Here is a 60948-nt window from a genome sequence, read left to right on the forward strand (position 1 = left end):
TTGTCTTCCTGGTTTACCCGCAGTTAGGCGGGGACTTTCGCTTCGTTTCGCAAAACAAAACAAAACAATCTCGCGACGAATCCACCTAATTGGTCGGGCTTTTTTGTTTCGTAATGGATTCTTCTTCCTTGTTAGTGGTTGTCGCGCTTCAAAACTTGCTTTTCTTTCTCTGGGCGGTCGCGTCGACTCATAGGGGTATAATATACGTTACTCAAGAGGGGCAGAAGACAAACACAGCAGTCGACGGTGCCAGATTAATCAGAGAAGCAGTAAAAGTTGCACCCTCCTTGTGGCGTGTGCGCTAAGGGCGACTGTTTTATATGGGCGGTACTGGGGAGGAATGTACACATTGCACCGTGTGACCGCTGCAGGAAACTTTCCGAGCTTGGAAGGAGCTTTGATTACTGCGGCCTCAGAAATACGGCCGGAACTATTGCTGCGATTTCATATTTATCGTTATCATCTTCGCAAACAAGGCAAACTCTGGAACAAGGAAGCGACGTGTCGGTTCAAACCGTATAAGCACACCAGCTGATACAACTATCACGCACTTGCAAGAGTAAAAAAAAAAGGGGGGGGGGGGTTCACTTTAAGCCAACAAAGAACGCACACATTGTTCCCAATATAGTCGAGTGGATCAGCAAGTGCGTTTGTTCAGGGCATTCAGTTATTTATGACACGTTATCTGACATTAAAAATGGCGTCCCGATTGTGACAGCGTCAATTAAACAACTGTAGACAATTATAAGGAACGTCTCATCGCGGTATATTCGGACAAATCTATTTACTTGCTTCGTTTTTCTCGGCATAAGAGGAAGCCCATGAAAATTAAAATTGCGATGCGGCTATGCTTTCAAACGCATGTCGCCTACGGGTTGATAAATATGCTCAATAGGGTATTACACGTTGTAACTCTAAAGTGTATAAAGCAAGAATGGGTAGGAGCAGCAACACCACGTTAATGACATGAAAGATTGTGTTGAAAATTTTCGCATACATCATGTATATAGTATCCTATATTGTATAGAACGATACGTCATATTGTCATGATCTTATATATCTTGGCGACTAAAGTTCATCAACTCCTGTCGCAGCGGCTGAATTGTCACGATATGGGACACGGGTCTCTGAGCTTCTTTAAAGATCTTGATCAGTTTTGATGAAACTTTGGTGATTTTATGTACATCTGTGTGCCGATTTCAAATATGCAATTATTTTTAGTACCACACGTAGTTATTGACTATCAAAAATTCCACGTACCTTTATGGCGTCAAAATCTTTTCCTAAACTGAGGGAGTTATAAAGTAAATCAGCATATGGCAATAATCCTGAATGAAAACTGTACACAAGTAAAGAATAATGGATGTGCCAAGCCCATTTAAACCAAGGTTATGGCATGTGGGATATACGCGAGTGAGTCGATGTGAAGCTGAGGTTTGCGCACGCGGAAATGTCCATACACTTGAAAAAAAAAAACACTTTTTTAGACTCTATTCGCGATCCTTTGGGAAAGTTGCAAGAGGAATGAGACATTCAGGCGAAGCACTTGACTGCCAGGCATGGCAGGCAGACCCACCTGCCCATCACATCCCAAAAGTGGCACAAAAATGGCGCCGTCTCTCTTCGTTTTGATTTCTGGTTTTTAGGTCTCTATGCGTTCACGCCACGCAGGCTCCATTACCTCCGCGGAGCCTTCACGTGACCGCGTTTGTCCATTCTGAGAACTCGACTTGTCGATCGCAACGTTCTTCCGGCGGTTCCTGTTCTTGGACCGCGCTGGCCGCTGGTGGCACAGTCCAGATCTTCACTAGAACCCAACAGCAGCGGACGCTAAGTAGGACCATCGCCAGGCCAATCACGAAGAAGGCGATCAACATGGCCTCCATGTTCCCCTCCACTCATCTTCTCATCACACTTGCGTCTGCTTGCGGACGATGGCAGCGAACAACCTCAGACCGATCTGCAAGTGGAAACGCTTGGATTATAGGTTTCAGTTTATTCTTTGTTCAAAATACACAGGTTCATTGTTAGTAGTATGCAGACAGAGGGTCCGAAATTCAAGCGACTGCAGTGGGTCCCAAATTTCGCACGTACATAGATTTTTGGGGAAATCTGCAATGTTTTGTTCGGCGTAGAAAGGCGGCTTCCCTGCAAGAATGAGGGCTAAACTTGGAAAACCTCAAATCGAGAAGCCCGACAGAAAATTTTTCAACTTGCACGAAAGAAGAGACAGTGTTCTTCCGGAAACTTCAGACCGGCACATTACCTCACGGTACTCTTTTGCACGGTATACGTATCCGGCAAGCTACCGAAATGACTGCACGTTCTGCTCCGCAGGGAATACGCTCTACTATATGGTATTGGAGTGTGGACGCAACCCATCAGTACCACCTGTCACTGGACCAAACGTCGAGCAGTGGGAGGCCCTGATGACAAGCTCAAGCCTTGAAGACCAGCAACGTCTGGTGAATAAGGCCAAGCTGTCAGCTCAGGCCCACGGCATCCTGCAATAAGGACGCCGCCTACCTTGGGACGACTCTGCAGTTGGCTCACTCCAGTGAATAAAGTTTATTCCTCTTCCTGTCACTGGTCCCTCCACCCAAGATATAGACTCTTTAATAGCAGTCAAAGGCTTAAAGCTCAAGAGTGCATTTGTTATGTCCATTCAGCCAGCGATACGTCCGTCACACCCGTTACGCCGGTCCTACCGTACCGTTTACTCTGCGGTATTGCCGTTACGTGTAATTAAAGTGAAACAATGAATCCGTTCAGACTGATAAATAATGATCTGAAAACTCTACTGTCGTTAATTTCATCGCCATAGGTTTATTAATAAAAGAGAAAATCAAGGTCAAATTTTCATTTTTTTTTATTTCGCGCCGAAATCTCCGCACGCACATGGCGTCAGGAATTTCAAATTGCTTTTTACGTATTTTGGCGACATTGGTTCAATGAAATATCCTGAAACGTGGTATGCTACATCTATGGCCCCCGCAGAGGGTAATGTACTTACAGACTCACCGGTTAGGATTTACGTAGGCCCTAGTAGACACCGTTAAAATCTATGACGTCACGGCGATTGGTGCTGCAACTTCAAGGTGGCGTCGCCACCAGCGTTTAGTTTTTTTCGCGTTTTTTTTTCTTTTACCAAGCGCCTTCTCGAAGAAAGCGCGGCGATTTTGGTATTGCGAGATAATAATATAATTGGTGGGGTCTAAAGTTCCCAAACCACGGTTTGATTATGAGAGACGCCATAGTGAAGGGCTCCGGAAATTTTAACCATCTGGTGTTCTTTAACGTGTACCTCAACCTAAGTACACGGGCCTCAAGCATTCTCGTCTCAATCGAAAATGCGGCCGTTGCGGCCGGTATTCGATCCCACGACCTGCGGGTCAGCAGTCCAGCACCATAACCACTAGACCGCTGTGGCGGGTCCGGTATTGTGAAATAATACTTTACAAATACGAGAAAAATCGCTTTTCTCTTTAGTGTCCCTTTAAGCGTACCACGATCCGTAAATGTTTTATCTGCGCGAGTATACTTACTATTTAACGCCTCCCTTACGGGGGTGTGCATATACGAAAACCTTATATACCGAAACACGAAATACAAGAGCAGTGCCGTCTGACAAGCAACGCACAGTATATTATATTGGCTTTTTCAGGGGCGTTGTTCTTGCCGACTGGGGCTGCTTCAGGAACTCTACATAATATACTTCGAATCAAATACAGCTCCGGCACAGGGTGTCCTCTGTCGTGCCCCAATAGCACGGTGAAGAGAGCATCCAAATTTTGTTGCCTGCGTGCATTTCTTCTAAAAAATCGCCGCTCAAGCACTCCGTAGTACAGATGACTACCCAGCGAAACTAATATGTGCGGCAACGGTGTTTATCACTGGGTAAATCCCGTCTGTTCATTGAAGTCTTTCTCATTTATTGGTTAGATCTGTCTGGAAATCTTAATTGGTGTTTGCCGCACGTATGTTGCCTTCTTCATTTTTAGTGGACTACTGGGGAGTAGTGGGATTAGCCCAATTTCTGTGACGTCTTTTTATGCCCACGGACGACTTCATTTTTAGCGAACCTGGAGCGAGTAGCGTAGCTCGCCCGAATTCTGTGGCAGGGGCGTAGCCAGAATTTTTTTTCGGGGGGGGGGGGGGGGGGGGGGGGGTCAACCATACTTTATGTATGTTCGTGCGTGCGTTTGTGTGTGCGTGCCTATATACGCAAGCCAAATTGAAAAATTTCGGGGGGGAGGGGGGGTTGAATCCCCCCAACCCCCCCCCCCCTTGGCTACGCCCCTGTGTGGCACATATGTCCTGTTTCTTGCGTACGTAGGATCCTGGACGAAGTTTGCTTTCGCCAAGCCCTATACGGCTTCGCTAGGAAATCCTTCACTGTCTCACATTTCAACATTGTTGAATCTTTTAACAGCGAAGCTATTTAGGCTGTCGGTAACTTGTGCTCCATCCTAAAAAAACTATCGTCATCATGAACCGGCACGCCAGGGGCGTATAGCCAAGGGGGCGGGGTTTCAACCCCCCTCCCCCAAATTTTCAATTTTGCTTGCGTATATACACGTGCACATACATACGCACGCACGAACATACATAAGGTATGGTTGAACACCCTCCCCCCCCCCCCAAAAAAAAAAAAAAAATTCTGGCTACGCCCCTGCCGCACGCGCTTTCTTTATTCTCTTCAGAGTGAATTAAGCTCCAACTTGTGCTCCGTCGTGCAAAACTCCTCAGGTTGGTATGCGCCACAGGAATTGGGCAAGCCCCACTACCGTGTACAGCAGGTGCGAGTGTCAAACGAAAACGAACACGTGAAAAAGAGAGAGAGAAAGGAGATAGAAAGAAATAGAAAATAGAGAGAGAAAGCGATAGAAAGAAAGAAGAGAAAATGAGAGAAAAATAAAGGGAATAAAGACGTAAAAATAGAAAGACAAAGAAAGAAAGAAAGAAAGAAAGAAAGAAAGAAAGAAAGAAAGAAAGAAAGAAAGAAAGAAAGAAAGAAAGAAAGAAAGAAAGAAAGAAAGAAAGAAAGAGATAAAAGAAACGGACACGAAAAAGAGATAGAAAAAGAGAGCAAGACAGAAAGAGAAAGATGAAGAGAAACAAAGATAGAAATAGCGAGAGAAAGAAAGAAATACAAAGAAACGGACATAAAAAAGAGATACAAGAAACAAACAGAAAATTTTTTAAAAAATAAAAAAGAAACAAGGCAGGCCACCCGTCCGCGCTCTTTCTTCAGGCTTGGCACTAGTGCGAAGCCGCCATAATTTATTCTTCTTGAACATCTCTTTTTCGTAAAGCTATAGGCGTAACATTCGTAGCACCGTAAAACTAACCTCCAAACTCGTAAACTTTACTACCAAAACTTCAAAAGACTTGGCAGGCACGCAAGAAGTGCGCAATGCAAGTTTGGCACAACTGTTATGCGCCCGTGCGTCATACACCGAAATAAAGAGAAAGAAGGTACCATACCTCGTGCCACTTGCCATGGTGGTTAAGCTGGGGAGAGGGTGACGGCACACCTGGAAGCCGAAGAAACGCTTCGCCATGTCGATGCATCGATGCATCTTTCGGTATATCATTCATGGACTAAAGGTTCCAGCGCTACACGAAGTGCGACTCGAGGCCAATGTGAACATCAGGTTGGCTGTACAGCGCAGTGTACACCCTATATGTGAATCCAAGCACAGGCTCAAATCACGCGACAATCGCCTGGCTGGGCGTGCTCGTGCACGTACGCTTCTTCCAAGAAATAGGTGGAAATAGAACGCGGATGTCGACTGCCTGCTCTCATCCTCTCACAGCGTCCGCTTTCCGTCTCGATCTGATACGGCGCTTCCATGTACCGCGTCGTGTGGCAAGGCACGAAATCAAAGAACACTGCAGGTGACGGTGACATCGCTCGGCGGCTACAGAGTGAGTTTGTACACGAAAAGGTGACGTTTTCTCGCGTCCCACGAGCTTTCCATACGAAGGCTTTTGAATCTCACATTAGGCAGCCTGAAGATAATACACGGGGTTGTACGTGCCAAAACCACGAACGCCGTAGTGGAGGGCTCCGAAAATTTTGACCATCTAGTGTTCTATAACGTGCAGTCATATCACACGGTACAAGGGCGTCTAGCATTTCGCCTCCATCGAAATGCGACTACCGCGGCCGGGATCGAACCAGCGACTTTCGGGTCTGATACGGGTCCTATTTGGACCCAAGATATTAAATTTACTTTTGGAATGGGGCGGAGTGCTTGAAGCTTGCTTCACCTCCGCCACGGGTTGGCCCGGTATTGCACTATCTCCGCAGCCGAGCACCATAAACCACTGTACGACCACGGCGAACAGGGAGCCTGAAGGAATGACTGTTGGTGTACTTCAGGGGCGTAGCCAAGGGGGGGACGCACGCACGAACATACATAAAGCGGTTGAGCCCCCCCCCCCCCCCCCCCCGAAAAAGATTGCTGGCTACGGCCCTGGTGTACTTGATCTTGCAATCAGACTATGTTAACTCAGCATGAAGAGGCGGACAGGCAAAGGAAGGAAGAAAATACGAAAATGCCCGTAATCTTTTGCAACGCTGTATCTTACATGCCCAGCTAACATCATATAATAAGCAAATAACACGCTTTATATTTTTTCTTGTGCAGTGTATTTGACAAACTCCGCCAAGATTATGTGATTAGCAAATATTTTGCATAATCACGAATTACGCTACGCTTGCTACTGTTCCTTTTCAACTGTCGCGCCTGTAACCCACTCACTTCTCCAATGCCGAAAGGCCCTGATGGTATACTATAAATAAATGAAGCTCAGTGTAGGCGCTTTCGAAATCTGTGACGTCACAGACAGTCGGTGCGAGAACTCCACGGTGGCGTCGCCACTTATCCTTCGTTTTCGCGCCTTACCTCTCGATTCTTTTTCTTTCGGTATTGGAAAATACTAATACAGTTAATTTTTTCTCCGGTGTCTTTTTCTCGGTGAGCTCTCAAATCACCGCTGCATTGTGTGTCCCATCCGAACGCATTCGCAAATCGAAACCGCGATCTCGTTCTCAGGGACACAGCGCCTAAGCCACTGTGCCACCGCCGTGTGCCTTAACTATATACTGCGTCGCCGTAAATCCGGAAGCAATGCCGCAACTTGAATAAAAACGAAACCAAAGACGAAAATGTAGCGATAGGCAAATGGGCTCGGTGAGCGCGCTGCCTGACGCGAAGTAGAAACGACCTCCAATGGATGGTGAGTATAATATGGGAAGGAGGCAGACATTCCCAGACTTGAGATTCGGTGCTTAAAGGGGTACTGACACCTTTTTTCGAAGGCGAGTTTACTCTGCCATACAAATCTCCTGTATGCAGAGACGGCTCTGAGCAAGTGTGAAGCTCAGCAAATGCTGATAAGGTATTTTAATTTCAAATTGAAGTCAATTTTTCCATGGCGCACCTACTGACATCGACACTAGCTTGACGTCAGGCTACAGTACAAATTCTGGTGACTTCACGCAGCAGTATGGCTAGTTTTGGTGACGTTAGATACCAAAACTTCCAAGATGGCCGCTTGTGCGTCATCAAAACTTCCAAAATGGCCGCTTGTGCGTCACCAACGGAGCCACGGTGCGGAGCAGCCGTGGAAACGTCAATATATTGCGCGAGCACGTGACGAGAAGCTCATACCGTGTTGTGACGTCAGGGTACAGTAGGAACCGAAACTAGCTTTTAAAAACATACTGTAATTACTTTTTCAGGGCGCACTCGCGCTTAGCACTACCTCTTCTAGGCTCTTGAGGGCTTGACCTTTCAATTGACGCAAAAAAACGACAACTGAAAATATTCGTGTTTAAGAATCAGAGGTGAGTGGTTTATACTACATCCAGCGACAAAACCAATACTCCAGTCAATAATAATAATAATAATTGCTGGAGTTTTACGTCCGAAAATCACGATATGATTATGAGAGACACCGTATAGTCGAGGGCTCGGAAATTTCGTCCACCGGAGGTTCTTCAACGTGCACCTAAATCTGGTCACGCGGGGTCGCGGGTCTCTAGCATTTTGCCTCTATCTCCAGTGAAGGCATACCCTAATGTACTAATATGGACAAATTCATAGTACGAATTAAATTATGGCGGGGAGCTAGACGCCGTCCTACAGAGGGATGAATTAAAAAGGCAAATGCTGCTGTCATGAAGAACGAAAGATACTGGGGGTCGCAATGTGTGGTCACGAGACCGGGGGTCGCAAATGGTCAAGAGACGGCATCATGATTCATGTCTGCGAGTGTATTAGTTTACCTGGGGTGACAGACCAGTTCTAGATCACAAATTTAGGCAGAGGTCTATTGGCAGATATTTCGGTGCACACAACACCACACACTAAGATAAAAAAGGCGTGTTCGGGGCTTATTTCTTCCAGGAAATGGTAACCTTCATATATCTCGCATGCATTCCTTGCGTTATCGCTGCGCGCCCGGTATTTACCGGACACGAGAGGCGTGGAGCGATCATCGTGACATAGCGCTCTTGATAGGAAATTAGCGAGCACAAGGTTTTAAAGGAAGGAAACGCACGCAAGTCAGATGACGATCACTTTAGTGCGGCAGAAAAAACACCCCAAATACTCTGGTTTGCCTCAAGAGTGCTGCAGGGCAAATAAAACTGTACAAGGAGCGCTGGGGTGGCCAAAATGTCAAGCGCGAAAGGCAAACAACATGCGCAGCACGACAGCGTCAGCGGCCAGCGCAAATATATTTCAGAAAATATATAATACACCGTACAAAACACGGAACAAGCCGCAAAGAGAGACGTACAACAACAACGCTCGTTTACACCAGCTGAATGACACCAATGATGAGATTACAATACCAACGGTGGACAAGCAATTTACGACTGTACTCCCAAATAACATAGAATTGTAACTGAAATATTGTCAGTAAAAAAAAAAATGCACCAAGAAAGGCACCAGGAACCGCATATAAGTTACACCGAAAATATTTGACACCACGAATGAGTGAATGAAAAAAATACAGTGCTCATTCCCTGAGGCACACAACACTCTGCCATTGATTTACTGGCTTCAAAGTGCACTGATGTTTAAATGCACAAAAGTGCGAAAAGAAACAGAATATACCGTTAGTTGCAAGAATATAAAGCAATAATTTTCAAAGTGCTCAGTAGGCATGCAAATAAAAGTCCCCACTGAAAAATAAACCACATGTTAAGCCTAAAAATAAAAATAAAGACACAAAACTATACATTTAAATTATGTTAGACCTTAACATGGCATAAACTTGAACACAAATATTCTTAGGTGTCGCATTAATAGAAAGCTTGAAGTTAGTCAATGTTAAACAGTCTAAGCTGCCTGTGACAGGCACACAGCATAGCACATTTCATCACAGTCTATCACCGTACAAACATCGGGCTTAACAGGTTATTAGTCATAAGCATGGAAATACATATCAAGCGTGAGATTATGCTGCCAGAACACAAGCAACAGTTTTGTCAACGATAATATACGCATAAGAGGGGAAAATAAAAGCAAATGTACAAGCAATATATGCAGTCAAGCTAATGTACTCTGCTCAGAGGTTGGTCTTCCCCTCGTCAAAAATTTAAAAGAGATTTAAATGCAATCAGCAATGAAATCATGATTACTTCCTAACAGTGCAACAAACAAATCTTATAATTTCCACTAAACGCTGCAGCCACACATCACCATACTGCAGCAGCTCATTTGGTTCTATAAGACATCTTGACACATTTTAAATGAGCTACGTAAACACAATGTTCTTCAAACATGAATATACTCTTCAAAACAGTCATGGGCAACAATATTCACGCGCAAACTATTTGTTCCATGGAAATGAGAAGTAAAAAGGCCCCACTTTTGCACAATAATTTTGACCACTGTCGTAAAGGCAGCAACATATGCTTTCAGTAAGTAGCTGCATTATCTGCTGCTTCATATTTAAAATACCTGCAGGAACCATTTAACTCATGAGTACAAACCACAATAGAAAAAAATGTTTTGACACTATGCCTAGCTTTTATGTTATCCGGGGATACTAACAATGTCCGCTTATTGTTGCAATTTAGCATCTGGTCCTGGAAAGTATGTTGTGTGACTCAGGCACGTAGGCAAGGGGGGGGGGGGGCCGAAATTCGTCCAGCCTTCTATGTGCCTGGGCAACTTTTCTTTCTTTTTGCCGTGGAAAGACTTTCTTTCGAACATTTAGGCTTAGGGCCCCCCCCCCCCCCCCGAAAAAAAATCCTGGCTACGTGCCTGGTGTGACTGCACTGTCAAGCATTGGCTATGTCAAAAAAAAAGGAATGTGGATAATTCTTGAATGAACGGTTCTCTGTATATGAAGAACACATGCCACAGTGCATTTACATTGACAGCTTTGGGCACAGCTCTTTCAGAAGGTACCTGTGCTGCTATTATATGAACCTGCTGGGCAGTGGAAATGTCAGAGCTTTCTAGAAAAGCTAGGATGTATTGAGAGCAAGCCTGGAAATCAATGGCTGTGCCCATTGTGGCAATTTTGTTCCTACCAAAAAATTTGCGTGATTCTAGTTTGGGTTTACTTTTACATACAAGTAACCAATGCATTTTAAAATAGCTTCCCTCTGGTCAACACTAACAAGTGACTTTGATCGCACCACCTTTCAGTTGCCAAGCCCAAAGACAAAAATGGGATCTGCACTCATTTTGCAAAAGTTATAACAAAAATTTGCCATTTCTGTTCATAAATGTTTGGGCATTAGCATTGGGCAAACGTCACTGCAACATGTATACGGTACAGGGCTTCTTGCAAAGACTTAATTAAAGGTAGACATTACTGTACAGCCACAATTGCATTTCATGCCACGCCTATTCAAGATAAGCCAAGTATTCCCTGTCACACCTTTCCTATAGAACTGCAGAAGCTTTTCAGAAAGTTGTGCAGGCAGTGACATAAGATATCCCTTTAGTTGATGTAACAAAATACTTTATAGTTTTAGGAGCCTCCATGTACAGTGTGAAGGTTTAACGATGCAAATGCGTGCTTTCTCACTTTGACGTACTATTGCTCGTTTGTCTCCCATATGGGGAGCACTTGGGTGTTTGGAGGAACCGCAAGCACATATAGCGTAGTATGAGAAACAAGAGAAATGCATCTTCTTTTTTTTTTTCTTCCTAAAATGCAAGAGCACTTTTCCAAAAGGTTTATGGTTAGCCTTCTCTGCGTCACAGTATTTCACAGGGACTGATCTTGATGATGTCCAGGCGCAATTTCATGTGCGCTTCGTAAAGAAAGTATAACTTCACAATGTAGGAACTCTGCTGATTAAATGCAAAACATGCTGAAGAAAAATTAGTGCTCAATTTATGGTCCTTTTCTTGATCCTGAGTTTGTGTTGGTGCATTGAAGTATAGTGGTTAATAATAGTGCCGAGCAGCTAAACAATTTGTACATAACTTTGAGCATCACAAATAAAGACAGACAGAGAAATACGGTCGTGATCACCGGGCTATTTTCCTCCTGCCTGTCTCTCTATTTGCACATTCCAACGTTATGGATGCACACCAAGTAGTCAGATGAGAATGCTTGTTAAATGATGTGGTTTGACACGTGTGAGTTTTTGGTACTAATATGTGTGGACAGTTTAAAGGCAATGCAGTCATTGTCTGCATTCAACCCGTAACAAACATGCAGCATTCCAAGAACACTTCCTATTTCATGATTTACATATGTTATGCTCATTGTGCGAGGCCCCATGATGCAGGCTACAAATATCATTCATCACAAGGACAGAAGAATGTACGTCTAAGAAATACTGAACCAAAATGTTCTGCTACCAGAAAAGAAATGCCTCAACACTTAACGGCTCGGACAATGTTGTGCTAATTACTGTGTAATAAGGGGCAGTCCTAGGTCTAAGATCATTAGGCACACTTGCAAGGTACAAACCTTAACAGATAGCAAGTTAATCTGGAATGCTCTACAATATTGTGTGTGGCAGTAGGTATTATTTACATATATAGGCATGTTATTCACACCACTCTACAGCTTCCATTGTGTAGTCTGGCAACAACTATGTTTTGGCAACAGCTATGGTTATCTTTCATGGTGTTAAATACGTAAACATGCACCAGTCCATCATGGCAGTCATTTTCTTCAGACACACAAATAACAATATCAGTTTACAACCGATGTAGTTTTCTAATGAAATGAAAGAAGCAGGCACCCTCTTCAACGCAAGTCTGTTTGTGCTGCTATTTTGTAACAATGCCTTGTACTTGGCTCTATGCATGTCTTGTCATCTAGTAATAATGGTGGGCTAATACTCTTGATAACTATAGTGCCCAGTCGTTCTGACCACTGACAAAGTGCGAAAAAGGCATTAGCATTTGAAAAGCCGTCGCTACACAATCGCCACTGCTGCACATTAGGTGTTTCACCTATTAATGAGAGAAGTTGAGAGCGTAAAAACTTGGGCTGCATAAAATTGAACAGCTGCACAAATACATGTACCAAACCTACAAAGCCAATGCACTGTTACTTACACAATTAGTGCTGTTGAGTAGCACAGTAAGATTCTCACACATTTAACACACTGTCACCCAACAGTCAAGTTGCATGCTATTACAGGAAGAATATGCGGAACGTCACATTTTTTTCCCTCACTTCGGTGAAGCTGATGACTCAACAAGTAGCACAGGAGGAAGACCAATCAAGAAATCTTTCACGCATCGCATTGCTCAGTCAGCTCCACCGCCGCTGTCGCAACCTCCTCCACCACTATCACCTCCTCCGCCGCTGTCGCAGCCGCCTCCACCACTGTCGTGGCCACCGCTGTCGTGGCCACCGCTGTCGTGGCCACCGCTGTCGTGGCCACCGCTGTCATGGCCACCGCTGTCATGACAACCGCTGTCGTGGCCGCCACTGTCATGGCCCCCACTACCATGGCCGCCGCTGTCATGCTCACCGCTATCGTGCCCAATACTCTCGTGGCCGCTGTCGGCGCCCCGGCGGGCTTCTTCGTCACTGCTGGAGTGACCAATGTCGGAAGACCAGCCACCAGGAGGGTAGTACGAGCCGGATCCAACACTACCACGTTTGTTCTTTTTATGCTTCTTGTACTTCACGGGAATAGTGTGCTTGTCTGACGAGCGGCAGAAACGGCAGATGATCCCAAGCAGTACTACCGCGATCACTATCCCAACACCAATGCCGATGCCAGTGATTACATTTACCACCATGGCCTCGTTGTTCGTTTACCTAAAAAAGTGTAACGCAAGATGTGGTTAAGAAAGGCACGCTACAGAAAGTCGAGCATGTGAAATGCTGTGCCTACAGTTACTCGGGCACAGCTATGATATACCAAGTTCATTTATATATGGGTAAACTAGGATGAACATATATAATACAATGCGTTAAGTAAAGCAAAAAAGCTAATCTATAAACAAAAAAGGTTATATATAGCCTTCAACATTTGTCACACAAAAAAAAAAAGAAGTGATCCCACGCACCAGAACAAGTTTCCTGCATATCAGTCTGCTTAGAAATACTACTAACATTGCTGATGGCAAAAAGAAGTGCAGCGTTAGCCAAGATGAGCTCATAATAGAATGATAAACATGTGCTACATATGATTGATACATGTTGACCTTGCTTTAAGATGAGGCTTTCAGCAACTATTTGGAAATTAGGAAGCGCAATGAATTACAGATGCTCAAGTCCGTGCAATATTATTTCATGCTAGCTTCCCAAGCCATTATATTCAAACAGCACATGTTTAAGACAAGTTAAAAGGATGATGAAAAACTAAGAAACCATTTTAGTTTGGTCTTAGCTCTTTAACTGCACAGAAATGCCCAAGTATGCTTAAATAGTTTTGTACAGTCATACTGATAAATAGAAGCGTTTCGAAGGGGATCTCGCATAAAGTTCCAGACTGCAATTTTCACTCCACACTTTCGCCACTAATAACAAACCTCTCCCTGCCTGTTATCCAAGTCTAAAAAAAGGGACCATACTAATCGAACTTGTGCTCATTAGTGTACCTCTAAGACTTCTCAGCAACTGCCATTTCAGAAACCCCCACACACACCGCCGTCAACCCACACATCACCAGCACCGGTGCCACCATCACCAACCCCACCACCACTTCCATCAGCAACACACTGGTCCGCAGATGTCATGTTAATTAGCAACCCTGTTGCATACATTGCCACCTCGGTACCATCATTTTGCTGCTCTTTCAGTGACCGATGTGCGGCTATGGCGTTGCAGTAACAGCATGAGAACATTATGAGCGCAAAGAGAGTGGCAAAGCCGACAAGAATGATAGTTGTGCTGTCCATGGTGAATCACATGCGCCCGGTCAGTGACGTGCACACACAGCAGAGGAAAGGTGTTCAGTCAGCAGCTGCGCAGTGAAATGACATGTCAGTCTGCAAGCAAAAGGAAGAAGCAACGCTACAAATATATCGCAGTATAAGCAGGCAATGCGTGCATAGGAAAGTGACAAATGCAGGTTTGCAACAAGAAAAGTTATCCAACACCAATACGCCCCAGTTCATTAGCTGACAGGCATTAGCTGAAATAGTACACCAGCAAACGAGATTTCAGAAAAAATTCTTTAGATCCATAGTATGGCAACTTTCAGATCCTCGTGTAATTTCGAGTTGTTATGTATGCATGGATTAAAGAATGGATTTGGACTAAGAAGGAAAAATGTTAGCTTCAACTGCAGTTTGCTGCTGCACTCATGATATAGTTGAACAATAAAAAAAAACCTAAAGATGAGAAAACAGAAAGACAAACAGCTGTGTCACACGTTCACTTTTCAACCATGTCTTTTTTGGTTGCTTGCTATAAGAAAAATACTATCTATATGCTACGACTCCCTGGTACTGGGCACAAGGGCTGACCAATGGCTAACGTTTGTGGATCAGATGACTTGTGCTACAGTCAAATTAAACACGGACAAACACAATAGCAGATGATGTTAGCATTAGGCATCCTGTTTAATGCCGTTACTTCTTTCAAACAGAGATTGTTTTCACTATATGCACTGCACTTTTGATCTTCTTCACAAAAACTTAGAGATTAAACTCGGGCCTCACCTGTTTAGCTTCAAGTGCCAGCAGCTACAATACAAGCAGAAAAGTGAGAATAGCCAGTGGTGCGAAGCCCGAACAAAAGGAAAAAGACAGTGAGGTTAAAAAGTGAGAGACGTCAGTGGCAAAGGCAGAAGGTGCAACAGTGTTCACAGACAGACAAGAGCAACACCGTCACAGCCTCTAAAGCGAGTGTTATACTGATTTGCGCAGCGACAGAAACCCATGTGAGCAAAACAATGATGCCTACCACCAGTCCACCTTATTTCAGAGGACCGCTCTTACGACGGCCTGTGTCACGGTCTCTGTGATGGCTGCCATAGGGACAGTGCTGCCCAGTTGCGAGCGCCGGCATGCGCACCAGAGAACACCCACTAGGGCTACCGAAAGCAGCAGCAGACAGGACGCAATCAATGCTGCCCGCTCGGCAATCTCCATGGAAGTCCGGTGCAAGTTGGCTGGTGGCAAACCTTGAACCGTTGTCACACGAGCCAAATCAGCTTCCAGGTAGTCACTAGTTTCTAGCAGGTGAATATACTGAAGTTTTCTGCCTCTACGTCATGCTGCTGACTCATGACCACTATGCGAATAAGAAAGTTTACGACTTACAGCATCGTTACAGCTGATGCTCAAGCTTCACTCATCAACTGCGGCTGTTCTAGTAAACTTAAAGGTGAGCATGCTTTTGTTCTGCCGAGGCTGTACGGCGCTTTAACGAGACTCTGCAAGTTAACAGTGTAACGGATAATTATGTAGTCAGAACAGCAATGCCATCCTCAAAATGTTCTCACCCCCCGCCCACTTAGGCGAGCTGTGTGTGTGTGTGTGTGTGTGCGCACGCGTTTTTTTTGTTTGTTTTTTTATGTATACCGCGCTGTTCCGGAGCACGAACAACTCCCTAAAAAATAATGGCGACAAGTTCACAGAACGATATCCTAGTTTCAGTAGACTTGATCCCAGATTGCACCACACGCTTCTGAACAGCTTTACATTTTTCATGCCTACCTTTTGCAAGCAATAACATACAGCTTGTTCCCATGGTCGCTCTCAATTTTCACTACACCCTTTTACAGTGGACAGAGTTATGACGTCAAGGCTACGGCAGACAACGAGTTCAACCCGAAACACAAACTGAACTTGTTCACATTTCTCGGTGGATTGTTATTGCAAATAGCCGGATTTTACAAGTGCAGATCCGGCGTGTGAGCAAAACTAATTTTGAAAAACCGCTTCAAAATGTAATGCGTGCCCGCCACTTTGGCGGGACATTAGGCAGCTTATTTACTTTGTTCAGCAGAAAGCTGGAATCATCGCTGGGCTCCCGCGCTCGCTTCACGTAGCTTCTTTCGTTGCTCATTGTGTGGTTGGCCAATAATAAACACCAGCAAGTCGTAGTCCACGGAAACTCTACGATCGTTAGCGCGGTGAACCGGTACATCGTTTTAGCACACATGCTCGAGTATTTCGGTATTCGAACGCCTACGTATGTCATGCAACAATCGACACAAGACATGCGGTTTGCTGACAGGACGTTAAAGAAATGTTCAACGGAACAGTACAAGGACAGCAGAAAGAAAATGAGCAGAACTTACTCGCCGTAGCGCAGCGACTGCCAAACACACCAATTCTCGGATGATCACCCAAACCAAGGCAAACGCGAAAACGCGACTCCTGCGAAGACACAACCGTGCGGCGACTGTTTGTCCGTACGTGCGGTTATGTCGCAGCGGCCAAGGCTAACCGCTTTTCGCGAACTTTACCGCGTAGTTTCAAGCCACCGGAACGACGTCGATTTCCAGCGAGGGGCAACACACGAGATCCGTAAATGACGTCCGCATGCTGGCGTCGCGAGAAGGGTTGTTCGGTGAATGTTTGCCGCTACCTCGTTGGTTGTTTACAGTTAACTCGCCGAAGGCTGGTTAGCTTTGGTGGTCAAGCGGACGCGGGAGTATTATTGGGAGCTGTTAATTTACATACGTAAGGATTACGTAGTTTGGATAAAACACAAGACGCATAGCGCACGCGATTAGGCGCGCAGAAAGGGTAAAAACAGAGCCGTCTATTCCTCTGGGTAAAAACGTTTCCACTTGACTCCAGTTGACTCCGCCTACACCGCCTTGCAACAGCTCAAGCAATCGAAGGTCGGCGTATGTGAGCCTTTTTGGGATAGATGGCAGCACAAGTTCCATGTTTTCCAACGGCGCCCAACGCTTTGTACGCTTTGTGCTTTTTTCCGGTTCCAACCTCCAACAGCAGTGTGGAAGCCCGTTGGACCATACGTTGGACAAGTGATCAGGACCATTATCGCAGCTATATTAGACGGTAATACAACGGAACCAAGGTTAAAAAACTACATAACCATTTTTTGACAGATCTCAGAGGTCGTGAACAAAATGATGATGATAACAACACAGAAAACTGGGCGAGTTTGTATGCAAACAGAAGGATCCGTTTTCCTTCTCTAAACTTTATTTGAAAGTAAGCGCTTGTGTCGTATTCTTCTCTATTTGTCTCCGTCGTCAGTGCGCGCTCTCTGGTAACGATGATGATGATGTTCACCGCTTTGACGTCTAGCGCCACTTCATAGGGCGCGGTGAAAGGCTGCTACCCGGGAAATTTGAATGATGAGGTGGTGTCGTCGTCGTCGGGGCAGCATTTTTGACAGCAGCAACCTTTAAACCATCCTTAATTGCCTCTTTATTCCATGGATTGTGCACAAAATAGAATTACGTGGTGGTAGCGTAAATGTTCCGTGCGGATATTTTCCTTAACGTGGAAATCGAGAAACGCGGCAAAAGAAAGTTCTGCATCACCGCCGGCAGTTCAGCGTTACCTACACTAGCAGCATTTTGCCTAAAATTGAGGAAAGAAAAATGAGCAGGAGCATAGCACAACATGACTGACACCAAAGGTATCGGCCACCCATATATTCGTCAAGTCAGAGCGCGTTTGCAGACAAACCTGTGCAAAGCAGCCAAGCAAATGTTCCCGGCTAATACGCTCTCTCTCTCGGAGGTCACATGTTGGGCCTTCCTCGAAGGAAAAGGTTGAAGACCTTCGTGAGGTGCTTCGCTTGGCCAGGCTGGCCGCGTGACGTAATTTCCTACTACTAGTTTATTCCGCCCTCCATGTTGCACACAAGTGGAGTGTTATTCTGGACTTTGTCAAATTCCGCCATTCGTCAGCACTAATTGGTCCAAAAGGTTGCTTCAGCCTCTCCGATCAACCTAAAATGCCACCATTACGAAATTTGACAATATGGCAGAATTCGACAGTGTCTACATTAGCATCTCTGGTTCAAAGGCAGTAGTGCGATTTAGTGGCGCTGTGTGGATGATCATATATGTATTTCTTTCTCCTTGTCTCTCGCTTAGCGTTTCGCCATTATTACACACGAAGGTAGCGATTGACATAGGCGTACGCACGATGGGGGCGGCGGTCCCCCCCCCCCCCCGCGAAATCACGTAAAGGGGGCCGAAGGGGCACCTAAGGGGGCAAAGTCTGGGCCGTACTTTTACTGAGTCAGACCTGTCCCGTCGTTGCTTGAAGATCAGGGTTCACTATAATCAGGGTTATGGCCACGCAGGTTTTGGGGGATAATGGCGACGGAAGGCCCCTGATGTTGCATTCCAAGATCTGTTTACTTCCAATTTTTACTCCCGGAAAGCCAAGGACCAATGATAGGCCATTACTAGAAGCATGTCATCGCTTCCTTTTCATTTTTTCATCGATTGCTCAGCACGTTTTCTTTTGGACACGACCAACCGATGGGGAGGGGGGGGGAGGGGCTGAGATAAAACTTTGTGCCCCCTGTTGGAGAACTCTGAGCGCAGTCCTATGGCGATTGAAATTCAACTACCAGAACAAGACCCTGTGCATTTTCTCCTAAACGCTTTATTGATTGCGCTAGACAGTTGGGCCGCGCCCTCATATGTTCACCTGTCCCAGAATTTTTTGCTCTCATAAAGTGCACATTACAAATACTTGATGTCAAATCAAAATTCGTACAACTATTTGACAATGCGGGCGTTACTTCGTGAGTAAAAGGAAAAGAAAGACGTCACAGCATATGAACTTCCAAGTTCGCATCCACGGTAGAATGCACAGAATGGCGAGCTCTCACTTCGAGGTCACGGCCTCTGCGACACTGAACACCGTGTTGAAGTCGTCTGTGCAACCGCTGAAACACTACTGAAGGGCCGGCCTGTCCTTGCGTACTCGAGGCGGTCTTGGTGACGGCTATGTAAAAGAGACCTGTGGGTCACTGCTCCACGAAGGAAACAACACTGGAGTTAACTCTCGGCGTATATATTAAGCATCTCAGTACTTTTGATAAGAGAAAACGCACCAGCAGTAAGACATCCATTGTGTTTCGAATGCAAATGCTGCATTGATATAGTTTCGATTTCAACTTCAGGCGGCATTTGATCGCTTCACAATTTGCCGGTGCTTCCACTCTCGCACAATAATACACTCAGGGAGAACTTGAGCTCTTTTGTTCTTCAATCTTTACGGACTTCTTCTTGGCGTAAGTCTGGTACGTCTGTGTGTACACGGTGTGCTTCCGCGGAGGCTCCACCGTTGGAGGGGGCGTATAATCGATCGGCGGCTCTATGTAGTACGGGTGAAACGGGTATCCGTTACGCTGCTGCTGCTGCTGCGGATCGTGGAATGGCGGCAATGGTAGTGGCTGCGGCTGTTGCTTCGGCTGTGGCTGCGGCACCGGCTGTGGAAATGGCTGTGGATACGGCTGTGGCGGTTCTTCCGGGCGCCACTGGTGGTGGTCGTGCTGCTGCCGAGGGTCCATGCACGGCGACTGCGGTTGCTGGTGGTCGTCGGCGAACAGTGGATGCGTCATCTGGTTGCTGCTGCTGCTTCCGTTGTTGCCGAGGTAGGAGCGCACGTTGCATAGCAACCAGAGGCCAAATATGCCGCACGCGGCTATGACGATTAGCAGAATAAACCACAGCAGCAGGTTCTCCATGAGCAGCGCCAGGGCTGATGTGTATGTGGGTCTTCTGCACGGACAGCACAAAAAACACATTCAGATATCAAGAACAACCAACGGGGCGTGAGCTCAAATCACAGGAGACTTTAGAAGACAGCGGAGGTGTGACGCAAGTAGGCCAGAAGACAAAAGTAGGAGGCGTCACAGCAAAGCTACGTTAAATGAACAATATGTGTAGCCTAGATTAAATCATGTGCTACTATAAATTATACTTACGTTTTTGAGTAGTAAGAGCTATATTAGGGGGCTGGGCCATATACCAGAACATATACATACATAGTAGCGAAATATTACGGGTGGCATTAAACTTCCCAAGTCTCCACACCTTGTCGCCATGCTGACAGCGTTTACACGCGTGGTTAAAGCAAGTAATTATGGGTGAATAGCCGCTACACTGCACACAAGCCGCAGACAATTCCCTTCACTCTTGAGCTTGTGTGCACGCCTGACTTTTCCAACGTGAATTAGTTCGCGGACCGCTTGCCCAGACCGGACGAGCTGGACTGCTTGTCCAGACCAGCCCGACTCAAACGGTCTATAGAAAAGAGTTTTTTTCGTGTCTAGTGGACGTGTCGCGGACGCTGATCAAGCTCGACTTATCGGTTAGCTTCCGCAGGTCGCATCTTTGCATCGTCCCTCCTCAACACCCTCCTCAAATTTCCTTTTTTCCCCTTCCCCTTGTTATCCGAATGTGGAATAGCAGTTTAGGGGCGCATGCTAATCCTAATCTTCCTTCTCTCTGTGTGGCATTTCGTGCCAACTCGCTGCATTCGATTTCCATTTCGTGTGAACTTATCCTTGTCTAGTCTAAGAACTGCTCGTCCAAGCGGGCTAATGCCACCGAAATTTTCGCGAAAATTGGCGACATTGATCCCCTCTAAAGGGGCACTAAGGAGGCAACACAATTTCCCTCGTATCAGCAAATTACCTTTCCACAATACATAAAGCACCTCTCCCTTGCTTTGAGAAGACGCTTGCGGTAAGCCAGAAAACGCACAAAAAGGAAATACAGGCAATGAAGCCACATTCTGGTTGCCTCCCTAACTCGTCGTGACGTCATAGATTTTGACGGCGTCTGCTATAGGCCTACGTAATTCGGTAAAAGTTATTTGCATTGTGTTCTAATAGAGCAGTGATAGCCAAGCAAGTTCGGGGAAATTTTATTGATCCAAAGTGGCTTTGAAATCCGTGAAGTCACACAGACATTCGTGTGCTGAGGTTCTGATGCAAAATTCAGAAATGCAAGATTCACATTGATTTTCTCGTCTCTGAATGAGCATACGCTGATGAAATGAACCATAGAGTTCCCAAAGGACAATTTATAATTCTAACCTTATTTAGTGTTTCACTTTGTGTCCCTTTAGAGTCTAGACTACGTGGACACAGAATCGCAAACATCGCCCTTTGTAACCGCTTTTTATTAGTGGTACGAGCACCATGTTACACACGTGTTTCTCCTCCAAGCACTTCCGGTCCAGCACTTACTTCCGGTTTTAGGAATACTCAGAAACAAGTATTTCAGAAAATAGAAATACAAGGCTCTGAAGTTAAGAGTTATATTGGACACATGTGATATCGGAGCATAACTTGACTTAAGGGCCAATTAACTGTCAGGATAATTGATGAAAATTATTTGAGTTCACTGAAAAATTTTGAGCAGCTGGCATCGTTGCGGCATCTGGCGGATCAGATCTCAACCACGGGCTTTGTACTACATGGCCTCAGCGATCCGCTTCGGCGGCAGGAATGCGCCAGGGCACATGAACGTCGATGTGCGAGTGCCACAACCAGACAACTAAGTCAAGGATCGCCTCCAGATTTTTTTTCTCAGGCTTAATTCTCTTTTCTTCTTTCTTTTCCTTGTGTAGACAGCATCTGAGCTCACTATATAATGGCACATTCGTGTGGTCGTTTGAGAGCGTTCTGGCCGTGTTTGAAAGGGGTGAATCCAACAGCTTTAAAGAACTACAACGAGAATAAGCAGGTATCTAAGTCATATTCCTCTTTCCTTATCAGGTATTGGGTCGCTTATTTTGGTAGTAGAGCTCAGTTGCTCCTTTACATCTATTTTTCATAGCCTCCGGAGCGCTCTGAAACAACCACCAAAATGTACCATAAGAAAGAAAGAAAGAAAGAAAGAAAGAAAGAAAGAAAGAAAGAAAGAAAGAAAGAAAGAAAGAAAGAAAGAAAGAAAGAAAGAAAGAAAGAAAGAAAGAAAGAAAGAAAGAAAGAAAGAAAGAAAGAAAGACGAATAAACACAAATTCTACGCAACTCCAGTCGTCTACCAAGACACTGAGTGACACTGAGGAGGCTAGAACGTTTAGAGACGTCGGTATACCTACCTTGGCAGCAAAAGAGTAGCGCTCAGCGCGTGGATGATCGTCCCAGTGACGTAGTCGACGCTGAGCTGCTGCGTAGAGGCGCGGAGACATGCGGGGTGCGTTCGACTCGTCGGCGCGTATTCGGCAGAGGCAGCGGGATGGCTGGCTCGAAACGTTTGCGGGCACCGGCGGCACGGTGCAATAACGTTGTCGGCTCAGCGGTAAGCATCCGTCTCCTTCCGTGCCCGAATAAGCCATGTGGAACGGATGCGAACAGTAGTAGCTCTAAGCGGCGTATCGGGCATGGCGCGGCGAGGGTGGACGCTGGCACTCCCCTGCCTGGCAAACAAGCCATTGACTGTCGGAAAACCTGGCTGCGTTGCTGCTCTCGTTTGAGTTTCCCGACCCCCGCTTGAAACAGTGGGGAAAACGTGTGACGATGAAGAATCGCGACAGTTCTGAGTTGAACTTTAAACGTGTGCTACGCACTGACGTAGCCAGAGGCGAAGGGGGGGAGGCTGTTTAAATCCCCCGAAATTTTTTTCACTGTTGCATTTTCATATATATAAGCACAAACGCACGCACGAATATACATAAGGTGTGGAGGCATCCCCCCCCCCCCCCCCCAGTACCCTTTATCTCGAAAAAATTTCTGCCTGCTCCCCTGGTGCTTTCGAAGCAGAAACAAAGAGAAGGAACGAATAAATGTTTTTACGCGTTCCTGCTCTTCCTTTCTGCTTGCGCAGCACGCCTAAAGTTCAAGTATGAAACAACTATAGTTCGCGTTTCCCTTTAAATTTCGGCTCCCTCATGCGCTCCATCATATGCATGCGCAGGGTTCCCCATTAGGGCGGCCCAAGGTTCATCGCAGCGCCGCCCCCCTACTAAGTCAAAGTATGGGGCAGATATTGCCTTCCCCCTCTTAGGTGACTGGGAAGGAGGGACTTTTGACCACTCCTGTACATATGGCGCAACACATCTCCAATGTTCGTCCGGAGCACTGGTTGTCCGATAGAGATACCAGCACATTTACAACAGCTGGACCACCCAACGACATCGTCGGCAGAGGAACTTGCTCCGGATTAATTCAAACCACCTGGAGTTCTTCGAAATGCCGCCTGAACCTAAGCGGGCGGGTGCATTTCACTCCCATCGAAAATGATGAGGCGGCCGTGACCGGAAATCGAGCTCTCGTGCTTATAGCATCGCTCTGTGTAACCTCTGGCGATTGTACAGATACGTATATAGCGCTTGCGTGCGTATCGCGCAAACATGCATCGCGACACCGGAGGCGCGCAGAGACAACGCCCACCGTTCTCACCTCTCCCTGTCGAGCGCGATGATCCGTAATGCGCGGCACACAAAGGGGAATGGTGCATTGTGTCGTCGCCGCTTGTCTATCAAACGGCCACAACCAGTCACGCGGTCGATGTCGTGGATCAACCATTTATTAATAAAGCGTATCGTTCGACGAGTGCGACAGGACAAATGTTTGACAAGCTCGTTGAATGACAGAGAAGGAGGGAGCGACGGTTAATAAATCAAGGAGTTTAGAGTGAAAGTGCATGGAACGGCTTTTTGGTGGGAAAATAAAATTGAGTGCGGCGCAGCGCCACCTGGACGGGAGCAGGGGAATAAATAAAGAAAAATGAGATCTTTTAAGCAATGGGCAAATCAGGACAGCACAGCGTGGCGAAAAGCAAGGACACCCGTCTATTTGGACATATCCGTGCACGTTAACGAAGTCGACATGGTCTACAATAATCCGAAGTCCCAGCTATACGGAGTGGCTCAAAACTATGCCTTGAAAGAATAGACTGTTGGGCGAGTTGGTAACACATGACATGTAATAGTTGAAACCACCCTGCGACACGTAGACCGGGACATTTACAGGTAAGAGCGTGTGTCAATTCATGGTTACGTGGTCAATTCATCATCTCGATGCCGTCATACACATTCATATGCAGTCTACAGATAGTAGAAATAACATACGTACAATATAGTGCAGTGAAACACAAAAATACGTGCTAACATAATCGTGTGTAAGTACATTTTAGAAACACGTACCAGAAAACGCGCCGAGCAAGCCTCCATTATTTTTGTTAATAATAAGTTGTAGGGTTTAACGGGCCAAAACTATGATATGGCTATGAGGCGCCGTAGGGGACGGCTCCGGAAATTTCGACTGTCTCGTGTTCTTTAACGTGCACTGACATCGCGCAGTACACGGGCTTCTACGGAGTTTCGTCTCCATCGAAATGCGACCACCGCCGCCAGGGTCGAACCCGCGACTTTTGGGTCAGCAGTCGAGCATCGTAACCATGAACCGTACCATCCCTGCATAAAAAAAAAAATTGCTAAGCGCAGCGAGAATTCAAAATCGAGGCAGGGAAAAACGAAGGGGCAACCGCGCGAAGCATTTGGATATCCGTCGGGAAAAGCAGATAAACAAGTCCCTACATTAATGCTTTTTTTTTTTCAAGAAACAAAAGACGACGAAGGCAGTCGGTCACGGGACTGCAGCTCTGGACGCCGGGACGTCAGTCTGCCAGAGTCAAGCGAGCTAGTTGGGCGTGTGTTATTTCGCTCAGTTTTAGATGCGAAGTATCTTAAGGCCGAGCTCAATCCGGTGGTGGTGGTGTGCGGCGTGACCACCCTTACTGCGCATGCGCATACCCTCCCCACACACCTCCTCTTTACTCACCCTCTCCACTTTCCCTCTCCACTTCCCTCCCCCTTTCCCTCTCCCCTCCCCCTTTCCACTCTTCCTCTGATACACGGGCTAGACATGCCGAAATTCTCTCCTGCGCAACGCCGCGATGAGCTCGAGCGCATGCGCGTCCCCTCCCCTTCTCTCTCCTCTCCTACGCTGCCCCCTTCTCGCCCGCCTGTCGACCGCGTTCCCCGCTCGCCCTGTGAGAATTAACGGCCAGGCTAGATGGAAGATACGACGCGCGTAGCGTCCCTCTTCGCGTTCCACGACGCGAGGTCGGTAGCATGCCCAACGAACGCCAACGGAACGCGATCGTGCAAGTGCTCCGGCTTCGCATCGCCTCATGGTCCCCTTTAGCGGGAGATGGTGTAATTTTTTCTTTGTCAGGCCCTGATACCGTGCTTTTAGCATGTCAAACGGAGATATCGGCATGTTTCAAACGTAAAGCGCGAATCACGCAGTGTCGTGTTGAGGAGGCGCGATTGCTATAGTGTGACCGAGATAAATTCGATGATAGCAGTTGCAGCGGCATCGAAAAGCGTCGTTTGCCGCCATTTTTTATAGCCGACGTACACGGTTTCGATTACAAGATCCGCATCATTCTTTCACTTCCGTGAGTCCAAATCCGGGCTGTCCAGAGGGCCCGCAATTTGGCGGACGGGCGCTCCCTTCCTGTCCCCACGTGGGTGCGGTCGGCAGCCGACCCTTCCCCTTGAGGGAATCGGCTCCTCAGGACAATTTATGAATAAAGTTCACTGACTGACTGACTGACTGACTGACTGACTGACTGACTGACTGACTGACCTGACTGCTGACCTGACCTGAACTGACTGACTGACTGACTGACTGACTGGCTGACTGACTGACTGACTGACTGACTGACTGACTGACTGACTGACTGACTGACTGACTGACTGACTGACTGACTGACTGACTGACTGACTGACTGACTGACTGACTGACTGACTGACTGACTGACTGACTGACTGACTGACTGACTGACTGACTGACTGACTGACTGACTGACTGACTGACTGACTGACTGACTGACTGACTGACTGACTGACTGACTGACTGACTGACTGACTGACTGACTGACTGACTGACTGACTGACTGACTGACTGACTGACTGACTGACTGACTGACTGACTGACTGACTGACTGACTGACTGACTGACTGACTGACTGACTGACTGACTGACTGACTGACTGACTGACTGACTGACTGACTGACTGACTGACTGACTGACTGACTGACTGACTGACTGACTGACTGACTGACTGACTGACTGACTGACTGACTGACTGACTGACTGACTGACTGACTGACTGACTGACTGACTGACTGACTGACTGACTGACTGACTGACTGACTGACTGACTGACTGACTGACTGACTTTGCGTCACCGTGATTGTGTTTCGTGCTCCGCTTGATGACACCAGGAAGTTTTTGAATAGGGTACACAAAGCTTTGCGTTAGCGTTTGTCGCCACTGCGCATGCGTCGTGCGCTATCCTTTCGTGGTCCCCCGCTAAGTGACGGAAAGCTGCGGGCGTACGCAACGAACGCTATCTTTGCTTACCCCATTCTAAAACTGCCTACCGAGTGGACAGCTTCGTGGTGCTGCGCGACAAGACCAATGTGATACAACTGTGATTTCCTTTTTTTTTTTTTCGTTCCTGCAGACGAAGCGACAAGCCAGCGGTCGTCCGTCTGCTTGGGTCATGATCAGTGATGCCAACCCCAGGGATTTATATTTAGATCTAGGCATTTTCTATCTCTTTCATGAATTTGGCGTCTTTTTGTTTAATCAAGGGATTTTTGTAAGGCTCTGAAAGTGTTGCATTACGCGGCCTATTGACAGGCGTTAGTGAGTAATCACGCGTTTTCAACTAGAAGGATTTAAAAAAACGATAATTTTTGCTATTTCCCGAGTGAAGGCGATAGCAGTTCTGTATTGCGAGATTATCATACGCTGAGTACTGGGGGGTGGGAGAATGACACTGCCGTCGTGAGTGTTTATGGACGTGCGTATCATCATGAGCGCGCTGAGTGATTGTCAATTGCTTTGTGAAACTAGAAACAATTTTGTCTTTTAGTGCACAGGAAAACATGCCAAGTTCATGCTCGGCGCGTGCCTTCACCTTGCAAGGTTGCTCCGTGTCAAATAACTTCTGGACCAGGATTCTTCGACAGCAAGCGAGCGAAAGTAGGACTAACAATTGGGCGAGTTAGTACAGATTCATTATTATGAAAATTGCCCGACGGAAAGAGACGAAAAGATTGTTCGCGTGTTTTCAGTCTTCCAGAGCGAAAGTAGTGACAAAAGCATTTGGGCAAATGGGAAGCTGATGGAAAGTACACAGCATGGCTATCAGCCAGCAAGGAAGGGCCCCTGTATTTCACTTCAAGTCATGCAACGCTGATTGCAAATGTGAAAAATTAGAAATTGACCACCACCTCGCAAGCTGGAAGCACAAGAAAGGCGCTACAGTCTTGCAGTCGACCTGGACGATAACATCGATGCCTTCAATGAGTGGGCAAAGCGAACTTGACTACTATGTCTGTCTCTATACTGGCACCATCTGCAATTAAGCCCTTTATGTGCAATTACAAAAAATAATGTAGAAAGAAGACCTTCAGTGGCTGTTAATATGCTGTTTTTTACTTCTAGTGAGATGCAGAAGAAATGGGCCAGAGAGCGAACTATCATTAGACTTTTTTAAAGGTCAAGGAGCCTGCATAACGACATGGAAAATTCAATGTGGAGACTTCTTCGTGAAATCTAGGAAATTTTAGGTGTCAGTCTGAAGATAAAACGTTGTCTTAGGTTGGCATCACTGGTCATGACGCCGGCCTATTTTGACGGGTGAGTGATGTTTAGCACTTTATTTACTCTAATCATATGCTACAATCTTTGGCTTTGCGAGTCGTGTTTTCATGTAATTGCACTTAGCGCGCCACACAGAATTGTTTTCGTCTCCGTAATTCTCGCGTGATTCGCTACGTTATGGCTTTGACAGGTGTTTCATTAAGTCGTTGTTTAGGGATGCGGGACTGAGGGAACTTCGCGATTACGTAAGGTCCGTAGGGTTACTCATGTTGTACGCACACTGGATGCCGCTTTCGCACGTAGTCACGTTGGGTATTTTTCGCGCATTGTACATAGCGTGTGTATATGTGTGTTTGTGAAGGTACGTACTATTTGTGTCTATATGTGGTCATTGTATATATCATAGTCCTCACCCGACACCTATAGGAGTAGCAAGCCAGTCGATAAACCAGGCTAACATATCCGGGAATTTGACTAAAGATTATTGTCTCACTCTCTGTCTGCGCGAACCGAAAGCGCGCAGTCATGTAGCTTCTCTCGGTGGTTTCTCGCCGACGATGTTCGATTCTGTCGCAGCTTGGACGAGAAGTCTAAGCTTCTTTTTTTTGTTTTTTGTTTTTAAGGAGAAACCCGCGCCAGTAGGACAATGTGCCACCGTTTCACTTCTGCTGTTTCTCCGCCCAATATATGCCGCCATATTATCGCACCAGTATTTGTTTCAGGTAGCTTATTTATTTATTTATTTATTTATTTATTTATTTATTTATTTATTACAGAACGTATTATAAGACCGACTCATTCGATCATGCTATGTTTCTACTGCGCCATCAGAGTTTTACTGCGAGGAAATTACTTTGGTTGATCATTCTATACTGTGTGTCCGCGTTTGGAACAGCGGTGAACATGTCGTCGCACAGCGCGTACTGAAAGGATCCTGCCTATTCAAGCGCACTGAGCAAATCTTTCGTGATCGACGTCTTTTTTTTTTTTTTTTCACTTTTTCACTTGGATCCTCTAGCTAGTTCGTTTTGTTTGAAATTTTATGAAGTATTATATTTATGTAATTTCCTGCAGCTAATGATGATTAGCCGCGAGACACCTTAGGATTGGCGGGCCGCATTGTTTTTGCAGCTTCAGCTGCTGTTATCTACGTGATTATAGAATGGTGCGTAAACAGTACTGGGTTTAATATGGAGGAGGGCAGGAGAGGCGTTAGTTTAGAGCGATGGGGGGGGGGGGGGGGGTAAAAAAGGGGCGTGTACCCTATCAGCCAGAATTATCGGCTGGATTTTGTCCTAGACATTTCGTATAGTACTAATGGAATGAACCTTCACGTACACAAAGTTTCAAATTTTGGCCACAACGATGACAAATCTATTTTGTATACCCGAACCAATGCGCAGCGAACCTCCCCCTCTCCACCCCACCCAAACGCCCGAGGTTATGGTACTTGACCCGAGCATGAATTTAGTTGTTGCAGCATGGTTTCTGTTATGTTTTCCATTGCTTGTTTATTGTTTTATTTCTTTTTACGCTTTACTGTGTTTGATACTCTATTTTTGTGTCCTTCACGTCAGAATTGTAGGGAATTTGCTCAGTGGATCAACGTCTTGATAAATAAATAAATAAATAAATAAATAAATAAATAAATAAATAAATAAGACATTGAAGTATTATAATTACAGTAATAAAATTACTTTTTGGGCTCATGATTTGGTAATGCAATTAATTACTTCAAGCGAGTAATTTCAAGAAAATTACTCATTAATTTGAGTCAGCTGATAGGAGGACATGGCAGGTTCTCTTCTTGGGGGTATACATTCAAAAATTAAGGAAGAGGGGGGGGGGGGGCGGAGTCAGGACATCAAGACACCTCCTTGTATCCGCCCATGATATGTCTGTTTTCGCAAAGAAATATCAGCCGCAGTAGTGCCGGGAAAATTATTGTCAAGAAGATTTTTATTTCTTCGCTCTACACCAACCACTTTGGGCTCGGCACACGAACCCACGTGAACGAGCGACCATGGCCTGTAGCCGAGAGACAACGTACACGGCACGTTTTACGCATGCCTGCACGGCCCCAATCCAAACACGTGCAAGCGAGTAATTAAGGCTGCTGCGACGAATGTAACAGTGGGTCGCTCGGATAACACACAACACAAAAACACACAGGTAAGACGAACAGGAAAGAAATGTACACGTGGGACACCTCAACGTCCAGACATTGTGAAACACGCGCTGCACAGCACAGGCAAAAGAAATGTGATAATTCATCCGAACTAAATCCGTTCCGACAACAAACGTGAATATTTAGAAAAGAAATAATAAAAAAGAAAGGCAATTGTGCTGATTCGGCATTATACAAATTATCCGCACATTTCGGAGTGTTGCTCTTGTGTTTAATCAAAAACAGCAAAAGAAACAGATAAACTAAGTGGCAGCTAGCCACACACTCTGCTTTTAGAAGGCAATAGAAAAAAAAATAATCAGGATAGGTTAACTTGCAAAAATAAATGATAAAAATAAATGAGGAAATTAACTCTTCGGCGACTTGAAGCTAGTAACCGTCGGGTGCTCACTTTTGCCCCGCCCTGGACAGGAAAATAACACGAAGGCTAACCACGCCCGCATTACTTAGCCAAACGCAATCAACCAAATAGCCGCAACACTGAACGTGGCCCATGCTAAGACTTTGAAATATGTAACAAGGACAAAACAGTATCGTATGGATGATCCCCTTACAGAACACTAAGCAGATGTTTTGGACGCAAGCTCGTGCGTTGTAGTGTAATTTATGGCGTAGTACAGGTTACAGTGAGTCAGCAGGCGTTGTAATGACGCCGCTTGTGTCAAGTATCGAGTAACGTTGGCTTGTGTAACTTGTTACAAGTACTCGAACACACAGGCTCCGCATACGCAGCGTTTTGATGTTTTCTTTCTGTATTTGTTAGCGTTCTGACGATTGAGAATAGGTTGACACCATTGGAAGCGTATTTATACATCCGCTAAACCCACCAATACCATTGTCTACAGTTAATCGGATAGACGTGAAACGTATCCGTTTCTCGTAAGAACAATCGAAGGCTTTTCGCCAGAAAGTTGGCTGTATTTGCGTGTGCCTCTAAATATAAGTTTCGAGAAGAAGTTGCGAAACACTTCAAACTCGGCATTTTGCTGTTTGTACGATTCCCATTTCGTTTCCTTCTTTTCTTGAATTTTAATTTTTGTTTATAGTACGTATGTCATATACTTTTATTTCACTGTTATTAAACAGTATTGTGCTGCCGATTCGGTTCCTGCGAGGTATCACTCTTATATATGACATCAACAGGATGGTCACAGCAGTGCCAAAAATGAGATTACAGAAGCGATTAAGTCCGGAACGAAGTCTCCACGGCGACGCTGCAACTGAAGACAGGTGTCACACCTTTGCAAACAATTATATAAGCGCAAAAATGACAGTGTAACTGCACTACGTCGTTTTACAATAACATCTGCGTACGCAGCCAAGTCCTGCACATGTTTCCAGATTTCTTGCACGGCGGAAATCGATGAAGCACGTACGAAACTTCCCAGTAAACAAAATTAATTGCAACAGACCATGATGAGTATAAAGAGAACATGTCACTCTCTTTGCCGAGAACAAGCGTAACATAATGTTGGCTTGGATATGTACATATTCTTGGTGCGATGAAACGTGTGCAAAGGCAGCCCGTTCATCGCAGAAAAAAAAAGCATACAAAACGAGATAATGAAAAAGCCACATAACAAGACGTAAAACACATCGAGAAGGAGACGTAACAAAAAGTAACATAGTGCACTGACGTTCAGCACCTTTGCCAGATAGCGACGCCTTCATGGTAAACACCCCATCAATGACGCGAATAAATTATGAGAATATCTCAACCGCCGTAAAGAACAACTCTGGCGGTAAGAAACAGGCTGACAACGATGAAGGAGCGTATACACGGTGAAAAAACTGTCGTGAACAGCACATTCAAAGTTACACAACAAACACTCATGTTCCGTGCAAATAGATAGACACGGGCAAAAAAAGAAAAGAAAAAACTTTTGACGTTTGAGTGAATGGCGACAGTTTTAAAGGCGACTGAAGCACCTGAATGTCATAGCGAAGACCCTTTTTGACATACAAAATCATTAACACTCGCTGCAAACACACAGACGATAACAGTATGAAAAAGGTGTATAGATAGTAATATCTACGTCACGGTGAGTCGCACAACGTGCTTATAGTCGTATGTCGACTCGGTGAGGACAGCCTGCGCAGTAGGCGTGCAAGCGTGCATTGTAGAAACAGACCCTGCATACAATTATTCTCTATTGAAGAAAAAAAAAAAAGAAAACACCCTTCTACTCCTTATTAGTTAGCTCTGACAGTTCGAAACGAAAGAGCGCGGTACACCACACTATCATGGCGCAATCCCCGGAAGACGCCAAAGTACTACACTGAAATAAAAAAGCCCGAGGTTGCCAACAATGAGAAAACAAGAAGACAACATTGGGTCAATGTTAATCTCTGTTTGGACCGGCTAGGCCTTACTTGGGCTCAACATAGGTTCCCCTTGCCAGCGATAGCTGGTGAGAGCCCGAATATCCATTGACTCATTTATGCTGTGTGGACTCGAAAATGGACCGGTCCGAACAGAAACCGCTACAGGGGTTACGTTGCGTTCACGTTGAGTTCTTGCTGTCCCCAATGGTCTTTCTGCTGAAAAGTAATTGAACCCCATGTCGGATTTTTTTAAGGTCTTCGAAGTGCTGAACAGAACTTCCATTGGTTCGGAGGAACATCTCCTGTCACTCCAAATCAATGGATGAATATTCCTGAACACGTGGTGTCGCTGGAGCCGACGTTTCGACGAGTGATCATGTCTTCTTGAAGGCCTACCTTAGCGCATGCAAGTGTATGACACCCCCCCCCCCCCTTCCATATTCGCACCTGCTCTCTCCTTCTCCACCTTTGTGATTGGGGTATATAGAGTGTACGAAGCATACACGTACAGGCTGTTTCACTCTTAGGGGGAAAACTCGGATCGCATTGAAACGTGCTACGAGTTTTCCCCCTAAGCGTGAAACGGCCTGTACATTCGCCAATGTATAGGCGTGATGCCTTGAAGAAGACAAGACCACTTCTCGAAACGCTGGCTCCAGCGACGCTCCCTGTTCAAGAATATTCATCCCTTCAAGCCTCCATCTCCTGCCTTGTTTTGTATTTCCAAACCAATGATGGAACAGCCGTCAGAATTTGAGCATTAATCGTCACGTTTCTGGCGAGCCCACTTAATATGCATATAGATAAACGTGATTGCGAAGCTAAAAAAGCAGATGAGTACTTTGTGAAGAAACTCTCGTCTGGCCTTCGGCCTAAATAGAAGCAACCGTCTCCAGAAGCAACCGTCAACGACTTGTAGTTCATGAGTGCAATAACGTGTTACTATGAAGCGCTACGTGCAACATCGCGAGAGTAACTGTAATACTGAATCTTGAATTCGAGCTTTACACTGCTTGCGTGTGACGGCGATAATAATCAGCCTACAGTCACCTCGACATAACGTTAGTTAGTATAAGAAACGAGTACAAATGACTGACAGCTTTATGCTTGGGTTAAGATTAGAGCGAAAACACGCTGTAACCGTAAGTATTTGTATAGTGTAAATACATCGACAGTGTGGCAGTAGTTTGGCATTCAAGCGGATGAGCTTATGGCGCGTTTTTATTTCATTGCTTAGCGAATGAAAAAATGATGATAACTTATGTGTTGTAATGACTATATCGTAAAAGACGGATTGAAATTAAACACACACGCGAGGCATACATGTTGTCACACGACGCCTTTCAACGCTTAATGTGAGCACAGGTCATATTACACACCTCCACATGTTCGATTATAACAATTCGATGTCTGTGAGCCTCCGTGAATATCTTGTGTTAGAGTCTGAACGCAGTAACGAAGTCTTCATGTATACCGCCAGTGACTACCCTCCTGTTGATATTATGTACTTGGCTGAGGTGTAGCCCGCATGCTGCAAGAGGACCGAACGACGTGTAATGTTTTCGATCTGGCCGTGGCGTATCAATGTGGCACAGGAAGGAATGTTGGAAAACTGAAACACTTGTCCTTTCGTAACCGACCAGACAGGCCGTAGCGGCCGTGTGAGCCAATCAAAACTGAGAAGATGGCGGGCTTTCACAATGTACTCGGTATATATACCACCTTCGCACGGACTCTCCCGAAAGTTGCAGAACTATAATCACTCCCGTACAAAGTTTCCCACAAGAAGTTCCGGAGGAAAGTCCGGCGCTAGTGTCTCCGCAGGAGCTGCCAGTTCGGCGGTTCAGACCATGTAGTAACGATGCTTACAGCGCTTGAGATTTAACTTTGTCCTTTTGCTTTCAAACGGCTCTGGGTCACTTTAAAATTATCAGTGCCAACATATTGCGCTACAAGTACAACAATTCGCAAGGAATGATTACTCGCATGCCTACTGAGTTGACCACGTTACTGTGTTTAAGAAAGGCAAAGTATTTTTGAAATCTGGAAAGACAAAACGCAATAAATAACGTTAGAAGGTAGTTTGAAGAGATATATAGGAATATGAGACAAATCCAAGTTCTGTAACCATCATTACCATGGTGTGTCTAGACAAACGCAGCGCCAGAATGGCCTCGAGCAAATTTTGTACGAAGCCACGATTCACTCTTCCCCGTCTTCGTCCGCATCGTGAACGGCAGCACGGGCTCCGAACCCAGCGCCTCCGCCACTGGAAGGCTCTGACGGACCTCCGTGAAAGCCCTCGTTGACGTGGCTGACAGCACTGTGTTCCTCAGGCGGCTGCCAGGTTGATGACGTGGTGGAGGTGGCGGCGCCTTCGGAATGGTGTTCCTGACTGTTGGACACCGGAGGTGGGGGTCCGTACGGCTTGGTGAGGCTCACTGGCGTCGCGTAGTCTGGCTCCTTCTCCGCCGTCAGCGGCACGCAGCTTAGGTCTTCGTGGTGGTCGGCACCGGGACTTCCGGGCACCTTGATGTCGGGAACGTCCAGGTCGTGGTTGTCCAGGCACTGCGTGGTCGAGCCCGAGCCCCCGGGCCCGTCGTCGTCGCAGTCCTTGTAGTTGAGCACGGGGTAGAGACGGCCGTGCTTGATGGTCGAGTTGGCGTTTATCATGCCGTAGTCCTTGGCGTCCGAGCAGAAGCGCTTGAAGGCGACGTACAGGCCGATCAGCGTGATGCTGATGACGACGAACAGCACGATGCCCAAGATGATGCCGAAGATCATGGCGGCGGCTGGGGTTGGGACTTAGCGGTCAGCGGGAGGGCAAACCTCTACCTGCAAGGAGGCAACAGAAAGCACGGCGTCATGTAAACGTGTTCGCAACATTGCACAAGAAGTTCATAAAACAGCAGCGAGTATATAGTCTTTTGTATGGACGAGGTACTGTACTTCTGCCCAGTTACGTGCAGTAAAATCCTGCTTTAGCTTCAGTGAGAAGGCCAAGTGCGAGCGGAGAACTCGAACCGTGCGAAACGATTGATGAAGTGATTTTCTAGACACGTAAATCATTTGGCTGCACGCAAAGCATCCGTGTGGAGAGTGCAACATGAAAATCAGAAAGTGAAAAACGAAAGAAAAAAAAAAGGAGCAAGTGAGACATGCGAAAAAATAAGCCCGAACCAACAAAGCTCTCCAGAAAGCCGGCGTGAACTCAAATCATCGGAAAAGTTTCCTGTTGTTGAAGTCATGCGTTATTTCGCTATAGAACGCAAGGGTGCGAGTAATCCGTTACCATGGTTGGTCCATAGACACATGCGTTCCGCACTTATGGGATGTCCTTAAGGAAGGCATTGTTCACACGTCCCCTAGCCGTCGTCTGAACCGACGTGTCCGCCACAATGCCGGCGTCATGTTCGTCCTCTGCCGTGAGGTCGCCCGCACCGGGAAGCACGACACCGTCGTCCACACTGTCGCCCCGCCAGAGGGGCCTCGTGTCCACTCGGGGAGCGTGGTCCTTGAAGAGCCCCACGGGCATCTGCAGCAGCTTCGGCCTCGACACGAGCACGCCGTCTCGGTCGTCGTGGTTGACGTCGTGCCCCGAGAACGACGGGTCCGGCGTCTTGGTGATGTGCGACGAGACGCCGCTGTCGGCTCCGGCCGACCTCTCCGGGCGGTCTCGACTGCGCACGAAGAACGGATTGCCCACGTCCTCCTCTTCGTCTTCCTCACGCACGCTGGGCATTGGTGGTGCCGGGACTTGAGGAAGATGAGGAGGCTGTCCCGGAGGAGGAGGCGGCTGCCCCGGAGGCGGAATGGGTCCGTGAACGTCGCACATGTGGATGTGGTAGACGCCCGGGTCCTGCTTGCACGTCTCGTTGCACTGGGGACACGGCGGACACTGCTGGTTCCGGATCTTGTTCTGGAAATGGGCCCGGCGCTTGGCCCGCTTGGAGGCCGTTATGCAGACCGACACGCAGAGAACGATGATGACACCTATGGAGATGACGATGAGGGCTCCCAAGAAGATGGCCATGCCCGGACCGGCGTCGCCCAAGAAATTATTTTCGTTCCCGCCTTCGTCGGGACTCGGCGTCTTTTCGGTTGCCGTCGCCGACGCGTTGTAGGCGGTGCTGTTGGCAAAGCTGGTGGGCGTCGCTGTACTCGGCAGGGTTGCCGTGCTGGCTTCCGTCCGCCCTGGCGGAACTGTTAGCGGGTCACTACTTGTCAGGTTAGTTGAGGCCATGGCGAGTTCTTTTTGCTTAGGTGAGAGGGTTAGTGGGTGAAGGTGGCGTAGTTTGCGTGCCCGGAGATAGAAATGCAGATATAGATGGAGTTATGGATGCACCTGGAGAGACGGGAAAGAGAGAAAGAAGAGAAGAAAGCAGAAAATGGTAGCCTCCGCATCAGAAAAGTGGTGATAAGCATGAGAGAGAGAGAGGAAACAAGGAAGAGAAGAATGAATTCATGAATGAATACACGCCACATGAGCACCCGTCATTTATTTGCAGATGTTTATCCTTAAGCAACGTGCTAAGACACTTGAAATGTTCATCTGTCTTGAAGTAGATGTGCTGACAGAAAATGCTTTTTTCATTTCTGCTTTTGCAGTTGCCTGTATACAACGAATGCCGAGATCTCGCTTTGCTGTTGTGCTGACTGAAACTGCCGTTTTATATAGAGTTAGTCTTGCTGCATCCACACGTAGATGCGACATTAAACAGGCCTTTCACGTCGTGAGGCAATCACTCTATCATCGCAGTTTTGAAACACGAAACCACACCAGGACTTATGCAAATGGCACACGCCCGAATAAAAGTTTTGGGTATACGTGCGCACTGTCAGCGTTTCAACAGCTGGCGCAAAGGTCAGGTGTGAGACCTATATCTATGGGCCAAATAAAATATTGCCGCAGTGGTGTGTTCTCATAGAAACGCTGCCACATCACGTAATACCTGAAGGGCGTACCGATCACGTCCCCGTTTGCGAAACTCAAAGTGATCATGTAGTACGAATCTGTCTTTCGAGCGCGCCTGTGCACGCATCCGCTGGCTCGAATATCGTATAAGGGCGAACGTCTACGAGTGTGTAAGTTGTGTACTGACCTTTAAACCATGACCAATTAGCGCAAAACAACAACAAAAAAAGGAGAAAGGAGCAAGATGCACGCTATGTGACTATATATTTTCATGGTCAGAACACAGTACTAACCGACTAGTCCAACAGCAAGTGAGTTCAGGCGCTGTACGCGCGAAAAAAAAAAAAACAAGAAAAAAAAAACAAAGAAGGGGCTTCTGTTTGTAATACGGCTCTGTACTCTTTACTGAACAAACTGTCTGAAAACTGCATGAAAGCTTTTTGTTTCTCATAAGGATCGAAAATCGTAAAGTTGGTATCAGTATACGTCTAAAACTTTTTCTTTCTTTCTTGTGTATTTCATTCATGTGCGCGTTTTACGGAGAAACTAGGCTCGCAGCACGCAGGAAAACCTCGACGATGAAATGCAGAGGTAATAACCATGCATAATAGATGTACTTTCGGAAGGTAAACTGAAACACCACTACGCTTTCTGTTTTCTTTATCCTTTGACGACTGACCTTGTGATAGAAGGCCGGCTTCACCCCTTCGCTTATTGTGCGGTTGTTCTATGCACGCACGCACACACACGCGCGCGCACACACGCACAAACATACACACACACACACACACTGTCCTTTTCGCGCAGCACAACGCTTTGCCTTACTAGAAACAGCTCGCCCACATTTGACAGTGTACGCGCTGCCCGTGGCGGGAAGGGGGGTGCCGCCCAGTCACGCTCGCGTCTCCGTGAATAGCTACAGGAACAGCCCATCCACTCGTTCAGGAGGGACAAAAAGCTGTACCACCAAGGTCAGAGCCGTAAAGGGAGAGGAGGGTGAAGGGTTCAAACCCGCGCTCGACCCCCCGCTCGCCTCACTACTCTCTCTCTCTCACTCGTCCTTTACCTGACACCGAGCAAGAGCTCACCCAGCAACGCTGGGGCAGCAGCAGGGAACGGCAATTAGTGATATTGGGGTTAAAGAGGAAAAGAGGAGCGCCAGTCAGCGCTACCCATGCGTGTTTCCCATTCCGAAGAGAAAGCGCGCTGAGGCCGTGTCGAGGCTGCGGCGGCGGCTCACATATAATGACCTCGAGAATGTCGCCGGCGCGAAACCAACTCGTGCGCGGTGCGACGCTTCGTCAAGCGAGGAAGAAGACCCGCCGTCGTCGCGGGTTCGATGCGTTCGTACATTCTCGCACATACCCTTTCACTCTCTTTCTCACGCACAGATCGAGGCTCGGTCAACCATTCTTTCTCTCTCTTTATTTTCATCGTTTTTATTTTGCGTTTACTTTAGACGTGCTGCGCAAGCAGCGAGAAAAAAATAAAGGCAGGAACAAACTTTTCCGTGTTCCTGCTCTTTCTTGCTGTTTACGCAGCACGTCTAAAGTTCGTAATAATAATAATAATAATAATAATAATAATAATAATAATGATAATAATAATAATAATAATAATAATAATAATAATAATTGCTGGGGTTTTACGTCTCAAAACCACGATATGATCAAGAGGGACGCCATAGTGAGAAAACTCCGAAAATTTTGACTATCTGATATTCTGTAACGCGCACCTAAATCTAAGTACACGGGCCTCTAGCATTGCGCTTCCACTGAAATGCGGTCGCTGCGGCCGGGATTCAATCCCGCGACCTTCGGTTACCTCGAAAGTTCAAGTACGAACCAAATAGTCTGCAAGGAAGCTTTTGCTGCAACTAATTTCGTTCATATGTTTGTTTAATCTGCAATCTTCCCGCTTAGCTGCGTGGGCGTGAAAGTGCACTCCGCCGAGTCGTCCTCGCCGCTGCCGGCGTAGCGCGGCGCGATTTCGCCGTGGAAACCGCGCGTCAGTGTAAACGGGGTCGAGCATGCGTGGCGGCGGCGGCGGTCACACAGTGCTGGCCACACGTGCATGAAACCAGCGCCGGCGCAGCGTTGTATAGGAGTTGTGGCCTTCGCCTGCTTGTACCACGCGGCGGGGGACCATATATCTATCTCTCGTTCTCCCCGCGCTGTTTAAAATTCGTGCCGTAATTCGCGACTCCGCGCCCGTGACCCGGCTCGCGCCGCCGCATGGCCGCACTTTCGGCGCCGGAACGGCGGAATTGTTTTGACCGCGGTCGATGCGGCTTACACAAAATGCTCGCCTGCGTGGTGGGAGACGGTGACCTGGCGGCGTTTTTTTATACGCACAGCTTGGTGTATAACCTCGCGAAGCGCCGGTCTTGGCTCACAGGTCGCTCTTTCACGAACCGAAACCACGATATGATTATGAGAAGTGTCGTAGAGGACGAGTTCGGAAATCACGACCATCTGGTGTTCTTTAACGTGAATTAACGTCGCACAGTACACGGGAAAGAGCTGTTTACTACCTTTACCGAAAAACAGGGGACCACTGGTAAGAAACACGTCATCGCTTCATTATCAGTTTTTGCATCCGTTGCGGAGCTTGTTTTCTTCTGGACTCAGCCAACGGTGGAGTCTGCGGTGAAACTTCCCACACCCATACCCTCCCTAATAGAACACTGCGCGCGTCTGTGGCCACGGGCTCAATCTAAAATATTTGGCAAGTGAGAAGGTTCGTTTTGAATACAGTAAACGGAGCTTCTGTTAAGGTGTGATATGCCCGGGACAGTCGAGCAACAGGGGATACACATGCTCGTCGTCTTGGGTTTACAAACGTATTGTATAGACGTGGTACATTCCTATTGTTCTTAGTTGAAAAAAAAAAAAAAGTGTTTTGCGTAAGCAGGTCCTCCAAGTCTGAGACGACGTATGATGGTGTCGACGCGTTGTCGAAGCTGAGGGTCTATATAGTAGGTCGAGGGCAACTGACGTCGCTTTTATTTTTCTGTTTTGTTTCATAGAAGACGTTGAGCGCTCGCTGAAAGACTCCGCCTGTGACAGGCGGAGTCTTTCAATGCTGTAGGTACAGGTTAGGCACTGCAGCAATCGACCAAATGACAGCAGTATAGTAAGTGAGCATTGAAACGAGTCAAAAGTAAACCCTTCACGTACCGGTCGTCAATGCGCACATCCAAAATCGGTGTTATCATTGCGTGGGTAGTACACGAAATGTTTCAAGAAGCGCAAAGGCTCGAAATTACGGTTAGCGCCCGTTGACTGAAAGGGATATTGAATGAAAAATTAAGCAGGCATGTGTTGTTTCACAACGCCAAGATAAGCCGTCCTTACCTCAAGAAGAGCCTCGATAAATAAAAGGGGCTGGAAGCGAAGCCGCACTGTGAGGTTCCAAAGTTACCATGACGTCATAGACCTCCACAAAGTGTCGGATAGGGGGCTATAGTTAGTTTCCTGACCGGTGAAAGTGAACTGCATTGCATTCTAAGCGATCAAGCGAAGTCCGAAATTAGCAGGTTTAAAGAACCGCGTTACTGCGCCACAACGGCGCAAAGACGCCAACAAATACCATCAAGCAAACTACTGATATCCGCGACACTATATTAAAAGTTGAAACTGCTTTGGTGATCCTACAGAGTCACTGGGATGTGACGATACTGAATGCCATAGCATTCTTGGGCCTCTTTCGCCGAATTTTCGATCGTCGACAGTGTCTGCAAGTCACTCTCATCATCGTCGTCAACTGTCCACTTCAAGACGAAGGTCTGGTCAAAACACCGATAATTTACCCCGTCTTGCACGAGCTGGTTCCATTTTATGGCTGAAATTTTCTGAATTTCGTCGCTTCACGAGAAACTTTTCCGTCCGCGGCATTGCTTACCGTCGTCTATCATTATTGACCATAGGCTATCGCACCTTCCCATGACGTCGGCTGGCCTACCCAGCTGCTATTTCTTTCTGAGTATCAACTAGGATATCGGCAATGCACCTGTTTGTTCTATGGTCCACGAATTTGCTGTCTTCCTATCTGCTAGTGTTACGCGTATCATTTTCCGTTCGAAAAAACAAAAGGAAAAAAAAAGTCCGAATGTGTGTAAGGCGAGAACCCGAAACATGAGAAGAAGTCACGTTCGCTGAACAGCTGGGGTCTGTTCAACTGAAACTTCGACATGTGACAAAGCTACGCAACGATTGTGGCAACCCACGGTTGAATCATATGAACTCGCGACCTGCGCTATCCTCCAAGCATCGCGCGTTCCAAGTATTCAGAATGCACCACCCACGCATTGGTATATAATTGTTCCAAGCCAAGAGAGATCGCAGCAGAAAAAAAAAAAAGAACTTAGGGTCAGCATCCGCATCACAAGACTCTCTAGGAAGACGGTGCGTCAAGGCAGTTGCGGCGAAGTCGTTTTGCGCGTTGAACGACCCCGAAAAGAATACTTGTACACACGCCCAAACTCTCTTCGCTAGAATTCGCGCGACAAAAACGTTGCATCGTTTCGGGGCAAATCCCTATGGCCCGGCAGTGTTCCATGACGCACGCGTAAACACCGCACACTGTCGAACGGAACGCCCCTGTTCGTCTGAAACAAGAAAAGGCGTCGACATAGCCTGGCAACAGCTTCGAATCGAGGGCTCTCGCACGAAACGAGAAGGCGACCGCGGTCCCCTACGAGGCCCGCTGGTGACACAACGCGACAACGAAGATATATAGACCATCTCGAAAACCCCCGCCGAGATTGTGCGCGTGCTTCGGGGTCAAGGCGAAAGCACCCTTTGTCAACGAGTCCGCGTTGCATGTGACCGCCGCGCGCAGTTCACGAAGCCTGCAGCGTGCCACTGCAAGACCCTGTGGGCACCCCCGTCTGGCAACCCTCTCTCGGTCAACAACTGCGCGTGCGTGTGTCTGTATGTATTCCCCCTCAGCGGTGCGGAGCGGGGCAACGTCCGTTGTTCCTCTCTACACCAAACAAGTTCTGCAGGCCCGCCGCCGCTGGCCGAATACACGCAAGCCCCAGTCGCCGCGTGCGGCTCTCTCCTCAAGTCTGTAGTTTCCTTTTTCCAAAACATCGGGCGCACCCCGCCCTCTCATTATCGCTAGTACGAACCCTTTTCGTGATATGTTCCGGCCTTCACAACTCCGTTTCATGCGTGCTGGCTGTCATTGTTCATAAAAGTTATAAGCTGCGCCGTTTGCGCGCCCATTGCTGGTTATGACTGTGCCGTTTCGTGACAGCCGCCGGCATGGAGCACTCTCGTTCAACTTGCTGGCAGTCTACCGCCCGACACACTCAGCATAACCGTCAGCCGGCCTCGTTTTCCTGAATCAATAGTAATAGTTGGGCTAGTTGGTAATACATATCTGTTAAAACTTACAACGCTAAAATTCACAGTGTTAAAATTTCCTCCTTATAAAATAACAGGCTTCATGGGCAGAGTCAGGCACGGGTCAATAATCCGGTTGGTCGGTCGGTCGGTCGCTCGCTCGCTCACTCACTCTGTCGATATGACGGCCCACGAGAATAGCCTTGTGGTCGACATAATACATCGCTAGAAGTGTTAGTGAAGTCTTTTCTGCGCCAAACAGCCAGCAACATTATATAGTACTTAAAGCTGCTTTGGTATGACGGTAGCTTGGGTTGGTTCTGCCTAATTTTTTTTGTTTACATACCTCTTGTACATACACTAAAGGGGGGAGGGAGGGGGGCTATACTGCGTAACGCAACAGATGTTTCCGAACTGCCTTGAGAAAGTAGCAGACGACCAAACACAGCAAGAAAAGATTCCCCCCGCCGTCTGTTCATGCCTCAAGGTCTACTTCCCACTTCCGACCGCTGCCGTGCACACGCGGATAAGAGCCGCCGACTTCCGGCCTAGTACGAAAAAAAAGGCGAGCTTTTCCATTGAGGCGACCCTCAACGCGTTTTGTATCCAAAACACGTTGCAGCGGAGCGTCCGTGTAGAGAGAGGGAGAAAGAGAGAGAGATACGAAGCGGAATGGGCGTTTCCCGATGCCGACGAAGATGTGTAAACATCGCAAGATACAACGTACTTGTACATATAGATGGTGCGCGAGCGGCACGTTTACTTGTTGAAATGTGCTTCCCTCTTAAAGCCCTGTGCCGGATTAGTAGAAAAGCACCCCGCACAGCTCGACAATACCAACGTGCGTGTCTGTTATAGGTATATGCAGTTCTCTAAAAGGCAGTTTCAGACCAGGCTACGCAAAGCTTTGCGTTCGCGGTTGTCGTCACTGCGCATGCGTCATACGCTAACCTCTTGGGTAGCCACGTCAAGTTACCTAAATAACGTATTGTGTCCAAGCAACGCTAACGCTACGAACCCTATTCTAAAGCTGCCTATAATGTCAACTGCAATATTCCTTAACAAAACACTGGATAGCGCGGATTCGACATAGAACAGAGAAAGAACACTAATGCACAGGACAAGCGCTTGTCCTGTGCATCAGTGCTCTTTCTCCGTCCTGTGTCGAACCCGCGCTATCCAGTATTTAAGATACAATTTTCCTAGAGTGGTGACTTGTTGTTTCGTCATGCTTAAAGAAACGCTGGTTAGCTTTAAACGTCCTAAAGGGTAGTAAATACGAAGCTGTATTACGGATTTCAGCTCATCAAACGGCACACATCAAGTGCAGACACAGGAAAAGTTGTCAATCTCGTAAGAAAAGTGTCAGGAAAAGATAAAAGCTTCACGCGACGAGACAACCGGCCCTCTCGCCAACTTTCGATGCTAAACGCGAATTCAGTTGTTTGTATTGTCAGTTTTGTATTGTCAGACAACGCGGGCATCACCTCGAAGCATCACGGCGGTCAGATGCACGTACGCAAATAGCCCACATTTGACCTTGATTCGAGCGCACAGTCTGTGACGCATGCTAGCCACAGAAGCTAAAGAACAAGCATACAAGATCACACCGAGTCTACGCGCTATCGGAGCGCGCGCGCCTTCGAGCAATGCGACAGGCGGCCGACGTCGCAGGTCACGTCCTTTTTCTGTTGTCAACTCGGTCGTGCGACGAGTCGTCAGCGCGGAGGCATGCCCGAAAACGAAAGACAGAAAGATAAGCTCACGTGCGCTTTGCCGGCACGCAAGCGTCCTCTCCTCGCCGGTTTAGGCCTACATGCGGAGCGTCGCGGTGGTTTTGCATAGCAAGACTATTGTCTTCAGAAGACAATGCCCCTGGGAAAAGTCGTGGGACGTTCCCGCGCGTTGAGCGGCTATAGGATGCGGTATACATAAGACAAACCGACGCCTTTTGCACCCCGGCGGCTTATGTTACATTTTTTTTTCTGTACAAACTGGTTCATATAGCCCTGCGGCAGGCTATTTGCATTGACGTCATCATTGGCGCCATCTTGCGGTACTGTTACGCCGAGAAGAAACCGCGTAATCGAGAAACGCGTGGCATCACGACAGGCGCGTCTTCCGCGGAGCGATACTCTGCTGAAAAAAAAAAAAAAAACGGCCACCGTGATGAAGAAAATAAAGACACGGTGTACGCCAGATAATATGATGCACTGACGTCGTCATGGCGGCCACGTTATAGGTTACCACTGGCACGGTGAGCCTCTGCGACGGTGACGTCACGTGAAGGCTATTTGATTTTAAATGTGCCGTGCTGAATATTGCCGCGTGCACGAGGCCGTAACTACATAGGAAACATACGTTGCACTTCTACAGCAGCGAATTGAGCCTTTTGGTGCATCAACAGTAAAGGATCATGAATGGCGCACAAACGTTAGGAGGAACAAGGACAGCACTCTTTCTGTCCCTGCGTCTTCATGCGATATCAATCATCCGTTGCGCTTTTAGCATAGCAGTGCCACGCATATCTTTACCACTCCCGCGGCTACAGCTGAGAAGGTAGCGGTGTTTGTCTCGTATCGTTACCATCGCACTGTTACCATACTTGGTTGCGACTGGCGTAGTATACGAACACAGTTACCTGTGTAGTGTACGTATGCATACACTGCGCGCTCAGCTCTTTTGCAGCAAGTGTCACGGCTTAAACTCATCAACAGCCATGCACACATAGCACCCCAAAACCCCGCACACACTTTGGAAGTGCTCCTATCTTGCCCTCATTGGTCCATCTCTGGTCCTTCAACCCGCACTGTGCTTATACTTGTGCTTATACTTGACCTTTGAGCGGAGAACTCAAACCACAAGTCAAGTCATCGATGAAACACTGGGCCACCCCGCATCACATCCGCGCACCTTAAGTCACCGCGATAGGCACGCCTGCGCTATCTCGGAGGCCGCGATGAAGCACAAATAACACTGCCAGTGAAAGCCATGGACTTGGGAACCCCATATTACTTCACTACCTTCAATAGTGTGCTGCTTATTACAACGCTTACCGTAACCTGCCGTAACTTGTACAGTGCGCGGCTGGGCGCGCACTGTACAAGTTATGCATACCGGGCATTTAAAACGAAACTCAACTGAGGGTTTCTTTACGTGCCGAAACCACATGATTGAAGCACACCGTAGTGGGGGACATCGGATTGATCCTGGTCACCTTGCAGGACCCTATTAAATTTTTTCAACCACTCAGCCGACCTGGAGGTTCTTTAACGTGCACCTAAATATATAACACGAATGTTTTTGAAACTTGTCCCCAACGGGCACACGCGTGGATGCACATGGCTGGGACGGAAGCATATACCGGCAAGCGGCTGCGGAAGGGGCAGGCATGGGTCTCCTGCTTGCTAAGAACTCGAACCGGTCAACGATTGAAGGTATGCAGTTAAGTATATCGCCTCACCTGATGAATCTCGATCGCTGACGCGTGTTGCGTATATCCCGACACCTGGATGCAGGCAGCACTGGCCTCTTGACGACTACATCCGCGAAAAAAGATTCCGCAATGCGGATGTGCCAGGATCAAAACTCGAACGTGCTGCCAGTTTTATGTAAACAAGTGGCACTGATGGCGAATGGGTCGCGTACCCAAACGCACGCACGCAAGCACGATGAAATATAGATGTATGCTTGATAAGAGGCTCGACCTAGTGGTACGTCAGTGGCGTCGCGCGTCGATTTCTTAGGCACGCAGGAATCGCTGGTTATCTTGTTGTTGATTTAGATGCTCACACCGCTTCCAGCATACAGAATTCGACTGTTGACCGTTCGCGCATCTAAGGCCCGAGGTGACCATCTCTGACGCGTACACGAAGAACCTTGAAGCACGAACTTTGCGAGCTGTTGCAACCCCGATATGATTGTGAGGCCAAGCCGTAGTGGAGGGCTCCGAAAATTTCGACCACTTGGGGTTCTTTAACGTCCACCTAAATATAAGTATACACGGGGCCTCGAGCATTTTCGCCTTCATCGAAATGCGACTCCCACGGCCGGGATCGAACCCGCGACTTCTGGGTCAGCAACAGAGCACCGTAACCACTATACAACCGCGGCGGCTCCTCACTTATACTACGGCGTGCCTCATAATCATATATCGCATATTTCTGAACACCTGAACCTATCTTATTGTCGCTGACTGCACTGGTCAAGTTAATATAGGATGAATCAAGACCACCAAACTCTTCACACTCACGTCTGTTAAAGGGACACTAAAGAGGAACAATGAATTGGTTTAGATCGATAAATTGTGCTCTGAGAAGTCTAATGTCGTTAATTTCGCCGTCATAGGTTTATTAATAGAGGAGAAAATCCAGTTCGAAGTATCATTTTTAAATTTCGCGCCGATATCTTCCGGTGTGACGTCAAGGATTTCAAGGTGTGTTTATCGTATTTTTGCGCCATTGGCTCAACAGAATTGCCCCAAACTTGGTATGTTAAGTCTATGGACCCCTCAAAGGACAATGCACTTCATTTTTATCGATTAGGAACTACGTAGCCTCTAGTAGGCGCCGTCAAAATATGTGACGTCACGGCGAATGGTGCGGGAATTCCAAGGTGGCGTCGCCACCTGTATTTTCTTTTTGCGCGTTTTCTCGCTTATTAAGCGTCCTCTCGCAGCGAGCGTGGTGTTTTTGGCATCGTGAAAGAGTACTTTACTAATATAAGAAAAATCGTTTTGCTCTTTAGTGTCCCGTTAACAGAAGTCCCGCGGTCCTTTATGCATTTGCCTAAGACGACTCGAAGGCGAAAGCCATTTCCTTTTTCTTCTTAGTCGATCGTATCGACCTTCCCCCCTGGAAGCTTTCTGCATCCATCGTGATTTTTCACTGCCCCTGGCATTGGAGGCACGGGAAGCTCTCTGCACGTCACGTGGTTTTTAAGTGCCTCCTCGATGCAATTTGATGCCATCATCAAGTGACGTCCCGTTATGTGACGTCATAGTGATGTCACAAATTTTAGTGACCTGTGATGTGATACGTTACGTCATCAGATGATGACTTTTTTGCATCACTTAACAATGACGCTGACGGTCGCTTTTCGCGTTCGATGAGGCATCTAAGGCTTTCGCCTTAATAGACCTTGTAGCCATTTCGGCCACCGGTTATCGGCGTTCAGCGGCTGTATCAGAGACTCGTTTCCAGCGATTCCTGGTTTGAATAGAGCCTGATCGTACTATATCGTACTGTATACAGTATACGCGGCCGCGAAACGCGAGGAGATCGTCGTGGCCTGAAACTCGTTCTTCGCGTGCGCACAACCTAGCCAAACTCGCAAGGCCACCGGTCCACGTTCTCGTCCCGGACATCGCCGGCAGTGCGTGCCACGCATGCATATATAATTATACGCTTATAGCAGCCACTACGAATCTGACGGCACCTATAGGCTCGTTTAAACAGCTACGGGCACGCCACAGAGTCGCGCGCATCTGCGTGATATACATCTTGAATCTATACTGAAAGGAAGAATTACGGCGTAGAGGGCACTTCACAACTGTACTTGCACTAGCCGTTCTAGGATCGTTTGAAACGGCCAGTGTTACGCACACAGTCGTTCGTTTCCTTACGGGACGGTTGAGGCATGCACCGGGAACCGGAGCCAAGGCTAGCAGTTGAGAAGGCGTGCGCACGGGGCCCGATTACGCTATCGCGTTCTACTCTTGAAGGCGAAGCTCGATCGTCCTCCAAGTGTTTCATTTTATAAGCTACACATAACATTCTTCCTGTAATTTAACTGCAATTTCGCAATGTATGAAGCCGGAACTTTGCAGGGACGACGTGAGAAGAGGGAATTCTAATATATAGGTGTCTGTAGATTCTTTGCTGGAACCAGACGGCAGAAACGATATACGCGGGAAAACGTATGATGAATGTATGAGCGGGGTTCTACACACACGCACACACTGAGGTCTGCGGCAAACGCTTGATATCTACGCAGCCTAGTAACCAGTTTTGTAGACTTCATAATGATAATAATGATAATATCTGGGGTTTTACGTCCCAAAACCACGATATGATTATGAGAGACGCCGTAGTGGGGAGCTCCGGGAATTTCGATCATCTGGTGTTCTCTAACGTGGACTGACATCGCACAGTACACGGGCCTCTATAGCATTTCGCCTCCATCGAAATGCGACCGCCGCGGCCGGGATCGAACCCGCGATCTTCGGGTCAGTAGCCAAGTACCATAACCACTGCTCCACCGCTACGGATTTGCAGACTGCATATAGAGGTTATGTCTATTGTATATGCATTGTTGCCTGGCCATAGTGATTACGAACTGCTCGGAAGTACAAAGTTCTATCATATGTCTCGATTCTTAAACTGGGGCCACCGCACGCGTATTATCCTGTCCATAGAAGTGGTGGCGTCACATGAGAAACTTTGTCTTGCCCCTGACCACCGGATGTATAGGCGCGCACCTCGCCGTAATCGCGTTGCGGGCGGCGCTAAGCAGGAAGTTGTGGTATATACGCACACGCGCGACGTATGCGTAGTTGCACGGTACTCGTCAGTCTCCAAACGTACGCAGCGAGGATGATCACATGAAGCCAAATCAGAATGATGATTGTGTTTCACAGTTGCCGCCCTGCTAAAACTGAAACGGCAGTTTGCACAGAATATACTTACGCATAAACTCCTTATGAAATACAAGAGAAAACGTCCGAGTTGAACACCCTATTCAAGGTAAAACGGAAGAGGAGGAAAAGGAGGAGGAGAAAAGCTGCGCGGTTCTTTATGACTCGAAGGCGAAAGCCATCTGCTTTTTTTTCTCAGTCGACTGCATTGACCCCTCCGCCCCTTCCCCGAAAGCCTCCTGCATCCAACGTGTTTTTGCACTGCCTACGGGATCGGAGACATTGGAAGCTTTCTGCACCTTACGTGGTTTTGCAGTGCCACCAGGATCGTCGCACCCTTGACCAAGCGACGATGACATGTGAAGACGTCATCATGCCATGATGATTTTTTGCATCACTCGCGTTGACGCCACGGCTGACGGTCAATTTTCGCGTTTTTGAGACATCCAAAGCTTTTGCCTTAATAAATTATCTTCGATGGGCTAAAGACATCAATTATTGTCCATGCGCACACACTGCTTGCTGTATACATAACTTGCAACTGCGCCACACCGCGGAACTCTGGGATACGATCTCGGTATGCGCCGCCATCACCGAGCACATGGCAGCAGACGACACCGAGTCAAGCTGTGCAGCTCTCGCATTTCCCGTCAACGCCGTATGTAGCAGCGGCGATTTGTGCGATATTTGACTGCCGCACGAGAAGTAAGTGTAAATCAAATGGAAGAGAACCAAACGCGGGGACGTGCTGCTTGCCAAAGGTGATCGCAAACCAGTGCGACCGCACGAAAGCGCTGTCTGAGAAGCGGAGCACATGGCTTATGCGCGCGCAGGGGCGTAGGCAGAAATTTTTTTCGGGGGGGGGGGGGGGGGTCACCTCGTTGATCTCAAGTGGGTCCGGGCAAGCAGATGTGGTTGAGTGTCAATTTGTGCTCGGTATGATATGGAAAAAAAAAAAAAATTCGGGAGGGGGCACGGACCCAATTCGGGGACCCAATTCGAACACCGCAGTTGCTCTGTTAGCACAAGCTATTATTGGCTAGAACTGGTTAGTGGTCAGTTCAGTTCCGTTCATTACCCAAATAGCTTCTTTCTGGAGACTTGGAGGGCATTGCATAAGGGGTAATATGTTGGCTATGTATGACGCCTAATGTACTTGAATACATTACTTGAAACGCCTAATGTACTTGAATACGACATACTTGAAATAAAGACAGCGCGAAAGGCAGAGGACCAGTAAAAGAATGTTTGTCTGTTCTATTCCTTTACTGGTCCTCTGTCTTTTGCGCTGTTTTCATTTCAACTGTATAGGTTGGCTGACACGTGCCGGCTTACTGTTGGCAACACTGCCGACTAATATTGGCTATTTGCCGTTACAGCAGCATTATTGTCTTAATTAAATATCTTTCCAATCAATTATCTGTCTAACCAACTTTTTTTAATGCGTAGTCTTGAAGTTCTACTCATTTTCGCATACACATTAGAGTCTGCACTCACTTCACGCGTATTTGATTCTCGCGTTCGATTCCACGGCGCGCCAAGGAAGCCGACATGCGGAGCGAGGTGTTCCGGTCGGAGAAGGCGGCTCCCTCGCATCCGATTCCTCGCGTTAGCCATCCGTGCTGTACACCGGTACCACTATAGTATAGCTTATACGGTTACGGTTAGGCGAAACGTAAATAACGTTAACAGCACACACCGCTTGCTTCATTGGATGAAACGTGCCGATCACGCTCGCCGCTGGCTGTTTTCCGACGTTACGCCAGCTCGCATTTCGGTTAGCGAATGCGTGGTGACAAAAAAAAAAAAAGCGACAAAGAAAAAAAAATGATTTCAACTCTCCGCGCTCGCGGCGAGATGTTTTAGCGCGGTTTCCCTGAGAACGCGGTCACATCGGCGAGCTGTAGCGCCGGTGCGTGAGAAAGACACGAAGCGCGTATATGCCAGGGAGATCCCGCTGTTTACACAATTAATTATACGCGCAGCCTATTGCGTATTACGTATTTGGTCCTATGCAGTGAGTTGACAACGTGGGGAGGGGCGAATGCTGACCGCATCGAGAAATTAAACGAAATTCTGAGGTTTTGCGTGACAAACCCATTATACCATCATGAGAGGCAAGTCCTTGCGGAAAACTGCTGATTAACTCTGACAAAGGTGCGCTTCTGCTCTATAACAGGGGTGTAACGGAGGGGGGGGGGGGAGGGGGCAAGCCGTTTATCTAGAGTAGAACCGGAATTTACCCTGGCGGCAAACTGTTCAGCAAATAAACGTTTATTCCTCATCATAGGGTTATCTATCTATCTATCTATCTATCTATCTATCTATCTATCTATCTATCTATCTATCTATCTATCTATCTATCTATCTATCTATCTATCTATCTATCTATCTATCTATCTATCTATCTATCTATCTATCTATCTATCTATCTATCTATCTATCTATCTATCTATCTATCTATCTATCTATCTATCTGTCTATCTGTCTGTCTGTCTGTCTGTCTGTCTGTCTGTCTGTCTGTCTAATCGAATAAGATCTATCCATCTCGAAGTCGTTACTCAACGCAGCTAGATGAATGCTTTAGGTGGCACGAAGGCGCTCGCGCCGCCAGGTGTGCCCTATACCGAACAGCAGCTCTCCGCACTTGTTGGCGGCGAAGGGGTTTGCGAACGGGCGGCCGTCAAGTCGTCGACCTCCTTTTCCGCGAATGATGGCCGCGGCGGCGGCCAAGTCGGGACGTAACGCAGAACAAAAAATATAATAAATGGGGGAGCCGATAGACCGGCCCACAACCATCTTTCTTCCACGTGCACTGACGCTTCTGCACTGCCGTTTCGCCGACACCCTGCCCTGCGCACGATCGCGGCAAGGCGTGTACGACGAATGACGTGTACGATGTGGAATGAAGGAAGGAAGGGGATTGGATCGAGGAGCCCGTTTCTTCGTTGGACTCGAGCTCATGAAGACAAGAGATATTAAAGACTAGAAAGTATACGGGACGTTATTTGTAGCTTTTAACAGAATGGTAGTAATCGTGACACAAAGGGAACAGAGTTAACGTGCACAGAAAAAGAAAATCACAGCATATCCACGGAGTGAATGATGATGAGTGGGCGAAGCTGCGGAGGTTCATCGGTAAACCGTGAATCTTCCGTGAATTCTGCCCAGTACATCATCACCGACGTGAGATTGGGCGCGTTTATACTAAAGGTTCGATGAGTTATGACGACTTGCAGCTCACTTTAATTTTACATGTACGCTGTGAATTTTCATTGTTTAGAAAACCATTGCTTTAGAAAACATCTGGCGTCTTTCGTTAAGCAGCTGGCGTCTTTTCGTTTTGCTTTAGAAACATCTGGCGTTCTTTCGTTTTGCTTTTAGAAAACATCTGGCGTCTTTCGTTGGTTTATTTCGTCAATCAACGGCGTTTTGAACAAAATTTTTATTGTTTAATCACGCACAGGAGAAATCTCACCAGGCACTACCTTGGAGGTAAACAATGGCTGCTAATGGGAATGAGAGACAGAAGGAGTCGGCTTTTAGCTAACACTTACACTTCTACTTCTACTAACGTTTCCTACTGGAACATGCCAATGGCTGCTAATGGGGAATGAGAGACAGAAGAATTCGGCTTTTAGTTAACGCGCACGCTGCGAATTTTTTATTGTTCAACAACGCACAGGAAAAATCTCCCACCGGCACCATCTTGGAGGTCAAGATCTGGTACTAGCGTTACGACTGGTTACGCACTATTACCACTACTACGAGGGACGAACGGGTGCCGCCTTAAGGAGCTTCACCCTTAAAACAACTCACACCCGGCGTTCGCCGAATTCGCTATGGCGTCTCGTACGAGAGCACCAAAGTAGTTTTCAGGTGGCAAACTTTGCCAATAAATAAAGAGAAAGATAAGTAAATAGAAAGATAAATAAATCACAGGGTCCCCTATGCATTCGCCTAAGATGACTCGAAGGTGAAAGACATCTTCTTTTTCTATACTTAGTCGATGTACTCATCTTTCCTCTTCTCCGAAAGCTTTCTGCCCCTAACGTGGTTTTGCGCCTCCAATGGTTTTGCACTGCCTCCGAGATCGGCGCACCTTCGATGACGTTATCATGTGACGTCACAGTATGTGGCACCATAAAGACATCACAAACTTTGGCGATCTATAACGTTGTGACGACGATTTTTTGCATCGCTCGTGTTGACGCCGACGGTTAATTTCCACGTTCGATGAGGCATTTCAGGCTTTCGCCTTAATAAATAAATAGGCGTGAATAGTGATGGCGAAAGGCCCTCTGAATTTGTACAGCACGGTGGACTCTGTGAAACTATACCGACTCCAATGCAACGAGACAGCGGATGCCGCTATCTGCGGTCACTCGTCACGTCGTTTATACGCGCTTCGCGTTGTTATCGCGCTGCGTTCGTATGGTTTATCACGTGTCCAACACGTGTCGTGCGGCTTGTTCGACATGTTCGTAAGAAAGCCTGAAGCAGAAAGTCCGAGAACGTATACATTAAGATATTTGTTACTTTACGTTATCAAGCGTCTACAAGTCTAGACGAGGGGAAGAGAGAGATACACTGTTTTCAAGCAACCAAACACCCATTTGCCTCACCAGAATTTGTAAAAATGGGGGTGCAAGGGTGTTTTGCTTGCCCAAATAGCATTTTGTTTGCGTGTTAATGCTTTACTAAAGCACCCTTTAGGATGTAAGGGTGTTATGGGTTATCATAACACCTGTGGCCCATGCGACAGGAGTGCCAGCTGATAATTGGAACTGGCTAATTTTAAAAAGCGTTGAATATTAGGCGGGTATAGAATAACAGATTTGTATGTTTTAGCGCTATCTACAAGCCCACTATAAATCCTGCCATATTCTGTGAATGCTTATTGTTTAATTATACAAAACAGGAATATCCCCACCGGCACTGAACGGCGGCTCAGGATACTATGGCTACATATGTACCACATAGTCGGTGTATACGGTTGCGGTAAATTGCATCCTTTGATGCTGATGCGATCGGATTTTCCTTGACTGGTAGCCTTGATTTTTCTGTTTTTCAGAAATAAGGGTGTTTAGAGGATTGGTAACCCCCCACGTTATGGGTGTTTTAATTGGTGAAAGCGCCTTTTTTCCTGGGGTGTAAGTTATAGACACGGTGGGGTGTAAATTTGGTTTACTGTGTATACAGTCGGACCTCGTTTATAACGAAGTAGCATGAGGACCATAACTTAGTTCGTTTTACCCGATATTCGTTGTACCAGTGTAGATAAATATCACTTTTAACAAATCGGAATTCTGGCTCGCGCGAAAGACCCAGATGGAAAAACGCATTGTTCTACGCTTCAAGCCTGTTATAAACAGTTGCCCCCGTTCTGTTCACACGATTTAGGTGGCGCAACCAGTTAAACGCACTTTTTTTGGCGCTGGATGACCACAATTTCTGAAACTTTTTAAACCACATTTGTCACCCTTTTTTTTTACGTCACAACTACATTTTCAAAAAAAGGTACTTGTTAATTGTCTTCCAATATATATTTCGCATAATTATGACACCTCTCGAGCTCTGAACCTCGCGCAAACTAAATATTTCTTCGTTACATCCGATATCGCGGCGGCTCTTGCGTTTTCGGTTTTACAGAAAGAATAAATATCACTGAAATTAAGCGTGACCAACCAAAATTCGTATTTAGTTCGTTATAACGAGGTTTAACTGTACATCTGAACCGAACAAATACGTAAAAGAGCGTGTCTTTATGGGTTTCCAACGCTCATTGAGAAAAACTAAAAAAAAAAAAGAGAACTTGCTTCAGCTCACATCGCCGAGAGAGACAGCCAAAGCAAGAAGAGGAAGGGTAAGGACTAATGATATTCGGTACAGGTTGCGCAGGGCGGCAAAACTAAAAACAAATATTCCAGATAACATGACCCGCTGTTACATTACTGTAACGTGGTTGTATGCAAGAATTTACCTCTCGCTCTTCTAAAATTTAATACGTGTCACCATGACCATCTTCACCATATTCTATGTCCCACTGCAGGACGAAGGCCTTTCCAGATTATCTCCGATTCGCCCTATCTTGAGCGAGCTGATTCTATTCGACGCCTGCGAACTTTATCTCAGCACCGCGCTTTGCTTGTATACTAGCTGTTCCATGGCACGCTGCGTGGTGCTTATTTTTTTTTCTCGCGTTTCCTTGTTGTCCTCCAAGGTTGCGTCCAATATGTGCCACAATGTGCCGCAATTTTACGCTTTGGCGAACAAACTGTACACCTTCAGTGAACTTGGAAACAAAGACAGCTCTTACAACGAGATGGAGACGAGTGGTGGCGAACATGCCGCAGACTGCGGTGGTTATGCGCCCGCCTCCAACACGAAAAGTACTCGGTTCGATTCCCAGTGCCAGCTGGTACCCACTGGTTTTATTAATGGTAAGAGGTACCCCGCCTGCAAGAACACCTGTGCAGTTAAATTAAGGTGTACATTAAAGAAACCTATAGGTGGTCGACATTAATCTGGAGTCCCCCAACTACGGCGTGCCTCTTAATCACATCCTGGTAATGGCAACTGAAGTCCCATAGTTGATTTAATCTTCAACACGCGTAAATGACCTTAACGAATGGCAATGGTCATTAGACGGTCGAAACTCGAAAGTGTATCCAAATGAAGCGACGACATCGGTGTACTCACTAATGTAAGTCTTAAATGCAGCAGCAACGTAGTGCACGTAAAGCAAGGAGCCTATGAATTGCATTGACTGCCATCCAGTGTCATACGCGATGTAAGGAACATTCGTTCGGAACAGACGCACTTAGAGCATGTTACAGCATTACAGGGGCGTAGCCAGAAATTTTTTTCGGGGGGGGGGGGGGTTCAACCATACTTTATGTATGTTCGTGCGTGCGTTTGTATGTGTGCGTGTATATATACGCAAGCAAAACTGAAAATTTTCGGGGGGGGGGGGGGTTGAACCCCCCCAACCCCCCCCCCCCCTTGGCTACGCCCCTGCAGCATTAGACAGTGCCGCGTGTTCGCATCAGCACCACTAACGCAGCCATGTGAATGTTAGCCCGGAAGCGCAACTGCGTGCACATCTTTCATGCTTCGACTGGTTGTTCACTGGCGTAGGCAGTCCGCTTTCTTTCTGCCATAACCGAAAAAAAAGTTGAATTCAAAAGGAAGAAAAGCGCTGCCGATGTCAGCTTGGCGCTTAGACATACGTTTCCATCGATTTCGCTAAAGCGGATACTGTTTGGTACGAAATGACTTCTATGTAACGATGACTTCTATACACTCAGTGGCGCGATGGATAACTCTACAAGTACACGATGAAAGAACGTAGGTGACAACAGCCCTGCTAAACATACGCCAGCTGCGCTCTTTCGAGCATAGCTTAGCCGCTGGCGTCACCGACGAAGCCGGTAGTATGATGCACGGAGCCGCACATCATGTCGCGCATGCACGCGAGACCGGTGGCGGCGGCGGCGGAACCAGTATTCCGGCATCTTCATCTCACGCGCGGGGGCAAGATTGAAGGAAGCGAGTGCAAGAAAGTACTAGGCTGGCCTTCGGCTCAAGTTTAAAAAAAAAAAAATGAAGAACGTCGCCTTTTTTCGCGGAAACGCACTTTCTTTTCCTCAATACACATACACACACGAGCACGCTTAATGACACAAGGCGTCGTACCTTTGCGAGCGACAGGCCGAGAGAGCACGCAGAGCCCTGCAGCTACGAAGAGTTGTGCTGTTCCGTTGGTGAGCACAAAGAGGCGGCGCGCGGCTTCGAGCCCGATCGTAGGCGACACTGCTTTCGATGAGCTGTTATTCCATCGTGCTGGTCGGTCCCACGGCGGCAGCGGCGACGACGCACCGTCGGCGTTGCGCACTCGAATGCTTGTGCGATCACGATCAACGAGGAGAGGTTGCGCGGTCTTTTTTTTTCCGCTTCGCGAACGCACACAAGCCCAGACGCGGAACGACGACACCCGATCGGCGGGCTGCTACGCGTTGTCGGCCGAGCTCCCCGTAGAATGACGTCCCCCCTTTCCTTTCTCTCCACCCAACACCCTCGCAGTGACCCTGCCCTCTCTTGCTCTCACGTCGTGTGAAAGGGGCTTCGAGGGAAAAGAGCGGGGCAGCACGAAACGTGGGCGCGGGGGGGGGGGGGGGGGCAGGAGAGGGCCCCCCCAGAACCAGAACTGGCTGCGCCAGCCCAGAGCAGAGGGTAGCTCCGAGCCTCCGTCGAGGCCTACGTCGGTTCGGGAGCTGCTGCCGGCGTGGTCGCGCTTTGGAAAAGCGGAAGCCGCACGTGAGCGCGGAAGTGACGTTCAAGGACTCTCGCGCGGCATCTTTGTGACCTGTTTGTAGCACGATTGGCGGGGGGTCCCTTCCTCCGGCGACTGAGCATCATGTTGTAATGATAATACGGATGTGCAACCCAACCCCTTCGCGTCCATCCCGAACGCATTATCGCCGCTTCAGCGAAGTGCACGTATGCGTCTTTTGCGCGCTACGCGAACGAAATTTTGGAATGCGGGGTGGTGCTGTACGTTCGCGGTCTTTCTTCCATAGCTTTGTAGTTGAGCGAGATGTATACATAGCTTCATTTGTTCTTTTTTCAGTGTTGCAAACTCGAAATAATGCATAAACTCTGAAGAAAGTACAAGGGCATAAGAACGAGTATTGGGCAAATATCCATTATTTGTTTGCTAGAACCTGGGTTCCACCAAGTAACCTATTTAGAAAACATGTTCAAGAATGCCGCTGGCGCGCAACCGCAACACTCCAGTACTAACTGGGAAAACAGGAGATCACGAGGCACAATGCACGCATGATTACATAAACAATTAAACATCGATATAACAAAGTTCAATATAACGAAATTATCGATATAACGAAGTATTTCACTTTTCGTAATTTGATGTCAGTAGAACACCGTGCATTTTGAACCGCAATATAACAAAGCGTGGTTTACCGTGATTTCAATATACCGAAGTTTCGTGCGGCGCCAGGGGAAGACCGAGGAGATAAACTGAAAGTTCTGGCTATAGGTGCCGCTGGTCACGTGGTTTAGTTGCACACCGGTTTTGCGAACGCTTATCGTATATTACCGCAGTGGGTTGGACCTGCATTTCTTCCAGGTTCGCGCATGACGTTTGGCCGATGTGAAAAAAGGCTCCTTCTTCACTGGCACAGCATCAAGTCGCAGTCGCCGGATCTCAGGGTCAAGAACACTGATGTTTCTTTTTTCTGGTTATTCAAATTATCTCTTTGTGCTGCCGCATTATTCAAACATTGTTCCGGCACTTCCCGACCAAAAAGAGAGGCATTTGGCGACTATGCTTTGCTTAAAAGGTCGAAGAGTTCAATTTAACTAAGTTTAGATATAACGAAGTAAATTGCCGATTTCACCGACTATGTCGAGGTTCAACTGTGTGTGAATTACAGCGCACACCCGGGAGTAAGACGAGACCAAATGATTATCAGCGCTATTTACAGCGCTTGTGTTCGTACCACTTCCTTCGTCTTTGTTCCGGTGCACGCTGTAATTTATAAAAGGAAAAAAAAAAATGTGATCCACCCGTTTGTAGCACGAAGCTTCGAAGAAGACGTGAGCGGGTTTCTCACAAAGAAAGCTTCCCGTTTGACGAAGAACTCGCCCCTGACAGGGATTCGAGCCCAAGACCGACACTTCTCCAAGACGGTCACCCTATAAACTTGCGGACCAGCTATGCAGGATGATGGCAGATGGGAGCGCCAGGGCGAACTGAAAACCCGAAGGCACACCGACACTGAACATGAACAAACCGAATATGCGAAGTTCGTAGTACCGACTTTCAGGAGTAATTTATAAAAGTAGTCACTGACTATAGCCCGTTCTCAAACTTAGTTGCAGTTCTGTGTCCATATCACTCTTGGAATATACAGAATACGTTTACAGTCAGGCATGCTTGAAATGTTGGTGCGTGGATACCAATCACAATAATTTTAACTGTTGGGATTTACCGTCCCAAAACCACGATATATGAGGGACGCCGTAATGGAGGGCTCCGGAAATTTCGCCAACCTGGGGTTCTTTAACGTGCACCTAAATCACAGGCTTCAAGCGTTTCCGCCTCCATCGAAAATGCGGCCGGGTTTCGATCCCGCGACATCCGGGTCAGCAGTCGAGCACCATAACCACTAGACCACCGTGGCGTGGTGGGGTGCGTGGCTACGTGCGCCTACATTTGACGCCTACATACAGTCGGCGTCAAAGGTTTAGAGAGCATTATGGGTCTGAGAAAACTTTGAATTTCCCAGCAATTTGTGACTGTATGTGGTCGAACTGCACAGTACATGTTGTAAGCGCGTTTTAGAAGAGGTCGGAAATATAAATTGAAGGTTACCTTCCGAAGCAGCCGGAATATATCAGCTTTTTCCTGCTTTTCGTGGTCTCTAAACTTTTGACGTGAACTGTACTATGTTACGGCTATGCATGTAGGAGCTGGGTCATATACGCGCAGGCTTTTAACTCGTTCGGAATGGAGACTTCCATTATGGAGTGCCAGGCACAGCCAGACAAGGTGGAAATTTAAAGTCCCCGATTATAAACGCTTGTATGTTAACTAATGTCATACATATATTGTCGCATCAAAAGGCTGCTTCAGTAAATCTTAAGATGTAAATAGAAAGAAAACTTGCACACATTGTGCTCGCGTAGTGAGGCGTATACGGCTGCCGCACAATTCTCGTTGCTATAATTAAACTTTCGTGATTCTAACCACGACGCGATGCTTATAATCAGTCGGACCAAAAAAGCAATTGGAAATGGAGGTCACGTATGCCCGAGGAGGCCGATGCAATTTTAGTTACCGCGATTCCTTGACGCGCCGTTGCAATTAAACGCGTTCCAGAAAGTAGGTCGTGGAGGCAATGCGCATACATGTATTTGAAGAGCCAGGTAATTAAATGCGCGTTATTTTAAGAACGTTTCACGTCCTTAATTTTTTGTTTTGTTTACGTAGGCGTGCTGTTTCGTTCTTTTATACTTTGTGAATGTGATAAAAACAAAGAAGAAAGCGTAGCGATGGCGACTCCGTTACTAGTACGTAGTTGTTTCATATTCAACTTCCAATATAAAGAGTATTGGGCCTCCTCAAGATGGAGTATGTTTGCTCTGCTGGTGTACAATATGCCGGAGTGAACGTACTCCGTTTTGGCCCGGGTTTCCGTAAATCGCGCAGGCGGAGTTCTTGCAACGTTCAGCAGTTACTTTAGAACATCCCCCGTTTCAGGAGTACAGTTGTGTGCGGACAGAGTAAGACAAGGGGTTGATCGCAAAGGGGCATCGCGTGACCTATGACGTCGTGACCATATTTTTAGACAAGCAAATGCGTTGCGCACACTGACCTCTGCGATTATCATATCTGGCGAACGTGACCGCTCTACGTCCCGCGGAGAAATCGCAATTTCGGAAAACAGCAAGCCCGTGCTCCTTCTCGGGCTTTCCGGGCCTAAAATAAGGTGTTCAAGTGTCTCGCAGGAGCCC

At 47.2% G+C, this 60948-nt stretch overlaps 3 protein-coding genes and 2 non-coding genes across 7 annotated transcripts in view; 1 reads left to right on the forward strand and 4 right to left on the reverse strand.

Annotated features, from left to right (window-relative positions):
• Positions 1-564, reverse strand: part of LOC119396316 (uncharacterized) — a 5228-nt gene extending 4664 nt beyond the window's left edge. Inside the window, exon 1 of the mRNA XM_037663475.2 lies at positions 1-564. This exon is cut by the window's left edge and continues 456 nt beyond it. The gene's annotated coding sequence lies outside the window, so the exon portion shown is untranslated.
• Positions 565-6142: 5578 nt separating this feature from the next.
• On the forward strand, positions 6143-6326 carry LOC119398087 (U2 spliceosomal RNA). Its single transcript, XR_005184760.1, has one exon. It is a non-coding gene; the product is annotated as a U2 spliceosomal RNA (small nuclear RNA).
• A 2404-nt stretch (positions 6327-8730) lies between these two features.
• Positions 8731-15918, reverse strand: LOC119396317 (uncharacterized). Its single transcript, XR_007416578.1, has 2 exons — positions 15367-15918; positions 8731-13272 (listed from the first exon to the last, which is right to left on the reverse strand). It is a non-coding gene; the product is annotated as an uncharacterized LOC119396317 (transcript).
• Positions 15919-19001: 3083 nt separating this feature from the next.
• Positions 19002-22835, reverse strand: LOC119398029 (pleckstrin homology-like domain family A member 1). The gene is made up of 2 exons (XM_037665294.2): positions 22468-22835; positions 19002-20134 (listed from the first exon to the last, which is right to left on the reverse strand). The coding sequence occupies exon 2, from the start codon at positions 20098-20100 to the stop codon at positions 19591-19593; it is 510 nt and encodes a 169-aa protein (XP_037521222.1). The 5' UTR covers positions 20101-20134; positions 22468-22835; the 3' UTR covers positions 19002-19590.
• A 10099-nt stretch (positions 22836-32934) lies between these two features.
• LOC119397512 (uncharacterized) lies at positions 32935-57448 on the reverse strand. 3 transcript variants are annotated; one of them, XM_049417038.1, is made up of 2 exons: positions 57106-57441; positions 32935-35342 (listed from the first exon to the last, which is right to left on the reverse strand). In XM_049417038.1, exon 2 carries the CDS (start codon positions 35289-35291, stop codon positions 34710-34712), a length of 582 nt encoding a protein of 193 aa, XP_049272995.1. In that variant the 5' UTR covers positions 35292-35342; positions 57106-57441; the 3' UTR covers positions 32935-34709. The 3 variants fall into 3 exon arrangements, with proteins under 3 accessions (XP_049272995.1, XP_037519410.1, XP_037520866.1); XM_037663482.2 differs by lacking the exon at positions 57106-57441 and adding an exon at positions 46237-46254; XM_037664938.2 differs by lacking the exon at positions 32935-35342 and adding an exon at positions 35803-36852 and having other exon boundaries at positions 57106-57448.
• Positions 57449-60948: the final 3500 nt, after the last annotated feature.

This window comes from Rhipicephalus sanguineus, chromosome 6, assembly GCF_013339695.2.
Source record: "Rhipicephalus sanguineus isolate Rsan-2018 chromosome 6, BIME_Rsan_1.4, whole genome shotgun sequence".
NCBI lineage: Eukaryota > Metazoa > Arthropoda > Arachnida > Ixodida > Ixodidae > Rhipicephalus > Rhipicephalus sanguineus.

Excerpts from the sequence above, each read along its gene's own strand:
- LOC119398029 (XM_037665294.2), bottom strand. The coding sequence starts at position 20,100 with ATGGAGAACCTGCTGCTGTGGTTTATTCTGCTAATCGTCATAGCCGCG.
- LOC119397512 (XM_037664938.2), bottom strand. The coding sequence starts at position 36,750 with ATGGCCTCAACTAACCTGACAAGTAGTGACCCGCTAACAGTTCCGCCA.